This window comes from Gossypium hirsutum, chromosome D01 (genome assembly GCF_007990345.1).
Source record: "Gossypium hirsutum isolate 1008001.06 chromosome D01, Gossypium_hirsutum_v2.1, whole genome shotgun sequence".
NCBI classification, from domain to species: Eukaryota; Viridiplantae; Streptophyta; class Magnoliopsida; order Malvales; family Malvaceae; genus Gossypium; species Gossypium hirsutum.
The window spans coordinates 9,561,963-9,634,051 of NC_053437.1; the positions used below are offsets into that span (position 1 = coordinate 9,561,963).

General features: G+C 33.5%; 4 protein-coding genes and 1 long non-coding RNA gene across 6 annotated transcripts; 2 read left to right on the forward strand and 3 right to left on the reverse strand.

Moving 5' to 3' along the window:
- Positions 1–2,207: 2,207 nt before the first annotated feature.
- Positions 2,208–4,211, reverse strand: LOC107928633 (uncharacterized). Its single transcript, XM_016859889.1, has 4 exons — positions 3,864–4,211; positions 3,684–3,790; positions 2,901–3,489; positions 2,208–2,279 (listed from the first exon to the last, which is right to left on the reverse strand). The coding sequence occupies exons 1-4, from the start codon at positions 4,209–4,211 to the stop codon at positions 2,208–2,210; spliced, it is 1,116 nt and encodes a 371-aa protein (XP_016715378.1).
- Positions 4,212–5,456: 1,245 nt separating this feature from the next.
- On the forward strand, positions 5,457–7,574 carry LOC107928624 (protein ACCELERATED CELL DEATH 6). The gene is made up of 3 exons (XM_016859878.2): positions 5,457–6,119; positions 6,193–6,725; positions 6,809–7,574. Exons 1-3 carry the CDS (start codon positions 5,567–5,569, stop codon positions 7,451–7,453), a joined length of 1,731 nt encoding a protein of 576 aa, XP_016715367.1. The 5' UTR covers positions 5,457–5,566; the 3' UTR covers positions 7,454–7,574.
- Positions 7,312–8,619, reverse strand: LOC121213820 (uncharacterized). Its single transcript, XR_005909272.1, has 3 exons — positions 8,091–8,619; positions 7,766–7,916; positions 7,312–7,449 (listed from the first exon to the last, which is right to left on the reverse strand). It is a non-coding gene; the product is annotated as an uncharacterized lncRNA (long non-coding RNA).
- Positions 8,620–30,781: 22,162 nt separating this feature from the next.
- On the reverse strand, positions 30,782–38,253 carry LOC107928609 (pentatricopeptide repeat-containing protein At4g04790, mitochondrial). Of its 2 annotated transcripts, XM_016859865.2 has the most exons (16): positions 37,923–38,253; positions 37,513–37,560; positions 36,346–36,975; positions 35,972–36,148; positions 35,471–35,535; positions 34,727–34,834; positions 34,321–34,434; positions 33,901–33,996; positions 33,634–33,732; positions 33,108–33,227; positions 32,829–32,933; positions 32,472–32,636; positions 32,268–32,395; positions 32,028–32,106; positions 31,451–31,668; positions 30,782–31,310 (listed from the first exon to the last, which is right to left on the reverse strand). In XM_016859865.2, the coding sequence occupies exons 1-16, from the start codon at positions 38,167–38,169 to the stop codon at positions 31,133–31,135; spliced, it is 2,577 nt and encodes an 858-aa protein (XP_016715354.2). In that variant the 5' UTR covers positions 38,170–38,253; the 3' UTR covers positions 30,782–31,132. The 2 variants fall into 2 exon arrangements, with proteins under 2 accessions (XP_016715354.2, XP_040942909.1); XM_041086975.1 differs by lacking the exon at positions 30,782–31,310 and having other exon boundaries at positions 31,451–31,660; positions 37,923–38,243.
- Positions 38,254–51,624: 13,371 nt separating this feature from the next.
- On the forward strand, positions 51,625–52,770 carry LOC107928615 (protein NDR1). Its single transcript, XM_016859870.2, has one exon. The coding sequence runs from the start codon at positions 51,925–51,927 to the stop codon at positions 52,615–52,617; it is 693 nt and encodes a 230-aa protein (XP_016715359.1). The 5' UTR covers positions 51,625–51,924; the 3' UTR covers positions 52,618–52,770.
- The last annotated feature ends 19,319 nt before the right edge of the window (positions 52,771–72,089 follow it).

Sequence of the window (72,089 nt, forward strand, 5' to 3'; positions counted from 1 at the left end):
TCTAATGTATCATATAAATATTACTAGAATAAATTATCATATTTTTCATTTAGGGTTTAAATCATACAAGGTAAAAATTCATGATAGACTTACACAAAATGCTTGGATGGATGATTCTTCTTCTTCCTTTACTCCTTTGTAATTCCCTTGCCTTTATCCCCAATTCGCTCTTCACTTTTCTTCTCCTTCGCTCATTTACTTAAAATCCTTAGCTTTTCTTCACTTTTTTTCCTTCTGCAACTTTGTCTATTAGCTAATTTTGAAAAAAAAAAGAAGCTCACTACGTAGTTATCCTCTTAATTTTACTAGCAATTTATGGCGAAATTTGAACTTTGAAGTTTGGAAAGGGTTAAAATGAAGGTGGAGGACTAAAATGAATGAAAGGTGATTATACTCCTTTTCTTTTCATTTTTCTTTTTCTACAACTTTCCAAACAAAAATCTATCTATATTTTCTTTTCTTTTCTTTTATAATATTTAATTAATAAAAAAATCAAATCATCATCATTACAATCAAATGGTGGTTATTAACTCTCATTTTCATTCACATTTCCATATACCATCATGGTCAATTTACTCTCCTAGTCACTCCTCTTTTTCTCATGAATCAATTTCAATAAATTCTTAATTCTAATTTTTTCACTATGGCTCGACACTTCTCACTCTTTTACAATTTAGTCCACTTCTTAAATTAATTTTCTTGAATTCAAAATTCTTTCTAATTCCCCTATAATTTATAATTATCCTCTCCACTAATATTAATATTTTGATTTCTGGCTTTCTTGAAAATTTCAAACATGTATCAAACTAAATTAACACTATTCACTTCTCGAAAAATATCAGGGATGTTACAATCAATGCACAAGCTCTGAAAATTATTAAACAAATAGAAAGAGAGATAGAGATAAAGATTAGAGATTAGAATCAGATGAAAGCCAAGGAATATGAATTCATGACATTTCTGTTGTCAAATAAGTCTCATCCTTAAATTGACCATCTCTTAAATAACCATCTCACTGATTAGGTCCATGTCACATCCTTCAAATGACCATCTCTTAAATAAAGACAAAAGTATATATTTAAGTACATTTTTCATACATACTCTCTTTTCTCACTAGCTTGGACATATTGCAGTAAAAAGAGTGCCATACTCATGCATAGGCAAAGGAAGAAGCTACAACTGTGCAATAAAGAATACAAGTTTCCAAACTAGAATTAAAGGACATTGAAGAAACCATCAACAAGCAGCATGTATTTGTTGACAAACAGAAACAAAAGTGAAACTGAATTGCATCTTACATATTCCATTTTCATAGACAAACTTATCATACTCCTGATAGTCTTACTGGTGGGCTTCACATTATGACTGCTAATCAGAGAATAAATTCGCCGAACCTTATAATGAATTAAAACATAAAAAAAGGGTAAAATAAGTCGAGTTACTAATACTAGTTAATAATCAAATAACATGATAATCCTAATATGGATAATAATAAACAACTCTATATTGAAACTAATTAAGTTTACCCTTTCAAGTCTTCGTGTATTTTAGATGTCATGTTTTAGAGCTCCAGATGCCTTTTACAACTCTTTAAACAAGATTGTTAGAAGTTTCTGGTTGAATAAACAGCCAAATCAGGAAAACAAAATCCATCTCATAAAGTGGAATTACCACTATAAGTCAAAAGCTAATGGGGGACTTAGAATTTGTGATAGTCATTCTTTCAATCAAGCCTTACTTGCAAACCAAGCATTGATGATTCTTAGAGATAAGAATTCTCTTATTAACAAAACAATTGTACCAAGAATGCTAACACCTAGGTTTGAAAAAGCATTTTCCAAGGTAGAGATCTTGTTGGTTTAGCAGAGAACGAACAGAAGCATATAAAAATAAAAATGAAAGGGATGATTGAATTCATTAACCAAAAAACCCTTATATACATGTCTCAAGTAACAACCTCAATCAGAATTTAAATTCCTACTCCTACTAACAAGCTAACAAATCTCCCTACGACTTAGTCAAATCTCCCTAAGACTTAGTTTTATTAATAAAAAAGTTTTGCAGCTCTTGAGACACTAACATTCTCGTCCTGACTCAAGTGCTGCAGACAACAAGTTTATTCCTAAGAAACTCAAATTGTTTAACATGAAAAAAATTAGTAAAAATATCTGTCATCTGATCCTCTGATCTACAGTAAAACAGTTTCTTCAATATTCTCCTTCTATGAATTCCTTCTCGTCTAGTGCAGCTTCAAGAGTTGCCTCCAATTGCTTCCTGACCTACAATTCCATCTTTAGATAATCTAAATCAAAATTCCACAATTCAAAATCATCATCAGTTGCTCTAGAAAGATCATGAGAGTAGCCATAGTGTCACCCCTTCCTCTAAGGTCTTGTGTTATCACTATACTTACAGTTAACATCATTTATGGTTTGATTAATAGATCTTCTCGTAGTCAATAATTCCTTCTTCAATTTTGTATTTTGCACTGAAAGCCTGATCACCTCACAAACTAAATTCTTAAACTCAATAGCATCTTTAGATGTCAATTCTTTCGCATATAAAGCTTCTTCAGCCAGTTTTTGATTTTGGAAACATAACCCACTGTTCTATTCTGAAAGTTACACATGTTCCAATTATAGTTTTTCACTCTCGATCTCCTGAGATTGAATCTTTTTTTTAGCTTATCAGCATGTTCTTAAGATATTTCATATGCAAAAGATGATAGTTTATCATCAGTGAGAGATACCAACTACTGCTCTAAGAGAGTTACCTTTGCATGCAATTTCTTATTCTCAGAACACTTGTTTTGCAGTTGTTCTTGTAGGATAGGATTATCTGTCGATTTTATCTCAACTCTTTTCATTACATTGCATCATCAATTTCATAATCGTCTTAACTTGCTCAGCATGAAGGTCCATTTGATCTGATGTCTTTACTATCTGACACTTGGATGTGACTTGCTCCTCCTCGAGTGGATTCAATGAAAAGCTCTTCTTCTGCATCTTGATCCTAAACAATTCATTGCCGCTAGAGTCAAAGATTAGACACTTTTCCTCTTCAAACATCACATTGAATCTATTCTTTATGAATTTCCCCACACTCAGCAAGTTTTGATCAATCTTAGGTACAAACAGAACATCTGAGAACATCTTAGTTCCATCATAACTCTCTATTGCAACTGTGTCTTTTCCCTTCACTTCTAGGTATTCTCCATTTCCTATCCTTACTCTTGACTTCAATGACCTGTCAAGGTCTTTAAATATTTTCTCATTACAATTCATGTGATTGGTGCAACCACTATCAACTAACCAACTTTCATATAGAGTGCTTGATGAGAAGTAAAAGACAACAAATAGATGGCCATCTTCTTCTTTAATAGCAACATGTGTTCCACCTTGTTGCTGATTTCTTGGTTCCTTGCAAAATCTCTCAATGTGCCCCATCAAGTTGCACCTTCTGCACTTCACATCTGGCTTTCTCCAACACCTAAAATGAGGATGATTATGTTTTCCACAATACTTACATGAAGAATACTTGTTAGAATTTCCAGTACCATTACCTTTTGCAAAAATTTCTGAACCACTATGCCATCACTCTTCTTCCCATTCCACTTTTGGTACTCTCATTTTTCACCTTGCTGCACCTTAGCCTTTAATGCTCATCCTATGCTTCCTTTCTACCTCATTAACCTCCTTTGCTCTTGTGCTTGTAAAGCACTAATCAACTCCACTACTCTCAACTGAGTCAAGTCCTTAGTGTTCTCTAAAGAGACAATTGTTGCTTCATACTTCTCAGGCATAGAAACTAATATTTTTTTGCACCAGTTTAGAATAAGAGAGATCAGTCCCAATAACTCTTACCTTGTTGGCAATATCTATCAGCTTGTCCGAGTATTCTTTGATTGACTCAAACTCCTTCATTTGTAGCCTCTCGAATTCTCTGATCAAGTTCAACACCTTCATGCTCTTGATCCTCTCATCTTCTTGATACTCAGCTTTGAGGTAGTCCCATATATCCTTTGCTAATCCAAAAACCATAATTCTATTGAATATGGATGGTGAAACCAAAGCATAAAGCCAAGCCTTTGCTTTAGCCTTCCTGGTGGTTCTGTCCTTGTGCATTTTGATCTGGTTCATAGTTGGATTGTTGGGAAGTGGAGTCACCTCATAATCTTCCTTGACAGCTTCCCAATAATCACAACCCTCCATGTATGCTTACATTCTCACAGCCCATGCTTAATCGTTTTCTTCATCAAACATAAGTGGGGATAAGATAGACAGGTTACTTGATACCGATCCCATTTTCCTTAAAACCTCATAAGTGTATCTCTCAATTTTTCTCTCAGAACTTTCACAAAACTTTTCTCACGGGTCCCTCAAGAAAAATAGCTCTCGATATCACTGTTGGTTTAGTAAAAAATTAACAGAAGCATAGAAAAATAAGAATGAAAGGGATGATTGAATTCATTAACCAAGCAACTTTGCAGCCCTTGAGACACTAACAAATCTCCTCTTATGGAAGGGAATAAACTTCACATATATTTAAATCCAAATGATAGAACATCTGAAGCAGTGATGCTAAGCTCCTTTTTAAATCCCATTGGTTTATCGATTCTTTAAAGAATTATCTAACCAATGAAAAATTTCAGGAAGTATTTTCAGAAAAGCCCTTCCTTTCTTATGACATGGAAGATAGACTTCTATGGAAGTTTAGTACTTAACACGGTGAAGTCTGACTATAATTTTATTGTTCAAGATAGACAGAGTTCTCAACATCCTTGTTCAAGGAGGTCTAGTAAATTCTGGATTTTCATTTGGTTTTAAAATTTTCCTTTCAAAGTCATTCTCTTCATCTATAAACTTGCAATAATGGTTTGCCCTGTATATTTGAAATTGCCAAAGGAGTTCCAATCCAAGATACCTCTTGTCCTTTCTGCAAAGAGATGAATGAAACTATAGAACAACTATTCGTATCTTGTTCGTTTTCAAAAGCTGTCTAGCTCACTTGGATTCATGACTAATAATTTTTCTGTTGATGATTGACCAGATTTCTTTCTGCATTTTAAGAATGCTTCAAAAAGATCAACACACTAATATTGTTGTCAGCATACTATCCACGTATCATTTACGTGATAATTTTTATCTATTACGTCAGCATTATTAATAATAAAATTGGTAGCAAATTTTTCTGTTAACTAAAAAGCTTGATTGTTTTTGGAAAGATGAATTTTCAAGCCTTAATTGATTTTTTATTTTTTAGTACCCTTCAGCGAAATTATAATAGCCAATAATTAGAAAAGGTAGAAGAAAAAGTCAGTTTATAAAATGTTACTCGAGTAAACTTCTAGATGCCACGGTGAAGTAGAAGTCAGTTGACTTGGATGGTCAATATTAAACAGGACCAATTTAATTTGTGACCTCTTCTTCATATCAATATCAATATCATATATATATAAACAAAAAACAAAAACAAAAACAAAGAAAGACTTGTGCTGAAACTTAAAACCCATTGCTGCTCTACAATTTCCAACTTTCCTTGCATAATCAAAGAGGTTCCCATAGCCATGGATCAACAATTTCTCATGGCGGCTAGAACCGGAAACTTAAACCTCATCAAGCAATTCATAGATGCTGAAACCAACATCCTAAACGCCACCACTCCACAAGGCAACACTGCTCTTCACATGGCTGCACGATTCGGACACAAAGATTTGGTCGAACAGATAATAAATTGGCATCCGAATCTCATCCACAAGACCAACCTCAATGGTGAAACACCCTTTCATGTAGCCGCAAAGGCCGGACGGTTCGATGTTATTCTCTTGTTCAAGGCTACTGTGGAAGATATAGCAAGGGTCAGAGACAAGCATGGCGACACCCCTTTACATTGTGCTGTCAGAAATAATCATAAGTTGGTTATATGGCTATTGGTAGACGGAGATCAGGAAGCTTTGAGGCTAGTCAACAATGCCGGGGAATCTCCGCTTGTTGTCGCCATTGATTTAGGCTTAACTAATGTTGCTCACAGCATCATATTTGGAAATCCATCCACTCTTGATCATAGAGGAAACAATGGCCAAACACCGCTGCACCGTGCCGTCTTAAGCCGCGATCTGGGTAAATCTAGCTGTCACTTTGTCAAGATTTCGATATTTACTGTAGTTTTAATCAAATGGTTATGATTTAGCAGCTATCGTGGACAGAATCCTGGTTTTGAAACCAGAGTTGATCACCATGCAAGATGGGAAAGGGAGAAATCCCCTTCACTATGCTGTTTCCTTGGGTGACTATGAAATGGTTAAGAAATTACTAGAATGCAATAGTTCAGCTGCATATCAAGTAGATAATAATCGACAGATACCTCTCCACTTTGCTGCCAAGAATGGTCAAGTAAGCTTGTTGAAGCTGCTGCTAAATCCTTGCCCGGACACCGTTGAGATGATCAACAATGAGCAACGAAATATTCTCCACCTTTCTGCTAAAAATGGGTACATGAATGTAGTATTGTATGTCTTGGATTTGCCTGAAGCTGAAGATTTGGTTAATGGATCAGATATTGCTGGAAACACCCCTTTGCATCTTGCAGCAATGAACTTCCATAGCAATGTGGTCTATTTTTTGTCAAGGAATTCAAAGGTGAACATTAGGGTAATGAATCAGAATTCTCAGACAGCTTTGGATGTTGTCTATTCAATTGAAGATGGTGGGATGGAACTACAAAAGGTACAAAAATTAAGGAATCAGAACTTATGTTATTTGGATTCAGAGGATTACTGAATAACAATAGTTGTGTTTTTCAATTGCAGCACTTGACCTTAAAGGCTTTGAAGAGTTCTTATACGAAGAGAGCTGGCGATCTCCTTCAAGACGGAGGATTCGTCGATACAGATGTCGAGAAAACAAACAAAATCGGACAAAAAAGCAGGGAAATGGCGACAACTATGTTGCTGATGGCAACACTGATTGCTACATTTACATTCACAGCAGCTTTTACAATCCCTGGAGGTTTCAAAAACAATGGTCCAGACGAGGGTATGTCGACATTACTCGGTAAGTCTGCTTTTAAAGCATTCGTAGTCACGGATTCGATTGCCTTCACCTCATCAATGACTGCAGCAGTGTTGGTTTTCTGGTCATCTTCATATCAAGTCACTGAATCATTCATGGACACACTTCCTTTCGCCATTGCTTTTACTTGGATTGCACTTGTGGCGATGGCATTGGCATTCGTTACGGGATTGTTCGTAGTGTTGTCCAAGACCTTGTGGCTTGCCATACTGGTTTGTTTCATCGGTTGTGCATCGCCGGCAATTCTTTACTTATTTGGACCGTTGTTTCTCCTCGTGTTCGATCGCTTGTCATCTTCTCCGACCTCTCTCGCTCGCCGACGTAACATACTTGAAGACAACCCGTTTTTGTTTATCTTTCGATTGACAAAGATGATTTACTGAAGTAAAAAGATAAAAGGCTAAAATGTGTCTGTAGTCTCTGTACCTTTGGAAAATTAAAAATTTAGTCCATGTACTTGTATATCTAAAATTTAGTCACTCTACTTTGTAATTTTTAAAGTTATTCTTTTTGTTAAATTCAGGTTTTACTTAATATTTATGCAATTAAAAAAATACTGTAACGAACTTGAATTTAACAAAAAAAAATTAACCATATTAATTTTCAAAAATAAATACTAAATTTTTTATTTTCGAAAAGTAGTACATATTTTAACCAAAGATAAACTAGTAACACAAAGGAATACGTGATTCAACCTGTTGGCCGACTGCTGTGAGATGTCTTGTTTCAATTAATTTTCATCTCAGCTGACCAAGTTATATCTCGATTATGGGATGGTATTTCTACAATTGCAACAGACCTTCTGAATTTAACCTCAGATTTCTTTGGTTCCGGCAGCAAAGCTCCCTGCGGTGCAAGTACAAATGTGTAAAAACTATGAACAAAAACAGAGAAAATCAAAGTAATTCAATATCTATAATTCATTCTATAAACCAAATTCCAAACTAATGAAATTTTTATGTTAATATTGAATGTTTAATATCGAAGAAAGGGGTGTGAATTAGGGTGTAGGAAACTTACTTCTGTTTCGGTATAAACAGTCTAAAGTGAGGCTGACACAGGCTTCTTGGATTTTGTAGTTAGGGACTTACAGGCTGTCACCTTTAAAGACGTCAAAAGAAGGAACTCGCAGCAGTAATCCACAGGGCTGAAGGTGGTGAGGGTCTGTAGGTTTTCAAGTTGCAACTTTTCCAATTTCGGAAACCGCATGTCCTTTTCAGTTTTCACTTTGGCTTCACCTTCTTCGTATCTAAAGAATCACAAGGAGAAGAAAAGATGAAAATTTAAGGCTAGAGCTATATTATATACTGCAGCCTCACCAAAAATTTTTCTCGTAAAGAAATCAATTTAAAGTCTACAATTTCTTGAAGGAAGAATATGAAAGAGATGAAAGGATTAAGGGAATGCACATTCTCAACTTAATCAAAGAATTTGAACTTTAAAAGATGAAAGACTCTGGTGCAATTAAAAAGTATTTTGATAGATTACTCAGTATTGCCAACAAAGTAAGATTACTTGACTTTGAATTTCCTAATTTTAGATTGGTTCAAAAATTTCTAGTAATAATCCCTGAAAGATTTGAAGGAACTATTTCCTCATTGAAAAACACTAAAAATGTGTCAAAAATTAGTTTAGTAGAATTATTAATGCTTTACCTGCACAAAAACAGAAAAGGTTTTTGACATTTGGAGGGTTTGTCGAGGGACCACTACTTACAAGAGGTTAATAAAATCAAGGAGACAAAGGAAAGAAAAAGAAGTGCAAGAAAAAAAACCCAGGTTTTGATTCTCCTAAAATCAATGGCGAAACAAAATTTGTTTTTTCTCCTTGCAAGCATTGTGGAAAGAAAGGTCATCCACCATTCAAATGTTGGAAAAGACCAGATCAAAAGTGTGAGAAATGTCTGAAGATAGGACATCATCAAAAGATTTGCAAAAGCAACTTTCAGCAAAAATAAGTCGCGTAGGTAGCTCAATAAAAAGAGTAGGAGCAACTCTTTGTAGCAACTTGTTATGCAACTCTAGTGACAAATGACCTATTGAGAGTGGTTGCACAACTAGATGCTTCGATAATTTCCAAGGTACAAATTTGTAATGGAGACTATAATGCTGTTAAAGGCAAAGGCATTGTGACAATTAGATGCCCTTTAGGTATAAATTTAATCAATGATGTGTTATTTGTACCTAATACAAATAAAAAGTTGTTCAGTGTTGGTTAGTTTCTTGAAGAGGACTTTAAAGTTTTCTTTGAAACCGATCATTGTCAAATTAAGGATGCAGAAGGCAAAGATGTATTCAAAATAATAATGAAGTGAAAGAGCTTTACTCTGGATTCTTTAGAGCTGGAGCATAAAACCTATGTTGCAACTAAGATCAATACAGAAGTGTGACACAAAAGGCTTGGACATTTTAATCATATTACTGTAATAGACCTACAAAAGGAGGATTTGGAACCTTACCTTGAAACTAATATACCAAATTGCAAAACTTATCAATTTGGTAAGCTACTTCCTTTCAATAAAATAAAATAAAAGAGCTACTAGAAAATTGAAATTAATCCATATAAACCTAGTTGAACATCAAAAAACCCCGCCACTAAATGGGAGTAAGTATTACATAGTTTTCATTTATAACTATACTAAGATATGCATGATTTATTTCCTCATATTCAAGTTTGAGATTGTTGGCGTGTTCTGAAAATTCAAGCAATGAGTTGAAACTCAAAGTGGCTATAAGATTCAAGCTTTAAGGTCTGATAATGGCAAGGAGTACATATCTGATTAACTCAATTTGTTTTGTGAATAAGTTGGGATTCAACACCAACTCACTACTCCATATACTTCAAAACAAAATGGAGTTAGTGAGCGGAAGAATCGTACCACAAAAGAGATGACTATATGGTTATTGTTTGAGAAGTGCTTGCCAAAAGAGTATTGTGCAGAAGCTGCACATACTGCAATCTTTCTACTCAACAGGCTTCCAGCAAAAGCTGTGGAAGGAAAGACACCGTTTAAAATCTGATATGGTTATAAACCTTCTTTAAAAAATCTCAAGGTGCTTGGATGCTTGTGTTTTTATTTATGTCACAGAACAAAAGACATAAGTTGGAAAAAAAGGTAGAAGTCCGAATCTTTGTAGGTTACAACAAGCTTACAGAGTTTTCCAGCCTCATACAAGAAAAAATTTGATAAGTAGAGATGTGCATTTCATGGAGGATGAACAATGAAATTAAAACGAAGTATGACCAACATCAATTCCAAAACAAAGTAAAAAGCTCCAACTGAAAGAAAATGAACTTCTGGATGATGTCCCAGTAAGAGGCATAAGGTCACTTTTTTATATCTATAAAAAATGTAACATAGCCATTTTTGAGCCAACAGATTTTTTTGGGAAGTAGAAAAGGATCCCAAATGAATAGCTGTAATGAATGACGAAATCATCATGATTGAGAAGAATAAAACTTGGATACTTTTGAAAAAACCATAATATAGAAAAGTCATTAGGGTGAAGTGGGATTTTAGAATCAAGTTAAATGCGGTTGGCTCTATCAACAAGCACAAAGTCAGACTTGTTACAAAGGGGTATGCTCAAATCTTTGGTGTCGATTTTTTGATACTTTTTCTCTTGTTGCTAGATTAGAACCCATCAGGTTATTACTGGCTATAGTTGCACAAAAGGGTTGGAAAGTGTTTCAGCTAAATGCTAAATCCGCATTCTGGAATGACTTTCTTGAAGAAGAGATTTATCCTGAGCAACCTAAAGAATTTTAAGTCAAAGGGCATGAAGATGAAGTGTACCAGCTCAAGAAAGCTTTGAATAGACTAAAGCTGGCGTCTAGAGCCTAGTACAACTGGATTAATTAACATTTGTTGCAACTGGGTTTTTATTGAAGCAATGGTTAGCATGTAGCAATCACATGTTTTATTATTATTATTATTATTATTATTATTATTATTATTTGGATGTAATGATGTAACTTAGTTGTATTCCAACTAAGTTTGTTAGTGTAGTAGGTGGTGATTTATTTTAAGTGGATGTAATGATGTAACTTAGTTGTATTCCAACTAAGTTTGTTAGTGTAGTAGGTGGTGATTTATTTTAAGTGGATGTAATGATGAAACTTAGTTGTATTCCAACTAAGTTGTCAAGTTGTAAGCTTGTATAAATAGGCTTTATGCCATTTTAAAAAAATATGAATGAATTCAATCAAGATTTCATCCATATACTCTCTATTTTAGCTTTGCTTAAAATTTATTTCATTTTTCTTCTTTGTTTCTGCCGCAAGTCTCGATTCTTGCTCGGCAAGCTTTTTGTTGAACCTTGCTATTTGTTGCACTTAGCTCCAACAATTGGTATCAGAGCCTATTTCTTAAGGGATCTGTTATACAAATTCATGGCTTCATCAAGCTTTTCACCAGCTGCACCTCAAGTCTTCAATGGAGAAGGCTACCACATATGGGTGGTTAAAATGAAGACCTACCTACAAGCTTTCGATCTATGGGAGGTAGTCAACTCAGATGTTGAACCAGAGCCACTTAGAGGCAATCCAACAGTGGCTCAAATCAGGCAGCATGCTGATGAGAGGACCAAGAGGCACAAAGCCATGTCTTGCATCCAGAACTCAGTGTCAGATGTGATTTTCACAAGGATTATGGCCTGTGAATCACCAAAACAAGCCTGGGACAAGTTGCAAGAGGAGTTTCAAGGGACAGAGAGGACAAGGCAGCAACAGTTGCTGAACTTAAGGAGAGATTTCGAGAATTTGAAGATGAAGGAAGAAGAAACTATCAAGCAGTACTCTGACAGGATTATGGCTGTGGTTAACAGCATAAGGCTCCTTGGAGAGCAGCTCAAGGAAGCTAGGATAGTGGAGAAGGTTATTGCAACTCTGCCCGAGAGGTATGAGGCAAAAATCTCATCTCTCGAGGACTCAAGGGACCTGTACACCATCTCCCTGACAGAGTTGATCAATGCTTTATATGCTCAAGAGCAAAGAAGAGCAAGCAGACTGGAGGAGCATCAAGAAGGTGCCTTTCAGGCAAGAACAAACACTGCCTACAAAGGCAAGAAGGCCTAGAGAGACAAGCCAAGGACTGATGTTGCAAGAAAAGAGGGTCAGACTTGCAAGTACTGCAGAAGGGCTGGTCATCCAAAAGAAAAATGCTGGTTCAATCCAGATGTTGTATGTCAGCATTGTAAAAAGAAGGGTCATGTTGAGAGAGTCTGCAAGAGCAAGGCCAAATCAAGGCAGAGTCAGTTTCAACAGAAGAAAGTTGAGGCTCGAGTAGCTAAGGAGGACAGTGACCAAGAGGAGCAAGTCTTTGCTGTGTTATGCTCAGCTGCTCAAGAAAGGTTCTCATCTGGTTGGCTTCTAGACAGTGGATGCACCAACCACATGACACCTGATGCTGCAATCTTCAAGTCTTTAGACAGAAGCTGCAGAACTAAAGTCAAGATAGGAAATGGACATTTTATTCAAGCTGAAGGCAAGGGTGATGTGCTGATATGCACCCCCACAGGTGCCAAAGTGATTTCAAATGTGCTTTTGGTGCCTGAAATTGACAGAAACCTGCTCAGCATAGCTCAGTTACTGGAGAAAGGTTATTCTGTTGTGTTCAAAGACAACCAATGCCAAATCAATGATCCAAGTGGATCCAAGCTGATGGCAGTTCCTATGGCTAATAAGAGCTTTGTAGTTGACTGGACCAGGGAGTCAGACATTGCCTACACAGTCACATCAGATGAATCCAAGCTTTGGCATCAAAGACTGGGACATGCCAACTTCAGATCGATGGCTCGAATGGTCAGAGAGGACTTGGCTGAAAACTTCATCAACTCAGTGGATCATGATGATGTGTGTGAAGTGTGTCAGCTAGGAAAGCAGGCCAGACTCCCATTTCCCTCGAATCAAGCCTGGAGAGCCTTTGAAAAACTCCAACTGGTGCACACTGATGTGTGTGGCCCTATGAGGACTGAGTCATTAAGTGGAAACAGGTACTTCATACTGTTCATTGATGATTTTTCAAGATATTGCTGGCTTTACTTCCTAAAACAGAAATCAGAGGCGGCCTCAGTGTTTTGGAAGTTCAGGACTGCTGCTGAGACTGAAACAGGTTGCAAGCTGAAGTCCATAAGGTCTGATAATGGGACTGAGTACACCTCAGCTCAGTTCCAAGCCTTCTGTGATAAGGCAGGCATCAAACATCAACTTACCAACACATATACACCTCAGCAAAATGGTGTAAGTGAAAGGAAGAATAGGAGTTTGATGGATATGGCCAGGTGCTTGATGATTCAGAAGAATCTGCCTAAAGCACTATGGGCAGAGGCAGTTAACACTGCAAACTACATTCAAAATAGGCTTCCAACCAAGGCCTTGGATCAGAAGACTCCATTCGAAGCCTGGTTTGGATTCAAGCCATCACTGGCTCATCTGAAGGTCTTTGGATGCATCTGTTATGCTCATGTACCTGTTGTCAAAAGGGACAAATTGTCTGAAAGGGCTCGACCTGGTATTTTGGTGGGCTACAGCACTGTTAAGAAGGGCTATAGGATCTTGGATCCTTCAACAAAGAAAGTGTCAGTCAGTAGGGATGTGGTATTTGATGAAAAGTCATGTTGGAACTGGGAAAAACATGAACCTGAGGAAGTTTCAGAAGGACTTGTAGCAGATCAAGCTGAGCCAGATCAAAATGTTCCTGAAATGGACATTGATGATGAACCAGTTAGAGGAACAAGACCATTGACTGAGATTTATGAAAGAGCTCATGTAGCCATAGCTGAACCAAGCAATTTTGAAGAGGCTGAAGCTCAGCAAGAGTGGAAGCAGGCAATGGCTGAGGATATTAGCATGATTGAGAAGAACCAGACCTGGGAATTAGTTGAAAGGCCAGTCAAAAGGAAGATAATTGGGGTGAAATGGGTGTACAAAGCCAAGCAAAATGGTGATGGTACCTTGAACAAACTGAAAGCAAGGCTAGTTGTCAAGGGGTTCAGTCAGAGGTATGGCCTGGACTACCTGGAGACCTTTGCACCAGTGGCCAGGCTAGACACCATCAGATTACTGATTGCCTTAGCAGCACAGCTCGAGTGGAAGATCCATCAACTCGATGTGAAATCAGCCTTTCTGAATGGTTTCTTAGATGAAGAGATCTATGTTGAACAACCACAAGGGTTTGAGATAGCTGGCAGAGAGCATATGGTCTACAAACTGAAGAAGGCCCTATATGGCTTAAAACAGGCTCCAAGGGCCTGGTACAGCAGAATCGATGGCTACTTGACTAATTTGGGATTCGATCGAAGCAAGAGTGAGCCAACATTGTATGTCAAGAAGCAAGGGACACAAACACAGCTCATTGTATCCCTATATGTTGATGACCTGCTGGTGATAGGAGGAGATCGAGCAGTGCTGGTCGATTTCAAGACCAAGATGCAAGAAGTATTTGAAATGTCTGATCTAGGGGAAATGTCTTATTTCCTTGGAATGGAGGTGACTCAATCACAAAATGGGATATTTCTAAGTCAGAGAAACTTTGCCACAAAGATTCTGACCAAGTTCTCCATGCAAAACAGTAAAGCAACTAAAACACCTGTTGCTGTTGGAGAAAAACTATCGAGCCAAGGTGATTTTGAGAAGGTTTGTGAAACAACCTACAGAAGTCTAGTTGGTTGTCTGTTATATTTAACTGCCACTAGACCAGACATAATGTATGCTGTAGGATTGCTCTCAAGGTTCTTGCATTGTTGCAATAAAAAGCATTTACAAGCTGCTAAGAGAGTGCTTAGATATGTCAAAGGCACTTTGAGCTATGGTTTAAAGTACAGCAAGGAAGGAAATCTGAAGCTGGTTGGCTACACTGATAGTGACTGGGCTGGCTCGATAGATGACATGAAAAGCACCTCAGGGTATGCTTTCAACCTTGGTTCAGCCATGTTTTGCTGGAGCTCGAAGAAGCAAAGTCTGGTGGCTCAATCTACTGCCGAAGCAGAATATGTGGCAGCTGCAAGTGCTGTCAACCAAGCCATTTGGCTAAGGAAAATCTTAGCTGATTTGAAAGTGCATCAAAAGGAAGCTACTGAGATCTTCTGTGACAACCAATCTTCAGTTGCAATTGCTAAAAATCCAGTGTTCCATGGAAGAACAAAGCATTTCAACATCAAGTTGCATGTTGTTCGAGAAATGGAGCAAGCTCAGAAAGTGAAGCTGATCCATTGTAATTCTGAGGATCAACTTGCAGACATTTTGACTAAAGCCCTTAATGTCACAAGGTTCGAATGTCTAAGAAGGAAGCTAGGTGTTTGCTCCATGCAAACCAAGGAGGAGTATTGAAGCAATGGTTAGCATGTAGCAATCACATGTTTTATTATTATTATTATTATTATTATTATTATTATTATTTGGATGTAATGATGTAACTTAGTTGTATTCCAACTAAGTTTGTTAGTGTAGTAGGTGGTGATTTATTTTAAGTGGATGTAATGATGTAACTTAGTTGTATTCCAACTAAGTTTGTTAGTGTAGTAGGTGGTGATTTATTTTAAGTGGATGTAATGATGAAACTTAGTTGTATTCCAACTAAGTTGTCAAGTTGTAAGCTTGTATAAATAGGCTTTATGCCATTTTAAAAAAATATGAATGAATTCAATCAAGATTTCATCCATATACTCTCTATTTTAGCTTTGCTTAAAATTTATTTCATTTTTCTTCTTTGTTTCTGCCGCAAGTCTCGATTCTTGCTCGGCAAGCTTTTTGTTGAACCTTGCTATTTGTTGCACTTAGCTCCAACAGTTTTAGAATGAGCCTCAGTGAAGCTACTCTCTACATTAAAGGTGATGATACCAAATTTATTATTATTTCACTATATGTAGATGATCTTCTAGTTAAGGGAAGCAATGATGAATTTATTAAGAAGTTCAAAGATGATATGCAACATAGTTTAGAGATAACAGGCCTAGGGGAAATGGTTTATCTTCTGGGAATGCGAATCAAGAAAAAACAAAATGAACTGTTCACCAATCAGAAAAAAAATACGCAAGTGATATTTTGAAAAAGTTCAGAATAGAAAATAGCAAAGAAACAACTACTCAATGCGTCAAAAGGAAAAGTTGAGCAAGAATGATGAAGCTGAAAGAGTGGATGAGACTTTTTACAGAAGGATGGTTGGCTCTCTCATGTATCTTACATCTACTAGACTTGACATTTTACATATTGTACATCTTCTATCTAGATTCACTAATTTTGCAACTATCACAAATTCGATGAGTAGATTACTATTTTTTTATTATTTTAATGTCTATGGGATGTTATTAAGGTCGTATTAAAATTCCGTTAAGAAATTTTGACGTTTGCATGCTTAATTAAGTGAAAACGACTAAATCGTAAAAAATACAAAAGTAGAGTTCTATTAGTTAAAGATATCAAATAACTATGAAATTTTAATCTAAGGGACTTGGATGGTAAATAGACCCATTTAGTTGATAGTGGATGTTTATGGCAAGGTTTTTTGAAATTACTAAAGTTTTTAAAGGTTAAATGGTAATTAAGTAAATTAAGATTAAAGTAAATAAAACAAAATCACTTCATCTCTTTCATTTTGCCATCCACCGCCGAAATTAAAAGAGGAAAACCATGAAAGCTTTCTAGGGTATTTGTTCAAGTCATTTTGATTGCACGGTATGTATTTCAATCCCGTTTTTAATGATTTCTATGTCTTTGAAGTTGTTTTAGCTTAATCTAACTAGCCCGGGGATCAATTTGTAAAACTGTTAAAGCATTAGGATTATACCATGAATTCTATTGATTTATTCTTGATGTTTAATGAAATATTATGAGTCCTTATTGATAGATAAACAAGTTTTGTAAAGTGATTTTTTTATGAAAATGACATTTAGGGACTTATTTGTAAAAGTAGTAAAAGTTCATGGTAAACTTGTAAAATGATGGTTGGTATGGATTGATTTAGGTCCCTAGAGAATTCGGCTATCATGAGAAGAGGATTAAAATGTTTAAATTTCAATTTATGACCTTAAGGACTAACTTATGAAAAGTTAAAATGTTAGGGGTAATATAGTAATTTTGTATAAATGATATGTGGACTAAATTGAATGCTAGAGATATTAAATGAATTAAATTTGTCTATTTAGATCAAGATAGACCACATACGGATCTATACCAGAGAAAAGCTAAAGCCTCGGATTAGTCGATTTATTTTACACTTATCAAGTAAGTTGTATTACTTTTTTTTTTTTTTTTTTTTTTTTTTTTTTTTTTTTTTTTTTTTTTTTTTTTTTTTTTTTTTTTTTTTTTCTTATGTTACCTTAGGACTAACTTATGAAAAGTTAAAATGTTAGGAGGTAATATAGTAATTTTGTATAAATGTGTGATAGTGCAATATGTTATGATAGTCACATAGATACAAGTAGTGATATGATATTTCACATATAATATGAATTATAGTATGTTTAATTAATGAATATGTATAAATCATGATCAATGTATATCAAATATGCTTAGGTTTGTCCAGCTTAGAGTCGGATACATAATGCTTAATTATGTTTCTTAATGAAATGGATAAGTCTTACATTTATTGCAGATACTACAGCTGTGTGAGTAGACCATTCACAGCTCATGTAGCAACATGTAAAGGATATGTTACATTATATGTTTAAGAACTTGTGTGAGCTTCCAAGTATCCGAAGATATTCTAAATGTTCAAGGTAATAAGGATTAAGGTGGATTTATAATGATGTTTAGTTGAATGTTAGTTAATGATTCGGCATGTATAATTTGTTTGGATTGATACTTATGATGCTTGCAACTATGTTAATTGTATTCTAAATGTACGAATGGGGTGAAATTTATTAGATTCCAATCATCAAAATTGTCCATTTTCAGGCTTAGGAAATCAGCAGAATTGCGACGACTCTTTGGATGGGATCCTGGCATTTTTGGGTTGAGATGTCTCATGGAGTTTAAAGATCTATCTCCTAGCTTCAAAACGCATTTTGAATCACTCGATTTTGAGTTCAGGAGCTCAAGTTATGATCGTTTTAGTGAAAACTGCACGAGCATAATTTCTGAACGGGATTATGAAGGGAATTACGAACTTTGGGCTTTTAATTCAAGTTTAAATCATATTAGGTTCGGGTTTTAAACTTAATTTTTATTATACATGAGCCCAATATTATATTTTTCAGATCCTATTATTTTATTATTATTTTATTCTGAATTTTTTATAATTATTAAGTATTTTAAGTTATTTAGGAGTTTTATGTTAACAAGAAAATTTAGTTTAAAACTACTTATTGTTTAGGTTAAATTGGAGTTCTAGTATAATTAAGAGTTTTATTTAGATTTATTTAGCTAGCCTATATATAGGCCTTTGCATTGTACACAACTCATTCGATTCATTATTATTCTATTTCTCTTTTGAGTTAATAAATTATCTTTGGGTTTTTTTTAAAGAATTTCTATTGAGTTTCTTTTAGAAGAGTTTTAACAATATTTTTAGATTGTGGGAACCATCTTCAAACTTTTTCTTGTTAAGGTTTCTATCTTGGAGGAGAAATTAAAGTCGCTTGGAGGGGGTTGTAGATTCTTCGTGTTTCCAAGGGTTCTTAGGAATTCTACACATTACGTTCTACCTTTCCATTTATCTTATTTATTCGCGTCTTTAATCTTTGATTTATTATTTTTTTTAGTTATTTATTTTAATTTTTTTATCTAACTTGGATTCAATTTCGTTTCAGGTTGTGTCAAAATCCATGTTTCTTTTCGAACGTCTAGAACTCTAAGTCAAATCTGCGACTTTGACAAACTTTATGATCCGCTTTTGCATTCATCTTTCTCATCCTTTATCATTTGGTATCAGATTTGGGCGTTTTAGGTGTTCTTTTTATTTTATAAGTTGATTTCCAGAAAACAGCCTCAAAACAATTTTTTACCTCTACAATTTTCAGAAAAAAATATTTTTCAGTGGGTAAACGATTTTCAAACGATCTGAAGTTTTACATACTATTTCTTGGCACTATTTTAAAGTATAAAAAAATTTTCTCACAAAAAAGTGATAAAAAATTACAAAAAAATTTTACAAAATAAAAATATTATGTGGGTTGAATTTTGTGCTGAAACTTTTTAGATTAGATCTACATTATTTGAGGAGACTCCAGTTTAAATTTCGTGATTTTTGAAAATCAGGAACACCTTGAACGAAGTTTGTCAAGTTGCTTCGCAATTTTTCGGGTTTTCGGGTTTCAGCAATTTTTATTAACTCTTAGCCTTATGTTTTCATTTGTTTTTTTTTCTTTTTATTGTTCCTTTATGCATTCTAACACTTTCTTGTTTCTTGTGTTAGTAGGTTAAAACACGTTACATATTCCTTCTTCCATGCAATACAATTCTTTGATATCTAGTCGATTTTGGACTCATAATGCTATTAGGTTTGCTTTGTTAGTTTGATTCTAATACATTCTGATTGATTGATATTGACACTTTTTAAAAGACTCACAAGATTAATTCTTACATCATTGAGAATTTGATTTTTATTTCTAAGTGCATAAAAATGAGGTTTGCTTAAATTTTCTTTTCTTGAGTGTTGTGTTCTTTTCAGGCTTTCATAATGATTCGCAATACTATGATTGGGAAGTTGGGAAGAGATCAAGAGGTTCGAAATGCACAAGATCAGCAACGTGACACTATTCTAAACACGATCAACAAAAATTTAGAATGTCTAACTACAAAAATTGAACGTCGGAATTGTAATTGAGGAGATAAGATTGATCAGCCTCATCTTCATGCAAATAATGCTCGACGTGTCTCTTGTGCAAATGATGAGACTTTGGTTAATAATGATCATATGCAACATTTTTTAGCTAAACTAAAGTTCAACATTCCACCTTTTCGGGGGAAGTATGATCCCGAAGCATATTATGAATGGGAATTAAAAATTGAACGTATGTTTTGTTACTATAAATGCCAGGAAAAGGAAAAAGTCCAATTGGCGACCATTGGATTTTCAGATTATGCATTGAGTTGGTGGATTCAACTTGGAATTGATCGACAAAGAAACTACGAAAGGGTAATTGAAACATGGGATGAGTTGAAGCAAGTGATGCGAAAGCATTACGTTCCTTCTTATTACTATAGAGAGGTCTCAATGAGACTTCGACGCCTTGTTCAAGGTAATCGATCTGTTGATGAGTACTTTAAGGAGATAGAGATGTTTATGCAAAGAGAAAATATACAAGAGGATGAAGAAACTACCATGGTGCGATTTGTAGATGGCTTGAACATTTCGATAGCCAATGCTTTTAATCTTCACACCTATATTGGTCTTGAGGAGATGGTACACAAGGAAATTGAGATTGAGCAACAATTTCAGCAACATCAATCTCATCCATTTGGAGCATCCCACTATTATCGAGGTATAAGTTCTAATTCTACTTTTAAGAATTTGAAACCTCCTTATGCTACTAATAAGTTGCTGCCAAAACATGCTGAGATTAAACTTTTTGAGTGGAAAAGTGGGGCTCCTACAAAGCATTCTTCTACATTTTTCAAGTAACCCATTTCTACTAATTTTTCACCAAAACAACAAAGAGCTCGTGACATTGAATGTTTTACGTGTAAAAGGGGTGGGCAGTATAGTCGTGATTATACCAACACGAGACTTTTGTTGATCAAAGAAGATGGCGAACTTTGTGAACCAGAAAAAGATGATAATGAGAATTTCTTCCTCAAATCTATAGAGTTAGATGAGATAGAAACGTCATATTCTCCTATTGAGATAGATTGTATTAAATTGAATATTCATAATACTTGTGAAGGGGATATGGGAAGTGAGGAAGAATCATGTGAAAACACAGAGAGAAAAGAGACCTTGAGTGATAAAAGTCTACTTGATGGTCCAAATTTAGTGAGTGAAAATCCATATGAGTTAAAATTGGAGAGTTCTCAAGTGGAAAAAGAAAATAAAAAGCAAGAAAATACCCATAAAAAAGTAAGGAATGATTTTGTTTTAACTAATGCTAACTTAAATTTGTTTAGTGGTGTTTCTTTGTTACAGGATTTCAAGGATCCATTGACGGACTCTCAATTATATTACTTTACCATCTATAGGTGAATTTACTTGTGGGAAAGAGGTAAGTTGAACATTGATAATTCTCCACAGGTGCTAGAAGGTAAGAAAAATAATGATACATCAGAAATTGAAATATGTAGGCGTACCTTGAATGTTTTTTATAAGTATGCTACTGATTTTATTTTTCCTTACGATATGCTTTCTTATTGGTTAAGTTTCAATAAACAATGGTCTAAAAGTTCAATTGATTTTATGGGTTTATCTAGGTATTTAAAGTTTACTTTTGTTGCATTGGATAGGTTTATTAAAAAACCTCATGCATTTGATCTTGCAACAAAATCTTCTACCTTAGACTCTAAATATGAATTTTTACATAATAATATTAAACTACTTGATTTTTATAATTATGTAAAATTCTTGACTCATCGTTGGAAATTCTTATGGATGACCATACATATTAAAAGAAAGTTACAGGTTATTTTTTACTTGAACACTCGTGTGCCTAATATTTCTTTATCTAGTGTTGATGATTTTTTTTTGAAGAAGAGATATTTAATCCATGCTGATTTGGGATATCAAAATCATATCTTTGATCCTGGAGATAGTTTTGGCACACAAGAAAGCTTAGGTAAGTATTTTATTCATTTTATTTTAGTTATTAATTTTAATTTTTTTATCTGACTTGGATTTAATTTCGTCTCAGATTGTGTCAAAATCCAAGTTTCTTTTTTAACGTCTAAAGCACTAAGTCAAATCCGCGACTTTGATAAACTTTACGATCCGCTTTCGCGTTCATCATTCTCATCCTTTATCAATGTCATTTTGGGTACTTATGATGCATGAATGGTATGGCTCAAATGGTATGTTTGTGATGAAATGTTTATGGTTATATTTGTGGCATGATTTGTTAGAAGTTGAATTATGTTTGATGATGGAAATGTGAACAAATATGCATGTGTAGGTAAGCTTTGATGTTTGCTTATGAGGTGCCTTGAAATGGCATATTGGTTGATTGATTTAATGCTATTGAAATGGTCATTATACACATGTTTTGGTAAGGTTTGAAGTCTTGTTTATGTGCACAAAAAGTCCTATAAATGTATACATGAGATTGTGTAGGAATTGCCTGAGACACGGGCGTGTGACTCAGCCGTGTGTGACACACAGCCTGGCAACATGGTCGTGTGTCCCCTGTAGGTTTCATTACATGCAAGTCAAGCAGTTACACGACCTAACACATAGTCTGGCACACAAGTGTGTGACCCTACTCAGAGAGTTGCACGAGTAAGGACATAGGCTAGGACACGGCCGTGTCCCTAGTTCAATTGTTACACGGCCTGAGACACGGGCGTGTGTCTCAGCCGTGTGACCCCTACAGTCAAAATTTTCTAACTTTTTCTTAAACTTTCCAAATGTTTCCAATTTAGTCCCAAATTGTTTCTAATGTATTTCTACGGCCTCGAAGGCTCGATTTAGGATGATATGTATGTGAATGAATGATTTATGTCATGTTTGTGTTAATGTATAAAATGTATGTTTTAACGTTCTGTTTGTACGGTAATGCTCCGTAACCCTATTACAACAACGAAGATGAGTTAGAGGTGTTACAATAAGATATGTTAAAGGAACACTAAATTTTGTAATTAGGTTCTATGCAAGTCATAAGTACGTGATGCAAGATATTTTAATAGTGATTGGGTTGGATTGCCAGATGATATGAAGCATGCTTTTGGTTATTGTTTTAATCTTGGTTCAGGGTTTTTTTTTATGTTCTAAAAAGTAAGAAATCGTGCTTGGACGGTCCCCTAGTGATAGAGAACAGAATTTCATGTAATTGACATTGGCATGGTTGAGAGCAAATTTTAAGGAGTTATCGAGCACCGCCACTAAGCATGAGGTGATGTGCGCTGCTCGAGCCATATTATGTAACTGATCAATGTCACGAGTCAAAGTTCAAAGCCCGTGACCATCACACAAAATGCATCCAATAGAGGTCTATTGTTTAGATGGGAACCATTTGTCCCGCAAGAACTGGCCCGATTCAGTAAGCTGTTGGAGAAACCTTTCAGATTGAAGCCTAGTTGTCCCAATGATGAACATATGGAAACTTAGGCTATCTTGATAAGTATAGGAACTAATCTTTAAAGATTGATAGGGAATCATATCTTGTAAAGATTAGATTAGATTTTATTTGATATAATCTTGTAAATCCTTAAAATCAAGGGATATGCAAATCTCGTCCGTCGATGTAATTTAATCTTGACCGTCAATTTTAAGGGAGCTCTACTATAAATAGAGAGCCTCCCCCTCATTTTTACTAACTTCATTAATTTTTTTCATTATTCTTTGTGAATAAGAAAATATTGAGAGCATTTACTCAAACACCTCTCATGCGTTCTTTTTAATTTTTTTTGTGGCTTCTTTTGGTATAAATTGCTTCCGCTATACAAATTGGTGCCTTGGAGGAGTTCTAAAAGAATCCTCACTTGTGTTTAGGCTAACTTAGGCGATTTTGGACGAATGGATCGCCTAAAGCTACACAGATTGCAAGACGAAAGATCTAGCCCTGTGACTCAGAGAGTACTTATGCCGGACAACACGTCTAATATGGTCCACTTAAAATATTTGCCTCTATTGGAGGATTTCCATCGTGCCGGTACTTACAGTTGGTGATCAGCAGTGTTGGCCATATTGTACCGTGAGCTTTGTCGAGCAACAAAACAAAGGGTAAGTAACATGGTTGGTTGTGTGGAGCTAATACAGTCCTGGGCACCATACAATATGTCGTTTCTAGCAGCTGTTAGGCACCAACCATATTCATGGCCACTGTAAATAGGTAAAAATAAAATTATACTTAACATTTAACAACTCATAAGTATGGATAATATTTTCCCAAGTTTAAGTGCTAACGTGTTTGTTTCGGTTTCAGATGGCCACGTCTCCAAGAATTGGTGCGAACCAAACATTAATCATTTACTGCCAAATGAAAGAGGCGTTCGCCGGAGAGAAAGTAATATATATTGATTTAACTTAAGTAACGTTGATTTAACTTATCCACTTGCAATATGTGATGTGACTTGACTCATTATGTTATATTGTGCAGTTCTTGTAAATGTCGTATTGTACACCAAACGTTGCAACCCTTACTCTTCAGTGGGTTCACACCGAAGCCAATGTGTGGTGTATGAACACATCGATGTTCAAATTCTTAACTGTTGAGTGGTACAACGCCGATCGAGTAATGCTACAGTTTGGGTGTAGGCAATTTGTGCCGGTCGATCTACAACAATTTGGTGATGTCCACGGTAAGACCATGAGGGGAAAAGATGGAATAGATTGGAGCGTGACATTAGCGTTATATAGCACTATGGAATGCCCAGTACGACAGCCGGCTTGAGATGCACTCCTGCATGTTTGACTTCAGTCCGTTGACTGAATACATGCAGTGGTACATGACCCGATGGCGCGTTTATTTATATGTTGGGCAACTTATGATAGTATTAGATCACGACTACAAATGTGGAAGTTAACCTATAGTGGAGTTTGACAAAAAGGATCAACATATGGCGGAGCCTGACCTGGAGGGCCAACTTATGAACACACGCACTTCACTGGACTAATGGGTTGATACTTTCTGTGAAGGGTCGTAGAGCAGTTCATATCACCCGGAGATGGGCGATTCGAGTTCATATCACCCAGAGCAACCATCAATATCATTTTTTATGTTTGGTGATAATATGTACTCCACCCCGCCTCTCACCACATTCGATCCAGCTACTGATCCTCCTGATGTGTACAGTACACCCCAACGTCCACCTCGTCAACGGAGGCTTGTAAACCATTATACCCCAAACGACGATACCACTCCCGGTTCATTAGAATTTTGATACATGTAAATTTCAAGTGTTATGTAATATCTGTTGTATTTGTTTATAATTCCACAACTTATGTATTAGTCTTTTTTGTATAACTTATAATATCTTTTAAAGTATTAAAAGTTGCAACAGTTAATTTTAAATAAAAGCTTAACAATAAACAATACAAATTTTATTTCCATAAGACCATAAAATGCAAACATCAAGTACAATTTTCAATTTCCTCCAGACCGTGAAGATTGGTCAATATAGATGTTTTTATGGGAACACTTGCTCCGATTGTGGCTGACTGTTCTATATATGGTGCAACTCTTTGGATCGACCTCTTCTTTAATATCCATGTCATTTTGAATCCTCGTCATTGTTGGTCGAACTTTGACTTTCCTACGTAGTGATTGATCTGGCAACATCTCGAACGCAAGCGGCTGAACTTCTCATGCCGATACATCCCTTAATACGGGAAACTTGTTACCCCAAATGTGCAACATACGTTCAAGCATGTACACATTGTTTATATATTGTTTGACACTCTGTACGTTCAAGCCATTTGTTTCACCCACCACGCTTTCCTGTACGACACTTTGTACTGGAATCGGGTTTGCATGTCCGCAATCAATGTCAACACAGGAATGGTTGGGCTATCTTTCATTAGTGGCATGATGTAGTTGCAGATACTTTTGGCATCCAATTTCCAGTGGTCTTGAGACATACGTGCGACAGTGCATGTCTGACTCCTTTTTAATTTTCGTATTTGCCACTATTGAATCCTCTATATAAATGCAATCCAAACACACCAGCCACATCCATTGCCAGCTCTCTAACATTCTCTAACATATAATGTAGGTGTAGACTTGGCAAGCTTGTAATCAACCGACACCTTCATGTTGTATTGTTTGATCGCAAACACACAGTCTGCATTGTTCTCGAACCGTTGCCCAACGAACAACTATTCCAACTGCGAATTTGACGCCAATCTATGAGCATGTACTATATTGGTGTACTCAGGAAACTTAGATGCATGCGTTGTATCTGGATCTACGTTCAACATGTCTCCCCTAGGTTCATTTCGTAAAACAATGCCACAACTCAAGTTACTGAATGAAGGGATGTGAGCATCTTCAACTTCCTCCGGGCTTTCATCGTCGATATCGTCCAAAACCTCATCAATATTGGGGTCACTAAAATCTTTAACATCCTGATCAAAATCTTCATCATTATTGGTCCTTTCTCCGACGTCTGCCTCTGTGCTTATTATCACATCTGGATGTATTTGTAGATGGGGACCCGGGGTAGGGTTGTTATACGAACTCCTACTATAATTTGGATTTTCGGTATCTGCGATGTCCCTCCGCATTCTAATTGTGCATTAAGATCAAAGTTAAATCCGCGATGTTGACTTATTGGACTAACATTCTTAACAAGCTTTAAGTCCGCTAACTCAGCAAATAACTCAACTGATTGGGGATTCTCATTCCCAGTTGACCACCATATTTCTATCATAGTGCCCAAGTCATCATCATTTAACAGCTGCATTTCACAAAATTTCAACGGATTTGTAGAGATTGGAAACTTGTAAAATAATCTGGACATCGCCGGTCCACAATGGATAGCTATTTTCGCACTGATCTTCCTTTTCATTTCTTCTAGCTTCACATTTTTATTGAATTGCAACCCTACTCTTTGCCGACCTTGAAATATACAACCAACATCACCTTCTACAATTTCATCATAATAAATAATGTACACCAAAAACATCGCATTATTCATCTTCAACAGAATTTTTGAACTCTCCTACTAAACACAACAATTTCTCTCTTTTCTTCTCTTCCAGTTCAACTTTTACAAAAACGTCTCAATATAACTATATATGTTGGATAACTAAGTGGTGGCGCCATTTAGAATGGCTACACCAAATAAAATATTATTTTTTAAAAATTTTAAATATAAAAAATAAATTTTAAAAAAATTAAATGAACTGATGGCACTATTTAGAATGGCTCCACCAAAAAAATATACATTTAAAATATTATAAAACAAATAATAAAAAAATTTTAAAAAAGTTTAAATGAACTGGTGGAGCCATTTAGAATGGCTCCACCAAAAATATATATATTTAAAATATTATGAAACAAATAATAATAAAAAGGACAGAAATCTGGCATGAGACATTGGAAACTAGTGGTGCCAACTTATTTAGTTCCACCAAGAAAAGGAAATTTTTTTTAAAGCCCCTCATTTTTTAAAAAATTATAGTATTTTCCTGGTATTTATACAGGTGGCGCCATCCTACATGGCTCTGCCAAAAATTATTTTTTTTATCCTGGTTGCTGACGTGGTATGTTGGTGGCGCCAAACTTTTTGACTCCACCAACTTTTACTGTAAATTTTAGATCATTTACATGTTTAACAAAAAAAATGGGTCATTTACATAATTAATAATTTTTTTGGGTTAGTTTTATAAAAAAAAGTCTATACTTAACTTAGGACATGCTTCCACTTCCAAATGCCACAAGTCTAGTAACTTTATAGAAAGGTTGTCAATATCCTTGATATTACAACTCAAGAAGGAAACTATGCGTTGCATAATGCGGCAAGGTACGGGCACAAGTTGTTGGTACGAGAGATCATCAAAGAACGTCCTTCCCTCACCTTCAAGATAAACCACAAGGGAGAGACACCGGTGCATGTCGCCACCAGGTTTGGAAGACGTGACATTATTGAATTTTTAATCAAAGAAATGAAAGACTATAAAGGCATACACATTGGTAAGATGAGGGATAAATTTGGGAATACCCCTTCACATGGAATCGCCAGGAATGCAAATTTCAAGGCAATGGCGGCGTTGGCAGCAAACGATACAGAATCGTTGCGCAGGATAAAGAATATGGGTGAGTCGCCACTGTCGATTGCTATTTCTATGAGGCTCACCAATTTCGCAGCGAGAATCATAGATTTTAATCCGGAGACACTTGATGACATTGGACACAACGGCCAAACACCTTTGCATGTTGCTATCAAGAGGAACGATTTTGGTAAACCACTCCTTTTTTTTATAAGAAACATAGTCACTGACCTGAATTATAATCTCTCTCTCTCTCACTTCTGCCTTTGTTTTTGTTTTTTGTTTTTTGTTTGTTTTTTTAATGAAATCTAGAAGTCATGAGCGTAAACCAGAACTGGTCCAAAAGCAAGATGAAAGAAGAGGACTCCCCTTCATTATGCATTATGTTGTTGTTTAACAAAGATTCTATTGTTGCATACATAAAAGATAACAATAAGAAAATACCTCTTTACTTGGCAGCAGAGAAGGGCTCCATCGGGATGGTTGATGAGAGCCAGCACAACCTTCTTGATCTTGCAGCTATGAACGGGAATGTAGATGCAGTGAAATATAGTCTAAATTTGGTTGAGATGGAGGATTTGATGAACTCACCTGATGTGGATGGAAACACTGCCTTGCATCTTGCGGCAACCAACTACCATAGCGACGTGGTTACAGTTCTCTCTGAGAAAACTAACGTGAAAGTCAGGGCAGTTAAATTCTTGTTGGCGTTTTACAGGAGCAAAAGAAGAAAACATGACTTAGAACAAAGAAGCAAGATACAAGAAATATTTTACTTAGTCACAAACGTGCAGCAAGGAATGAAAAACTTATTTTCATTGATTTTCATTACCATTAACAAAGCAATACATGCATTTTATAGACAATTTTCTCTACCAAACACAACTACTCAACTTAGTAAGTTGTGAAACATTGCTTCTACATTAAACAAGTCAACTAAACACATCATTCACGACCTAAACATATCAAGCTGTCATCAGCTTGTTCTTTGTTAACTAAGTTTAATTACAATGTAACTAAACAAAAAAATTACTGTTACAGCAAGCATACGTGCTGCAGCATGTTTACAAGCTGCATGCTCTTGTTGGAACAATGGCAGCAGCAAAAAGAAACAGAACAAGATAGAGAACAAAGGAGGAAGAAACAAAAACAATTTACTTGCTCACAAACGTGCAGCAAGGGAGCTAATGGCTGATAGCTCATTCAGCTCATTCAGTCAACTAGAAAAACAACATATATATAGTCAAATACATCACCAAATACTACCTACTACCACTAGTTTTACTTTGAAACAAGTAAAACTTAACTTGCACACAAGCTGATTATGTCAATCAGCACCTAAAAACATCAAAACAATACCAACTTAGTTCATTTTCAACTAAGTAGCTTAACAAAGAAACTAAAGAGAAAACCTTGCTGTTACAGCAAGTATACGTGCTGCAGCATGTCATCAAGCTGCATGCACTTCAAACAGCAGCATGGTTGGCCAATTTCAACAGCTCTTCAACAAAAAATTCATCACACCACCATGGTTGGACTTGGCCATTTTTCAACAATTCTCCACTCATCATCGGGGAATGGAGCTGCAAAATGTACTGCATTACTTTCTACACTGATCTTGCAGTTGAAATGTCACTTTTCTTAATTGATTGTGTGCGACTTTTTTATGTTATTCCTTGAAGCACTTAACCTTGAAAGCATTAAACGGCGCCTATAAGTTCATGAATCCTGAAGATGTCCTTGAAAATCCCCGATTAGATGATATGAAAGTGGAGATCCCAGCCAAATTTGGCTAAAAAGGTTGGCGAATGGCTGACATGATTGGAATAATGTTTACCCTTTTAGCTACATTTACGTTTACAGCGGCTTTCAACATTCCGGGACGGTTTAAAAATGATGAACCAAACGCAGGCATGGCGGTTTTGATTAGTAAAGCAGCATTCAAGGCATTTGTTATCTCTGATAGTATCGCCATGACTTCATCCATTACAGCTGCAGTTATTGTGTTCTGGACATCGTCACGTCGAGACGCCAAGTCCTTCATGGATACCCTTCCATTCGCCAATTGGTTTGACCTGGATCTCACACATAGCAATGGCGATAGCATTCGTGAGTGGATTATTCGTGGTGATACAGAAAACACTATGGTTGGCCACATTGGTTTGTGTCATCGGGTGCGCTGCTCCTGTCTTTCTTTACATATTTGCTCCAATATTCCTTTTAGTGCTTGAAAGGGTTAAAAAGTCTGGAACCTCACATAGCCAAAGACAATTTATTTTTGTTTAATGTTCGTTTGATGAGGATATTTGTTCAGCCGAAAGGCCATTCTGTGTGTGTCGGAGGTTATGTTGTTGTCGCCGAGAACGCCAACGCTCTGCTGCATCTTCCTGCTTGGACTTTTAGCCTGTGTGATTCGGCTAGTCTATAGATTCCATGTACAGGGGTGCATGACTTGAATTAATATGCATCCCATTGAGTTTAGAAGATTGAGTTATTTTGAATTTCTTGTTGATCATTGTACGTTAATGTTGAACTTTTAATAATTAATAGGATTATATATGCCAGGAAGTATCTGTTTTCTTTTTTTTTTTAAATAACAAAATTTAATTTTTATAATTTAACTTTTAAGATATGAATACTTGCATCCTTCCATCCAATATTAACGTGGCAATTATTAAAAAGATTAAAACAAATCTTTTAGTTATCAATATTTACAATTTAGCCCCTACGTAAAAGTCAGAAAAAAAATAGAAAACTAACAAAATTCAAATTTTGAACAAATCCAACTAAAAATAAACAAATTAAATTATTTGCTTTATTCCATCTTGTAATTGTAATATTATTGATATGCATGATTAATGAATTAATTCATCATGAATGAATTTGATGCATTCGTGTAATATATAATTAAAGAAGATAATGAAACGGCTACACGGTGTCTTATTATTTTGAGTAGTTAATGAGTCTAATTACAATAATTAAGGCAATGATCCACAATCGAACACCGATTTTGCAGAGAAGAGAAGATAAAAATTAAATCATTGTTTCCCTGTTTTCCATGCTTCCCAAGTAAGGTTTTTCATTGCTTCAATTTGCTGCTAAAACCTTTAATATTTGAGCATCCATATCAATGGCATTAATCAAGGATTTCGTTAGTGTGCAATGCCCTTAATCAAGGGCATGGTTTACACATTTAACTCACAGACCTAATCATCGATTCCTCTAGCTTCTTCATGCTTTTACTAACTATTTCATGGGGGATTGTTTTTCAAGTTTTATTCTTCTTCTGTACCTTCTGCTTCTTCATCTTGCTCGAGGTAGACTGAACGTAAGTCATTTGACATGCCTTGATAATGCATCGAACATGCGGATCCTCTGTTGGAATTTTAGTCAGCAAAGTCTTTGCAGACTTGGGATCCCCTGAAGCCAAAAGGGCTTGATACATCCTGCCAGAAAACCCAACAATTCAATCTATCAAACACAGACAACAGGTTTATGAAATAGTGCGACCTTCAGAAATGAAGAACACAGACATCAAAAACAAAGCAACAAAGGCAGAAAAGAAGACCAAGGGAGGATTGCTAACCTCAGGAATGTTAAAATGTTGCAACGAAGGCCAGCCGCCTGGTATTCTCTCCAAATTAAAAGAGAGCTCTGTAAATCTTTTGCGCTTACGCAAGAAGCAAGGAGAAAATCAAGACTTTTACGAGAAGGAGTAAGGCCTAATTCGTCCTTCATGGCTTGAAGCAAAGCCAGGCCAATCTGTAAATCGTTTGGCTGCCTCTCTGCAATTACACTGAATACCTACTCAATCAGGAGATGAAAGCATGTAAGTTGAAGGCAAATGCAATCAATTGCTAATAATGAAAAAAAGAACTTAGTATAGCAAACTATAACAGCATTAGAGATAAACACATTGGATAACAGATTAATAAGAGGTACAGAAAAGCAGAAGGCACAAAATATTTGCCAACCATTATCTGTAAAATTCATAAATACATTTGGAGATAGAAAGTTATGTTCTTTTTTTCATTTTTTCTTTCTAACCTCATAATCACCAAGTGCAACTACCAAGAGTTCAAGCTTGTGTTTCAGGTTTCAACCATACTAAGATGGCATTACTAAAGTATATGCAAAATGAAGCAAGGAAATTGCGAACAAACCTCGTCGAAAACAACATCCAAAGCCAAATCATCCTTATGAAACTCATCCTTAAGCTGCTTGAGCAAATCAAGAGCCAATCTAAGATAAAACAAGGAATTAACAAAGATAACTAAACATAAATCCACCAATAGTGCAAAAAGAAGACAGATACAAGAAATCAATATCAAGAGCTTGAACGATGAGAAGGCTGCTAAAGTAAATAAATGCCCCAGAAAATGAAGAATATTGCGTTATCTAACCTTAAGTGCTTTTTTGTAACACAATGTACAACCGCTCTGCAACAGCCATCAAACCAATAGTCTGGATCATGTAATTCCTCCAATAGTTGAAGTAATATATTCACATCTCCCTCAGAAGTAAAATGCTCCTAAGCGATGGTAAGATGATAAATAACACTACTGCAGTTATAGGAAAAAGAAAAAAAAAGGCTGTCGTAAACTTACAATGAGAGAGATAACAGGTTTAGGCTCCAAAGTGCCCCCATTTTGCTTGATTTCCTTGTAAATATTTAATGCATCAGGCATCATCCCACTACAAGCAAGGGCTGATGCAAGTGCACCTTTGATCTCGTTCAGGCTGTTAACAGGTATCCCTTTGTCTAAGACTACCTAAAATATAAAATAGTACCATTTAAGACCATCAGGACATCAAAATGGGTCTAATGCATAAATGGTACTTCAATTATGTTCCATATAATTTCGTACTTGAGCAGAAGATTTATTCATGCATGTAAGCTACATTCTTTTAGCTCAATGTTCTTATTTAAAAGATGTGACTTCTCTAGCTAAATGCTTATATACCTGTTTTGCCTTCTCAATTTGCCCACAAGCTGTATATGCATTTATAAGTGCCATAAAAATATGCTTTGTGACTTGAATTCCAGCAGCCTTCATTGCTTCGCAGTACTACAAGCAATCACTGAATTACTTCATCACTTTAAGTGAAACTCACAAGAAAAGATATCTTTTAAGAATTTCATCAATGCCAAACTATTAGTTGCATTAAGAGAAAAACAGCAGACTTTCAGAGAAAAGCATAAATGAATTTACTTAACTTTGAACAGACCACAAGAAACCTACCTTTGTAATATCCTCTTCACAATTGCAGTTGGCTATTAGATAGCTATAAGTATGAGAATCTGGTTTTACATCTTCACTTTCCATTTGCTTGAGTACCATCATGGCACCACTAATGTTGCTCTGAAAAATATTAGAAAAAATAGAACGAGAGACAGGTAAGATTAGAGATCAGAATCAGATGAAAGCTTAAGATAGGATATGAATTCATGACATTTCTGTAGTCAAGTAAGTCTTGCTTTTACTTGCAGTTGTGCAGAAACATCTCACAGATTAGGACCATGTCACATCCTTAAAATGTCCATCTCTTAAATAAAGAGAGAAGTATATATTTAAGCATATTGTCATACATACCCTCTTTTCTCACAATCTAGGACATACTGCAGTAAAAAGAGTGCCATACTCAGGCATAGGCCAAAATGCAGAAGCTAGGACTGTGTGGTAATGAATACAAGTTTCCCAAACTAGAAAGTAAAGGGAAAAATAAGAAGTAAAATAGCGGGACCTTTCAAGGTGCAGAGAAGGTTACCTCTCGAAAATATCCTGCAAGTATGGTATTATAAATAGTAGATGTGGGTGAGATATTTAATTTCTTCAAGTCATCAAGCATTGCATATGCTCCGTTGAACTGCATTTAGCAAAAAAGAATATACAAAACAACTTAATTAAGCTTTCAAACATTGGAAAACATTGGTTTGGAACAACACATTGTAGAAATAAACAAAATAAAACAATCAACAAGAAGCACATATTTGCTGACAAACAGAAACAAAAGAGAAATTGAATTGCATCTTACATCTTTCATTTTCACAGACAAATTTATCATACTCCTGAAAGTCTCACTGGTGGGCTTCACATTATGGCAGCCAATCAAAGAATAAATTCGCCGAACCTTATAATGAATTAAAACAAGAAAAGGGCAAAATAAGTCGAGTTCATGATGCTAGTTAATAATCAAATAACAGGATAATTCAAATGGTGCATGAATCAATGACAACCATGAGCAACATTTCAGAATGAATCAAAGCCTCTTATCTTAAACAATATCAAATTTGAGAAATGAAGTAACTAAGATCCATTTTACCGAGTAACACTTGCCCAGATGAACCAATGAAACCAAAATGAGATGTATATTGGAGTCAAAGATATTTAAATATGTACAGTATATGACACTAAAAGAACATAATGAAGCACAATAGAGTTTGACATATCATACCAAATTATACTCATAATTCTCTTCACTAGCATGCAATATGCTATGTAGCATCTCTATAGACAAGCTCAAACCCTCTTCACACATCTGGTGAACTATGTCAAGAGCGAAATGTACCTGCATTGCAATAAAAGAAAAGTTGATTATGAGAAGTTCACAAAATAAATGCTTTTAATTTGTTTTCTAGGCCAAATGTTTGGTTACATGATAGAAAATCCCATAGCCCGTTCTTCAAGCTCCCCAATATTTGGTTATGGCCATACAAAACCCAAGTATAAATCCCATAAGATTTTACCATCAAAAGTGTTTGTAAGGCAATAGCACTAGAACAATTTAAATGACGCATGGTTCTAAAAGTTCTAAAATTTGGACTTTTTGCTCCTTTTGCTTGAAATAAATCTTGTCATACCTTGTGTAAATCACAGCAATAGGTAATGAGCTTCTCATATGATGCGGATGAAGGTGTTATCTCGAATTTCATGTGCAAGCTTTTGAATTTCAAAAACAAATCCTCAACCTACAATAGGCAACAAGTATAAAGAGACAAAAAGGAATAGGAAGCTATAAGACTAGAAAATGACTTAATTGCCTACAAGAACCTTTTTAACTCCCAAATTTTTAATTTTCAATTAAAAGAACCTACAGGAAAGTGGCAACAAACATTCACAAGCAAGATTGCTTACAAGCAGGATGTATGTCAATAGTTTTAAACATGACCAAGAAACTGGGCATATTACCTCAGAAATCTCAAAATTACCGATTAAAGGTAAGGGCTTAAAAGACATTGCTTCCAAAAATGAACCCTATGATACTAAAAAGAAGCACAGCTGAAGATCTATCTTTAGTTTTAACCAATTTATCTATCTCAAGGTCGTTCCTACCAATTTGCTGTCGAGTTAGTTTCACAAAATTGGATTCCCTACTTCGTATGACAAAATCAGGCCAAATTATATTGTCATCAACTAGGCCGCAAATTGGTGTGCAACGAAAGACATCATTAACACTGTTGTAATACTGCTAATAGAGTTTAAGGTGCCATAACAATATTGCAAAATCAAATTTTCTATTTTTAACAAACAAGCAAAACTGCATGGGTTTCATAGAATCATGGTACGAAGGAAATTACCAGCAGCTTTCATGAGAAGTTCCTCACCGCTAAATTAGGAATGGCACTGACATAACTAAAGATGAGCCTTGAGATATCAGCCATTTTGTAATCTGCATTACCAAATTTACCATATTAAAAAATGCATACAAGAGAAGATGCATAGTTTTTCCAAATTTTTAATCTTCCATCAGAACCTAGAGTGTTTTAAAACAACTAAATATCAGGAGTTACAGGATCAGAACCCTCCATCTTAGAGATGGGCAGGGATGCCACGTACTTACAACATGATAGTAGAAACTGAACTTATGCATGCATCAAGCTCTCACCATGAAATTAATTCCCTAGGAAACTGCTAAATTATTAAAAAAATAAATCAAATTTATGAAAGTGAATCATTAGAAATTTATGGTTTCAAAGATACCGACCAACAAAAGGGTATTTTTGCAAAGAAAACCAGATCAGCTACAAGTTTTCATCAATTACTAAAAAGGATAAGAGTTAGAAGCCTACCCATTAGATGAAAAAAAAGTAGAACAATTAACATACCATTGTTTTTTAACGTCCAAAGGAATTTCTCAGCAAATGAATCAAATGATAGCCTCCCCAATGATTCAAATATATTTGCAACTACGTTCACAGATGAAATTCTTGTTATATCAATAACCTCTAAAAGTTGCATGATGTCCTTCCTTCCACTTTCACAAAGTGCTAACAAATAATTTTCTGTAAGATGGGAAAAAATGTTGCAAACTCAGTAATGGTAAAATTTTGTCCCCCTCGATTGCATAAGATGAAAAACATACCAAAAAAAAGGAGAAAAAGAAAAAGCTTACTTGGCAAATAAACTGGATATATTCAAATTAAAATCATTAGATAATAACTAAAAAAAATGATACAGACATCTGAACCTAGCTCCATACCTTTTAATTTAAAATCATCTTCCTCATCAGCAGCTACAATACAATTACAAAGTTCTTGGATCTTTTCTTCATTATTGACTCCTATCCACAACAGCATCTCATAGTAACCTAACCTAGTAACAGAACTCGGATTCCCTTCTTTGATAGGTCCACAGAAAAAAAAGAACTCTTCTACCATACCCATGTCAATAAAATACATAAGGAATGGACCGTATGTGCCCTCCTCTACCTGAAATCCCCGTTCCCTCATTTTCTTCAAAGTTTTAAAAGCCTCAGACATATGTTCTAAAGCATCATCTTCATCATTGCTGGTCCTAGCCTTCTCCAGGCAAACTGCTATTAGAGCATTGTACTCTTTCAAACCAGTATCTCTTCCCAATTTATCAAAAACCTCTATAGTAGCTTTTGTGCCCAATTTATCTCCACACATCTTTATTAACCGATTAAATCGACCAGACTGGGTTTTCTTGAACACCCATTTCTGTTTCCTTTCACGTGATAGTTCTTTTCTCCTAAGGGATATGTTATTGTTAGACACGTTAGAAAGCCAGGGTATATTTAATACTCTCTCTAAAGAACTCCCATTATCCATCATTTCTTCGATATCCTTCGAACTTTCTGGATGACCAGCTGCACGCAGAATATAATACATGATTTAACCCACAATGAATGAACTAAAACTGCTTTTCCTTTTCCCAAAATAAAATATAGAAAAAAAAAAGAACTTTTAAATTCAGCTATTTAGAAAGATAACTGAAAACTTCAGTTTCCTATCCATGTACTTGCTAATTAAAGAGCATATTCTACTTGAAACAATTATCTACATGCAAGTGCAATTTTAAATTAAATGATAATAGCAACTTACTCAAAAACGGCACAAGTTATTTATGCATACATGTATATATGAATACATGTATGTATATGCATATTGCATTCACATAGAGAAAACGTTCTTCTTGATTGCTATCCATTTGCAAGTACAATCTCTTATTAAGTAAATAACTTTTCTCAAGACTAAATCAAGTAAATAAGTTTCCAAATGTGTAACATCAGACCAGGAATATAAAAACACATTCAAATTTCACCTTTTTTTATCCTTATGTTTCTCACAATAAGCTGAAGGAACATAACTGGCATGCTATGAATCTATGACTAATGAATACTTACTACATAATATAGAATGTAGCTCATCTGTGAATCCCCCGATTGAATTCTCTGCATTAACCACGGTAAAATTAAGACTTCAGATTTTACACTTCAAAATGACACATTTCACTCAATTCTCCGCCAGACCACAACTAAACCGACACAGAACAAAACCAGAAATATATATTTCAATTAAAACAACACAGTTCAACGAATTCTTCAATACCGGAATCCAATAAAAAAAAACTCACTTAAAAACTACAGGTTGCTGAATGCTCTAAAAGCCAGAACCTTAAAAACTACGATTTTCACTTAAAGACGAAAATTTTCATTAAATTCTTCAATACCAGGAACTAAAACAATATAAACAACAAAACCCAGAGTCCAGAAAACCAAAGGAAAAAGAAAAAGTTAAGCATTAAAAAACAAACCAGAAGTTGAAGCAGGTTGTAGCAACCAGCTGTGAAGGCTACCATCATTGGCGGGTTTCTTGGTAGGTTGAGGTGAACGTATTCTGAATGAAGCGGATGATGGGGATGGGTATGACGAGGTGTCAAGGGAGGAGACGAACTGTTTTAGGGGTTTGTCACCGGAGGGTAAAGAGGAGGACTCTTTAGTGGCATTTCTAACGGCGGTTTTAAATAAGGAGCTAAGGGTTTTGGCTTTAGAAGCGGTCATTTGATACAGAGGTTTTGGAGCTCACATGAAGGCTGAAGGCTGAAGGCTGAAGGCTGAAGGTGAAAGGGTTTGGGCTTTTGCAAGCTTCTTAAAATTTTGAGTTGGAATATATATAATATGTCGGTCCTGTATTACAACTTGTAATACCTTTATTATTAAATGGATAAATTTAACTTTTATACTATTAAAAATAATCAAATAAGTCTAAATTATAATAAAGTGTATAAAAATGTTTGGAAAATTATTTTTTTCAATTGCATCTCAATTTTTATTTATAGAAAGATAAAAACTTTTAAAATATTAACTATGTTAACAATAAATAATTTTAATTATTTGATTATTTTTAATAATATGAAGGCTAAATTAATCCATTTAATAATAATAAAAAAACTAATCTGATCAGGTGAATTCTACCAAAATAACCCACAATCCAAATGTTTTGCCTCTAATGCAGTCCATACAAATGAGAGCTAGGGCTTTCAAGAGGCTTCAAGGTCTATCCAGTGCAACCATCTTTGTTGATGGATTCAAAGCGAGAATAAAGAACCTATAAACAATCAACATTGTGGATCCCTAATGAAAATAAAGAACCTAAAAACAACAAACCCTGTAATTAGCTATGGCGAATAATACCCTAACCGAAAATTGTCCTCCTCTCAAGTAAATTACCGGTTGAATTTATATTAAAAAATTGTTTGGTAAATTAATAAAAATAAATACCGAATATAATTATATTGTTTGATAAAAGTAATTTTTATTTTTTTTTAATTTTTTAATTGTAATCTTATTAATATAATATTTTATATTATTTTAGATAATTTTGGTTGAATGATAAATATGATAATTTGAATATTTTTAAAAAATAATTTATTTTAATTTTTAATAAAATAAAATTGACTTAATATTTTTTACATTAACTAATAAGTGACTTACTATCTATTTATCTTATTCAAACACCTTTTTATTGAAAATTTTATATTAAATAAAAAAACTAAAATCACTATCAGTCTCATTTAAAATATTAAATATTGAAATTATTTTCATTTTCCACTTTTAATTAAATAAAAATTTTCAATAGAATCAATTCTTACATGTTTGCCAATTTCCCTAGGAAGTTGCTGGCCAAATTTCAATCTCACCTTTGATCATTCGAATTACATCATAATAATATCAAATTTTGATAAATTGATCAAAATTACATTCTTAATAATTGAAAAATCATCAATTTGCTACTTCCAAGAGAATTCTAATCGAATTAGGATTCTTGATCCCAAATACATGAAATTCGATACTTATTTGTTGGAACTGGTTCGTGGGAAGGCCTCCACATTCCCAGTATATTTTGCTCCCCGTCACTTTCATATTTTATGTGATAGTAAAATGTGTAGTCGGTAGTTTTTTTTATGGAAAATTATCACTATAAATAACAACTAGCATAAGGTCTCTAAGCACCGAAAAAAAAAATCTATCTAATGAAGCTTCCGAGTATTTAAAAGACTTTGACAGTTTTCAATTTTTCATATAGCTAAATTCGAAAACCTCGTCAGTGGTTTAACGTGCTTATCAGTGGTGTTATAATATTTGGATTTTAGCATTTGGTTCATACAATGGCTGGAGGTATTTATGTTCAATATTTTCTGCCGTTCTATATTATAAATCGTTATTCATGCTAACATTTGGTATGGTTTATCTCTGCCTTGTACGGTTTTAAAAGTTTGTAAATTTGTCAAAATAATGATGTCATGTTTATTTGAATTATTTTTAAACATTTTTTGAGAATTTTTATTGCAAAATTTTGTGAAAAATCGTTGGATTTTATTAAAATGAATTTTTAAAATTAATTATGTTATAAAAAATTTAGTGAAAAAATTTAGAAATTTGTTGTTATTAGTTACATACATTTTTTTTGTGCGCAAAAATTTTATACTTATTGCATAAGGAATTTAGTAATAAAACTTTAGAATATATGTTTAGGGATCCAAATAATATTTTTTTTAATTAGAGAATTAGCCACATCAACTTTAACTAAATGAAATTATTTATTGTAATAAGGATCTTATAATGTTTATAGACATTAGATGTTGCATAATGGCTTAGCAACAATCTTGAATAAGGTTTAAAGATTAATATCTAGCTAAGTGATTTTCATAATTTTATTTAGTTAAAGACTAATTACATCTTTAGTTAAATAAAAGTATTAAAGTTAAAAATCACATACAAAAAACATAGGTATTAAATCTCATTGCATAATTTATTAAGATAAAATTATTAGATGACTTTTCGTAGTTACCCATAGGAATTACGAAAATGAATTTAATAATTTTTATTAAAAGAATAGTAAATAATTCTATCATAAAATGGATCTACCTGAGTTAAAAATTTAGCCTACTGGCAATTTTTATGACACTAGAATCATTATTTACATAATTTGCATTGGGAAATTATGATTTATGTTTGCCTTAAATTTTTGTTAAGCATGTATGTTCATTCATTTTGCAGTTTTACATGTGAATATGCTTGATAATAAAGTAAATATCCCTAAATTAACTAGTGAGAACTTTAAGTTCTGGAATGAGAGTATTATTCTCCAATTGGGTTGCTTGGATATTGACTATGCCATAAGAAAAACTGAGCCACATATTACTGAAACTAGCACTCAGGTTGACCTTGCTCTATATGAAAAATGAGAGCGATCTAATCGCTTAAGTATCATGTTCATAAAAAGTAAGGTTCCTGTTGATGTTCGTGGCTCAATTGAGCATTATGAGAATGTCCAATAATTATTAATGGCTATTGAAAAACAGTTCAAAACTTTTTAGAAGTCATTACCAACACCCTAATCATAAAGTTCACATCAATAGAGCTCACTACAGTGAAAGGTGTACGTGATCATATCAATAAGATAAGAGATTCAGCAGCTTGATTAAGAGCACTTGAGATTGAAATGTTTGAATCTTTCCTGGTGCACTTTATATTGAACACTTTTCGACATTAGTATGGGCCATTTAAGATCTCATATAACACACACAAGGATAAGTGGTTTATCGATGAGTTTTTGACTATGTGTGATCAGGAAGAAGTTAGACTCATACTAGAGATGGGAAAGAGTGCACTGGTTGTTACTCAAGAAACGAATATGATCCAAGCCAAGAAAAAGGGGAAGACTAAAATGCAACCCCAAGCTAACATAAAGAAAGAGTCCAAGTGTTTCTTTTGTAAAAAGAAAGGACACCTAAAGAAGGACTGTGTCAAGTTTAAGAGTTTACTTGAAAAGAAAGGTAAATCAATCTCACTCGTTTGCTTTGAGTCAAATATTATTGATGTTAGTTATAACACATGGTGGATTGGTTCTGGTTCTACAATCTATATCTTGTTAGTACAAATCTCCGGTGAGGAAAATATCTAACACACAAACGGAACTCGAACAAAAAAATAAGAAATAAGACAAGGCTCTAAGGCGTGTATCAAGCCACAATCTTTGAGGTTATATTTGCCCCCACCTATCTTCGATATGCAAAAGAGTTTCAAGCAAATTAACCTCGAGGATACAATGAAGCCAATGACTATTTGCGTTTTGCACTAACGAGAACAATCAACTAAGCACTGAGCAATGTATAACAAGAAACTCAATTTCTACAAAGGATTTCTGCAGTAATACTTTATAGAATAATCTAATAAAATTAGAAATGAAGGAAGGAAAGAAAGAATTTTAGAATTTGTTGGTGTGTTTTCCAAATGAAATCACATTCCTATTTATTGGAATTTTCATATCTCTTCATAGAGACATATTTCAATAGGTGTCTTTCTGAATAATAATGTCTTTAAAATAAACACATAATTATTCATTTAATATTATAACTATTCAAATAATATTGTTTGAATAGTTATAATTCTTTTTCAAAAATAAAAAATATAACTTTTGACTGATGACCAAAATATTTATCTTTTGATTAATTACACCCATTCATCTATAGTTATTAGAACACTATAAATATTTGAAAATGTTCCAACAATCTCCCCCCATTTTCAAAATATTTTAGATTTTGATATTCTTGGAAATCAATTTACATAAATGAAGGTGTCTTATGATTGAACCTTCATTTAGTGAAAATATGTTAAAGTTAATTGAAATTGCATGGTAGACTAAGTTTTGGACCAACTATTCCATTTGATTAACCGAACACATCTCACACAATGATTTCAACATCAGTCAATGGTATCTAGGGACACTATTATGGCCATGTGTTTGTGTCCTCTTTTCATGAGTGCTGTCAAAGCCAAGTCCTTGAGCTCCTAAAAACGGCCACACTTCCAGTCACATAGGTAGATCCCATCAAGAGTGTTCCTGTAATTATAACACTCTAACATATTTATGTTATAGGTCCTTTAAGAGTACATTACTCATCCTTCCCTTATCATTACAGGTACGTAGCACTTTAATATTAGGATGGATTTCTTTATAGTACTAACAGTCACATGCTAATGATGTACTTTGTCTCATTGAACTTAATACTTGACGTTATACCAAGCGTTGAATCGAGTTTCCATCATGGGTGACTCTAATTAATGGGCTTGAGTTCTATCCCTTTTGAGGTCATTTTTACTGCATCTCTTGTAATACTTTTTGTTAAAGGATTCGCCAAATTTTCACTTAACTTCACATAACTAATAGTGATCACTCCATCAGAGATTAATTGTTGGACATAGCTATTTCTTAATCCAATGTGTCCAGACTTTCCATTATATACTTGGCTATATGCCTTTGCTAGAGTAGCCTCATTATCACAACGGATAGAAATAGGTGATATTGGCTTAGGCCATAAAGGTACATCGTAAAGCAAATTTCTTAACCATTCTACTTCTTTAGATGCTGCGGCTAATACAATAAATTATGTTGCTATGGTGGAATCAATAATATATGTTGTTTCTTGGAACCCTAAGAAATGGCTCATCCACCAAGAATAAAGATTCATCCACTAGTTGATGCATGATATTCCAAACTTGTAATCCAACTAGCATCCGAATACCCTTCTAAAATTGGAGGATATCCATTATAACACAATCCATAGTTAATAGTTTTCTTTAAGTACCTAAGTACTCTATTCAAAGCTTGCCAATGCAAACTATTTGGATTACTTGTGTACCTACTCAATTTCCCAACAACATATGCAATACTTGGTCTTGTACAAGTCATTATGTACATAAGATAACCAATTAGACTTGTATATTTCAATTGATCAATTTTCCTACCAGCATTAGAACTAATTTTATTTGAGGATCCATGGGTGTAGATACTGGTATACAGTTGAAAAGATCAAACTTTTTAAGCACATTTTCAATGTAATGTGATTGTGAAAAAGCTATAGTGCTTTCATCTTAGGTTATTTTAATCACAAGAATAACATCTGCTACACCCATATCCTTCATAGCAAAATTGTTTGACAAGAATTTCTTTGTGTTTTCTATTTGTTTCAAATCCGTGCCAAAGTGAGCAAGTCATCTACATATAAGCAAATTATGACACATTTTCCATTTTCAAATTTGCTATATATGCACTTATCGGATTCATTTATTTTATAGCCATTAGCTAAAATAACCTCGTCAAACTTTTGGTGCCATTGTTTTGGTTCTTTTTTAAGTTCATATAAAGATTTAACAAGATTACATACTTTATGCTCCTGTCCTGGAACAACAAATCCTTCCGGTTGTTCCATGCACACTTTCTCTTCCAATTCACCATTTAAAAATGCAGTTTTAACATCTATTTGGTGAACAACCAAATTATATATAGAGGTAAGTGATATTAAGAGTCTAATTGTAGCAATTCTTGTTACTGGAACATATGTATCAAAGTAATCAATACATTGTTTTTGTGTAAAACATTTGGCTACCAATCTTACTTTAAATTTATCAATGGTTTCATCGACCTTCATTTTCTTTTTGAAGATCCATTTACAACCCATTGTTTGGAACTCGGTGGAATGTCAACTAAGATCCAAGTTTGATTTCTTATTATTGAATCTATCTCATTATTTATTGCTTCTTTCCGAAAAGCAAAGTCTTAAGATTTCATTGCCTCATGTAATAAGATCAGATTCTGTATATAACAATAAGGTATCTTATTGAATAAACTTTCAGCTTTTCCTTCTACAAAAAACATAATGAAATCTTGTCCAAAAACTTTGACCTTTTTAATCCTCTTACTTCTTTTTAATTCTTGACAAGATTTATCATTATTATCAGTTTGTTCCAATAGAATCTCATTTTCATTTGAAGAATGAATCAATTGTTGCAGCTATAATTGTCTTGAAATAGAATTAAATCTATTGACATCAAAAATAGCATCTCTTAATTCAATAACAATATTAAATTGAATCGAATCATTTGATTCAATTACCATGAACCTATATGACTTGCTATTATGTGCATATCCTATAAATATGCATTCAATTCTTTTTTCACCTAACTTTTTATGTTTACGTGTTGGAACTTTGACAATAGCTCTACAGCCTCAAACCTTCAAATAATTAAGGTTTGGTTTCCTTTTCTTCCATTGTTCATAGGGGGTTATTTTAGTTTTCTTATTAGGAACTTTATTCAATATATGACAAGCTGTTAGAATAGCTTCTCCCCACAAACCTTGTCTAAGACCTGAATATGATAACATTGAATTTACCATTTTAGTCAAGTCTCTATTTTTCCTTTCAACTACACCATTTTGTTTTGGTGTGTAAGGGGCTAAAACTTGATAGACAATTCTAGTAGATTCAAAATAACTTGGATTATAGTATTCTTCATCTCTATCCGATCTTAAGCACTTGATAAATGATTCACACTAAAGTTCAACTTCAAATTTATGAACTTTAAATTTATCAAGCGTTTCATCTCCTGAATGCAATAAATATACATAACAATATCTAGAACAATCATTAATAAAAGTAACAAAATATTTCTTTCCACCTAATGTAGGAGTATTATGCATGTCACATAAATCACTATGTATCAAACTAAGCAAATTTGTTTTCCTTTTAACCTTAGGGAAAGGGTTTCTTGTAATTTTAGTCAAGATACATGTATTGCATTTTTCATATTATTATTAAAAACATGAATTAAATCTAACTTATACATGTCATTCAATTTTCTATAATTTAAATGACCTAATCTATAATGCCATAAATAATAAGATTCAACCATATAAGCAAAAATAGTATTGTTATTATTAATATTGAGTTTGAACATGGTCTCATACATATACCTTTTCCCTACAAAAATTCCTCACTTAGACAAAATAAACTTATCTGCCTCAAAAACAAGTTTGAAGCCAAACTTATTCAACAAACTTCCAGACATTAAATTCTTCCTAACTTCTGGTACATAACATACATCATTTAAGGTTAAAACATTTTCAGGAGTGAATTGTAGTTCAACAGACCCCTTGCCTTTGATTGCTTTGGTGGAAGAATTTCCCATGTACAAGACATTGTCATTTCACATTGTATGAACTTTGTGAACATGTTTTTGTCTTTGTATACATGTTTGGTTACTCCGATACCAATCCACCATGTATTATCATTTTGTGTCATATTAATTTTAGATATCATTGCAACGAAATTTTCATTATTATCAGCCTCAGAAGATGATTTCTTCTTTAAAAATCGACATTCATTCTTGAAATGTGCAGGCTTACCACAATGATAGGATAAACCCTTTTGTTTCTTTTTGAACTTAGGTGCTCTATCCGTTTGTTTAAACTTTCTCTTGAATGGTTTAGTAGTCTGTACTTTCTCTGTAACATGCACTTTGGCATTTTCAGATTTTAGGTTCTGATCTTACTTTCGATATTCTTCTTCAATATGAAGATGGTTTGCCAAAGCCTCAAGAGATATTTCCTCTTTTTTATGTTTTAGACTTCTTTTAAAGTCTTTCTAAGATGGAGGAAGTTTGTCTATTATGAAGGATACAACAATCATTTCATCCATTTACATATCATATTGCTTAAATTGATTCAAAATTTTTTTAGTATCATGAAATTGTTCCATAATAGAACGACCATCAACTATTTGATAATTATTGAAACGGTTGACAAGAAATTTCTTACTTGTAGCATCTTCAGTCATGTATCTTATCTTCAATTTATCCCATAATTATTTAGCGGTGACCTCATTTTGGTAGGTGTTAAACAAACCATCAGATAAATCATTCAATATGTGGCCAATGCACATGTAATCAATATTGTCCCATTTTTACTTTATTGTGTTGCAGCAACAGATTCGTTTTCATTCTCTTCAGGTCTTGGAGTATCCAAAACATAGGCAATCTTCAAAGTTGATAATAAGAAGTGAATCTTTTTCTGCCATCATTGGAAATTGCCACCATCAAACCGATCAAGTTTGACAAAGTTAGAAGCCAACTCCCTTAGTATTCCACTTTTATGTGTTGTGGTAGTTATCATGAAATGTAACCTTAAAATTGTTAGTACAAATCTCCAGTGAGGAAAATCTCGAACACATGAACGAAACTAGAACAGAAAAAGAAGAAATAGGACAATGCTCCAAGGCGTGCATCAAGCCACTATCTTTGAGGTTATATTCGCCCCCACCTATCTTCAGTGTGCAAAAGAGTTTCAAGCAAATTAACCTCGAGGATACAATGAAGCCAATGACTATTTCTGTTTTGCACTGACGAGAATAATCAACTAAGCACTGAGCAATGTATAACAAGAAACTCAATTTCTACAAAGGATTTCTGCAATAATACTTTATAGAATAATTTAATAAAATTATAAAATAGAGGAAAGAAAGAAAGAATTTTAGAATTTGTTGATATGTTTTCCAAATAAAGTCTCATTCCTATTTATAGGAATTTTCATATCTCTTCATAGAGACATATTTCAATAGGTGTCTTTTTGAATAATAATGTCTTTAAAATAAACACATAATTATTCATTTAATATTATAACTATTCATATAATATTATTTGAATAGTTATAATTCTTTTTCAAAAATAAAAAATATATAACTTTTGACTAATGACCAAAAGATTTATCTTTTGATTAATTATATTCATTCATTTAAAGTTATTGGAACACTGTACATATTTGAAAATATTCCAACATATCTCAAATTTTTTATAGGGATTAAGAAACCTGAGGGAAAAAGTGGGAGCTGAGAGACACATCTATTCAGGAAATAAGATGGAGTTGCATGTAGAAGCAACTGGAATGTGTGAATTAGTGCTTAGAAGTGGTTTTGTTTTAATTTTAGAGAAGAATTTTTATATTCCTAGTTTTTCTAGAAATTTAGTTTCTATTTCAAGACTTACACCATTTGGGTATTGTTTTAGTTTTTCAAACACTGGTTTCAGATTATTTTAGAAATTTGAACTTGTTGGAAATGATGTTTTATCTGATGGTCTTTATTATCTTAATTTGCAAAATAATGCCACTCATAATGTTATGCGCATTCAAATTGATACTAAATATTATGTTATAAATTAAGATTCCTCTATAATATGGCACCAGAGATTAGGACACAACTCCATTGAAAGGATTACGAGATTTGTAAATGATGGAGTACTCAATACTTTAGATTTTATTAATTTCAATACTTGTATAGACTGCATTAAGGGAAAGCATACTAACAAGTCAAAGAAAGATGCCAAGAGGAATTCGGCCATATTGGAAATCATCCATTCTGATATATGTTGCTTGGATATGGATGTGCAAGGTTAGAAATACTTCATTACTTTCATAGATGATTACTCATAATACATGTACCTTTACATGTTTCATTAAAAGAGCGAAACATTAAAAGCCTTTAAAGTTTTCAAGGCTAAAGTAGAGAAATAATACGATAAGCAAATCAAGATTGTGAGAACCGATAGAGGTGGTGAGTATTATGGTAGATACACTGAGGATGGACAAACACTTGGTCCATTTGCGAAGTTTCTTCAAGATAATGGTATAGTTGGCCAATACACTATGTCAGGCTCACCTGATCAGAATGGTGTTCTGGAAAGAATAAATCGAACTTTAATGGACATGGTGTGAAGTATGTTTAGTAGCTCTAAAATGCTTAAGTCCTTATGGGTTGAAGCTCTCAAAACGGTTGTGTATATATTAAACCGAGTTCCAACTAAGGTTGTCCCAAAAACACCTTTTGAGTTGTTCAAAGGTTGGAAACTAAGTTTGCGACCTATACGAGTATTGAGATGCCCCTTTGAAATAATATTTTATAATCCACAAGAAAAGAAACTAGACCTCGAGACAATTAGTGGGTATTTCATTGGGTATGTCGAAAGGTACAAAGGATACATATTTTATTGTCCATCTCATAACACTAGAAATGTGGAAAATCGAGAAATGCAAAATTTCTTGAGAATGACTCAATCAATGGGAGCGATCTATCTCAGGACACGATTCTTATAGGTTAGCCTTCTATTTCAGGTGAGATTGGTTATCATACATAACACCCCTTAAACTCAACCAGGTGTTGAACAACCAATCAATGAAATTCACAAGCTACTGAAAACACTCCAGTAGATCAAGTTGTTCAAGAAAATTTAAAAAGTATTAAACAATTAGTTGAACAACAGGATCCACAAGAAAATGTTGGTTCAACATTGAGAAGATCTACTAGAAAAAAGAAATGAACAATTTCTAGTAACTATATTGTGTATTTGCAAGAGTCTAACTATAATATTGGAGCTAAGAATGATCCTGAGTTATTTTCACAAGTAATGAGTTGCAAAGAATTAGAATTGTGGCATAATGCTATGAAAGAATAGATGAATTCCATGAAAAGTAACGATGTTCGGGATCTTGTGTCGTTGCTTGAAAGGTAAAAATAATTGGATGTAAATGGGTCTTCAAAACAAAAAGAGACTCAATGGGCAACATAGAAAGATATAAAGTTAGACTTGTTGTGAAAGGATTCACTTAGCGAAAATAATCGATTATACTGAAACTTTTAGTCCTGTATCTAAAAAAGATTCCTTGCATATTGTGTTAGCATTAGTAGGTCATTTTGACCTTGAGTTGCAACAGATAGATGTGAAAGCCGCCTTCCTCAATGGTGACCGAGAGAAAGAGGTATATATGAAACAACCTAAAAGGTTCTGCTTTAGTGATGGTGAACACTTGGATGCAAGCCAAAGAAGTCTATATATGGATTGAAACAAGCCTTCCGACAGTGGTATTTAAAATTCCATGAAGTTATCTCTTCGTTTGGTTTTGTTAAAAATATCATGGATCAATGCATATACTAGAAGGTCTATCTTAAAAAACCTATATCAACAAAGTTTTAGAAATATTTTGGATGAAAGATTGTTCACCGAGTGTTGGTTCTATCATAAAGGGTGATAAGTTCAATTTGAACCAGTACCCGAAGAAAGAACTTGAAAGGGGGCAAATGAAAAACATTCCATATGATTCTGTTGTTTGGAAGCCTGATGTATGCTTAAGTCTACACAAGACCTAACATTGCATTTGTAATTAGAATGTTGGGAAGATATCAGAGTAATCTAGGTATTGACCATTGGAGAGTTGCAAAGAAAGTTTTGAGATATCTTAAAAGGACAAAGGACTACATGATTATGTACAAACGATCAGGCAATTTGGAGGTGATTGGCTACTCAGATTCAGACTTTGTCAACTATGTTGATTCACATAAATCAACATCAGGTTACATATTTATGTTTACTGGTAAAGTTATATCTTGGAGGAACGTCAAGTAGACCTACTTCCACTATGGAGGCTGGGTTCGTTTTATGTTTTGAGGCTACCTCACATGAAGTATGATTGAAGAGATTCATTTCTAGGCTTAGACTTGTGGATTCGATTTCTAGGTCATTAATGATATATTGTGACAATTCAACCATTGTCTTTATGGCTAAGAACAACAAAAGTGGAAGTTGAAGTAAACATATCGACATTAAGTATCTAGCTATAAGAGATGTGTTAAAGAGAAGAAAGTGGTCATTGAGCACCTTAACATTAAGTAGATGTTAGCTGATCCTTTGATTAAAGGCATGTCACCACACAAATTTAAGGATCATGTTGTCACTATGAGACTTGTTCCCACCTTGTAAATTTTCGTTATAAAAACGATTATAAAGAAACTCTGTTAAGTTTGATGTTTCTTATATTCTTTGTGTACATTAATTTGATTATTTCGAGAAATGCCACTAAAATTTGGACCTAGAACAAATATTGGGTTTATTCATTAAAAAATTTGGGCTAAAGCATTGAGACATGATATACTGTGATACATGAAAGATACTACTCAAATTCTAAGAGAAAATATCATCGTGATTCGTGCAATATGTTTCGACTTTAAGTATTCATGGGAGAATGTTGGAACTGGTTCGTGGGAAGGCCTCCTACATTCCCAGGTTTCATAGGGTCACTTTCACATGCCCGCATTTTGCTGCCCACCACTTTCACACCTTTTTATGTGTGATAGTGGGATGTGTAGTTAGTGATTTTTTATGGGGAACTACCACTATAAATACCAATTAGCATAAGGTCCCTAAGCACTGAAAAATCTAAAAAAAAAATCATCTAATGAGGTTTTCGAATGCTTAGAAGATTTTGACAGTTTTCAAATTTTCCTACAACTAAATTTGACGACGTCGTCGATAATTCGATATACTTGACAGTGATATTATAACATTTAATTTAAATAATGACTAGAAATATTTATATTCGATCTTTTCTATTACTCCATATTATAAATCGTTATTCATGCTAACATTATTTTTGTAACTTATCTTCAATCAATTAAAACATATAGTATATAACTCTAAATCATATTTCATTAGAAACAATACATTATCTTAACAAGATTATATCTCTATTTTGAATAATTCTTATCCATCTAGTTCAAGTCCAGACATATCCTTAACTTGCAAAACTTTCAACAATTGAATCATTCAATTTTTTATCTTAAATTAAATCTTCTATCAATTATATTCATACTTAATTCAAACCCAAACCTCATCATTGTTACCCATTTCTCCAAATTTGAATCAGTCAACCATGGGAATAAGCAAGTACATAGTAATAGCGCAGCATTTTCGAAGTACTTGGACAACTTAATAAAAGGACCTATTATTTGGAATCAATTATGATGAATTTAAATAACAATTTTATTCGATCCTGGATGGAAAGAAAAAGGAATTATTTTGTTTTATCCATATTTTGTAATCCTTAACAAATTAATTCTATCATTTTCTTTTAAATGAAAAAGGGTTTATTCTCATAAGGATAATTCACCAAGAAAAATCTTAAGATTCACCAAAAAAAGAGTTTATTCTGTTTTCATTTTCTTGTAAACAAATTGAATTTAAAAAATTTCATTAAATTACCATTATCCCTAATTGAAACATGTTCCAACAAAAACAAAAACCCAAATTTATGTCTCAACTTTGCCAGTTTAACAATAAAATTGTTAAACATTTACCATTCAACTCCATATAATAAACAATAATTACATAAATTTTTGTAAAATCAATACCAAAATGGCCCATTTATTCCACAGCATTATACTTGTCAGAATTTAATTGGCCCAAAACCTTGCAAAAATCATCAACCCCAAATTAAAGCCGTGTACAGAATAATAATATTATAACAATACATGGAGCTGTAAACTTCATTATTTTTCTACAAGAAAAAGCTAGGAAAAAGCAAACAAATACTTCTTTATACCATGCTTTTCAAAGCAACTTTCCCTTATTTATTTATTCCCAACTGATAAAATGCCCTTTGCAAAACCTTCACTGGGAAAAGAGAAAAAAAAAAAAGAAGACAATTCTCAGTCACCAGAAAACATGTCGGATTCCGATGGGGGATGTTGTCGATGTTGTTGTAGCTTCATCTTCACTTTGGGTCTAACAGCACTTTTCATGTGGCTAAGTCTACGTACTTCCAACCCCAAATGTTCTATTGAAAATTTTTACTTACCTTCTCTAGATACAACCTTAAAGAACCCAAACGATACTACCTTAAACCTGACCTTAAAGCTAGAAAACACCAACAAAGACAAAGGGATTAAGTATGATGCTGTGAAAGTCGCAGTTTCTGATTCTCAAAACAGAAATCATGTTGTAGCTAATGTTTCAGTGCCGGGGTTTTACCAGGGTCACAAAAAGAAGGCTAAAAAGAATGGTACAGGGACAGCTAACTTGACGGTGGCTTCGCAGGTGACTTCCAACAACGGGATGAGGGTTTTCTGGGTGGATTTGTCGACTTCAGTGAAATTTAAGATCATGTTTTGGTATACAAAGAAGCATAAGATTAGGGTAGGAGCAAATATGACGGTCAACGCTACCGGTGTTAAGGTTGAACGTAAAGGGATCAAGCTTAAATCCATGGCGCCAAGGATGGGAAGTTTTTGTGTGGTGATGGGATCTTTGCTGAATTTCTTAGTCTTCAGTTTGCTTCATTTTTAGTGAGTTTCTTTTTTGGGGCCCAGGGGGGGTTTGTTTCTACTTTTTAATGTGTTTTTAGCATCCTTTTTAAAGTAGTACTGCAGTAGGGAAAAAAATCTTGATGTATTGATTTGTGTAACTTTTTGGTTAGTGAAAAGAAATGTGATTCTTTAATTTCACGAACATTATTAGGTTTTTTTGTTCTGTTGTTTCCAGTTAGTGTTCTTGGCAAAGGAAGTCATTGATTTAGCAGTAGACTGAGTCTTTTACCGTACAATGAGTGGTTTAGATTTGCCGAATTAAAGATATTTTGATGCTGTGTTTCCACTACACCCACTTGAATTAAAAGTTTTCAGTGGAAAAAAAGAACAGGGAAAATCATCCTTTGAAAACGCGTTATCAACTACCAAGTAAGAAATTTCTTAGTATCCAAATTATTTTGAGGATGAAACTTCCCAAAGTTTTTGGTTAAAATGTGAAGATTCCCTGAAAATTTATCTTGCTTGAATGAGTTTATTGGGGTTTTTTTTTATCTGATATAGAAGAGTTTTAAAGGACCTAGCAAAGGACAGGTTGACCAGACTATAAACCAAGGGAATCCAATGCTGCCTGGTCTTTTCAAATATAATTCTTATTAGACCCTGTTTTTGTTTTTCCAGGCAGGGTCTTTGATAATTAAATTTTAACATGTTTACAAGCTTGATGGGATTAATTAATCCGCTGAAAATGAAAGTTTCGTGTTACTGCATAAGCTAAAAAGAATAGACCCAAAAATGGATTAAAACAAGATTTAATTCACTTCGTCAATTCTAATTGAAAAAACAAGGAAAAATAGAGATATAGAAACATCTGTATTTCAATTACATCTCATTACTTGGGTTGGGTTGAAATTGTATCCACCTAAAATTTTAGGTTTAGTCTCAAAAATGGACCTAAAACTTTATTCAGGCCATCTCTGATAAAAAAAAAAATCTCAACTCGAGCCTGGTATGCTTGTACTAAAAAATATTTATATTATTTTTTATATAAAAATAATTTTAAAAATATAATATATTAAATACACTAAAAATATTTAAATAATTATTTCCCAACAATTTAAAAATACATAAAAAATTTATTTGTACTTAAATAACACTAAGATAATTGCAACTTAACAAACAAATGCCTCTAAAATAGTAATAAAATTAATAATAAAACAAGTATTAACAATAAAATAGTAGCAATATAATAACAAAATTGTAGAAAGCATCAAAATGGTAGCAAACAACAACAAAACAACAGTGAAAAAAATTAGACAAATTTGGGTTAGACTAAAAAATATTACCCGAATCCCGATCCATTTAAAAAACATGACTTATTTTTTGCCAAACCCATTTTTTAAATCTATATTTTTACCTTAACCCCCATTTTTTTGGTAAATTTTCTAACCTCAAAGGATAAACCAATTATAATCAAATCTAATATCAATCAATAAAACAGTAGGTAGTGAGGATTTGACTAGACTTGCTTATGGGCTGAGTTCGGCCAGATTCGTGCTAGGCCCAAACAAAAATTAAGGCCGTTTGTTAGGCTCCGGTCTAGCCTAAAAAATGGACTTAAAAATTTACCCAAGCTTGTCCCGAATAAAAATGTTAAAACCCAGCCCTGGCCCGGCCCATCCATATTAATTTTTATATTCTATTAATTTTTTACATAACTTTTAAATATATATAATACATCAAAAATATTAAAAAAATTAAAATAAATATTTCCAAACAAATTGAAAATAAATTTTAAAAAATATGTATACTTAAATAATACTAAGATAGATGAAACTTAACAAGAAAATATCTCTAAAATAATAACAAAATTAACAATAAAAAAAATGTTATATAATATCCAAACAAAAACAACATAATAGTAACAACATAATAGTAAAATGGTAGCAAAATAGAAAGAAAACAACAAGAAAATATCATTAAAATAACAAAAAAAACAATTTTTTTGGCATTTAGTGAATTTGGGCAGGGCTGAGCCGGACTCAAGTAAAAAACATCTCACCCTAGGCACGACCCCTTTTTAAAATGAACTTATATTTTTACTCAAACCCTCTCACTTTTCGAGCGAGCTTTCGATCGAGCCAATTCTAGATTTTACACTTGATAACCCGTAACTTGCGTAACATAGGTTAGATGATATGATATTAGTATGGTTGCGGGTACCATATCCAATGTACTTGAGCATATAATTTAATTATAGTATGTTGTCAATATCATATTGATATTAACTGTACCAGTCCGTATACCATTTTGGTATGAAATAGTATAGGTTTTGTTTTCTTCAAAATTTTGATATCTATTGATTGCATATTAGGTTTTATTATTTAGTATAATATTTCTACATTTTATATTAATTTTTATTTTTTTATTATGTTTAAAAATAAAGTATAATTATTAAATTGAGTTATTCAATCTAATTAGTCATTATATGATAAGTTGTATAATATATATTTAATTTGTAACATATTTTCGAGAGTTTTATGATTTTAAATACTTAATTATGAGATTTTTACTTATATTTCCATTTGAATGGGATAGGTTAACATTATGATGTATTTATTCCATATAATTCTTTTTTCTCTTTTAATTAGATTTTTTAGTTTTTCCTAACCCACCTCTATTTTTACCGGTATACTTTTTTCGAGTAAAAATTTGAAAGTTAAAATACACTCTAAATTTCTATGCACTTCTCACATTTAGAATTTAATCTCTCTATTTTTAATTTTAGGAATATTATCCTTTACTTTTCAAATTTGAAAATTCAAATCCAGATGTTATCACCATTAAAATTCTTCGATTAAATTCTTTGGTATAACATTTTGAAATTTTAAAAAATATATTCACTTGATAGTCTATAGACTCACTGATAAGATTGTGTGAGCTTGTAGTGATCCGACCGACGTGTTCCGCAAATCGACAATCTACAAGGAAAAGGGAGACAACAAATAAATATTTTGAATGCTTAGCAAGTCCATTTCAATTTACTTAAATTACATCGACATTACACTAATTTAGAAATTGGAATATATTGGTACAAACATAGTAATCCTTTGGCATCTTGCACATTCATTTACTTTCACAAATACATAAAATAGGTTAGTTCGATTACGTGCCATAAACTTAAAACGCATTCGTATAATGAAATCACAATCCATCATATAACATATACTAACCAAATCATATTCAACTTGTAATACATATATAAATCCATTCATATATATATTCATTTTGAACATATCGATTTCATTTAGTACCATTTCACTTTCTATTTTCACTTGGAGAACTAAAGGAATCTAACTTCGGATACATGAAACTGATTTGACCATACGAGCTGTGATATTTGAATTTGATCACATGAGTTGTGATATTTGAATTTTCTCACACAAGCTGTGACATTTGGGATACTCACACAAGTTGTAGGTTAGGTTTAGTTTTGCAAACTTTATTCGATGCTGCTCACTCAAGTTGTCGAGAATCTGCAACACATGTTGGATCTCAACCATCGATAAAGAAATCCCTGACTAGCACTTGATTTCTTTTTAAACCTGTCATTCGTATCCTAATCGTTATTAAGTTCACGCGGGCACTGCTATCATTTCTATATCATTTCAAACCCTGAAATCATATACTTACTTTTTAGATTTCGAATAACAATGCATATACTTTTAGACCTTGTAACATCATAACATAAATACTATTCAATTACATAATTGTTCACATCTATTCAATAGCGTATACTTATTCAAATTTATCATTTAATTCTTATTTTACGATTAAGTCCATTTGATGCCAAAAACATTATAATCATGATTATTGAACTAGAAAATTACACAACATAATACCAAAATATTATGAATTAATAAAATAAGTCTCATATGAACTTACCTAGAAAAGCAACAAGTAAATAAGGTGTCACAGACTAATAAACAATTTCTCTTTTTTCTCGATTATCTTCAGATTGATTCAAATCCCGATCTATAACAATTCATTTCAATTTATCAATTCTAAACATATTTTAACAACCTATTATAAACATATATCAAATCAATTTCATTTTTTGGATGACCCCTAGAGTTTTACATTTTATTTAATTTTGTCCCTAAAACCGAAATAGCTATATCTCTTACCTTTAAGTTTCATTTTTCAATCTGATTTCAATTTAATCCTTCTATAACCCATTATTGTCTATAATTACATAAATTTCATATCAATTTTAAAATATTTACACTTTAATCCCTAAGCTCAAAACTATCAATTTTCACTTTACAAAGTAGTCTTTTTTTCATATCTAAGCATCAAATCTAACAAATTAACACTAAATTGATCAAGTATTCAACAATTAAAACTTTTATAAACTTTAACAATTTTAGAAAATAACACTCGAGTTAGTTAATCCGGGTTTCAACGATCTTAGAAATATAAAATTTATGAAAAACAGACCAATATAAGCTTACCATGTAATGGCCTAACCTTTGGATCTTAGAAATGGCTTAGTTTTCTTTTGTTTCAATTCATGGAGAATATGAGAAAAATGGATGACAACATCTTTCCTTTATTTTATTATACAAATTACCTTAATTTAATATAAAATTTTAATAATAAAAATATCCACCACCATCCACTATAATCTAAAGTGGAATAATTTACATTTAAACCTTAGATTAATTGCTAAGTAAGCCCTTTAATAAATAAAAAAATAAATAGTGATTAACTTTTACCACTTTTACGATTTAGTCATAGTACCTTAATTAACTATCCAATTAACAAATTTGTCAGACCAAAATTTGATATAACACTATAATTGACTCGTAAATATTAATTAATAATATGTACGGATCGATCATCGGAGAATGGGGTTTCAAAACCACCGTTTCTGGCACCATTGAAAAACAAAAAATATTGATGCGGAAACCCTGATCTAGACACAAGAGAAACACAAATTAGAAATAAAACGAGAATAAATAAAATTAGTTAAATAATAATAAAAAGAAAAAAAAGATAGATTTGCCCTATGGAACCCTTGGTTAACTTGTAACCAAAAACGCCAATGATTGAGTGGCTCCCTACGAAACCCCTAGAAGAAGAACCTCTAGAAACACCGATGAACGGGAAAGAAATTTGAATATTTGTAACTCCGAAATACCTTTGAAAGTAACAAACTCCAAACTAAATAGCAAGAGAAGAATCACTCTACTCTCAAAAATTTGCCTCACACAAATTTGGAAGAAAACAAATACTCTCTTTTTATTCGACCCCCCAATGTGTAGAAAGCAAGCCTATTTATAGGCAAAATACAAGAGTAATTGAACTCTAATAAAACCATTTAGAATTATCTAAGAAAATAAATAAATAATAACCTAACCAATAAAATTACTTAACTCATAAGTGATGTGTCCCAACCAATGAGAATTAAGTAAATAATAATAATAAGATACATAAAAGATTAATCCACCAATTTATGGGCTTTCACTATTCCAAGATTGGTCTAGTGAATTGCATTTCCGTATTTGTCAACGTCACAAACATGATGAATTAAATTTGTAGCAACAAAGTCTTGGACAAAAGCATTCATCTTTGATTTTAATTGTCGTGCCTTGCTTCGAGTGATTGGACCACTAGGAAAAATAACCCTTTGAGTGTCACCTCCTTGGCTCGTATCATTCTCCCCCTCTTCAAGAAGATTCATCCTCGAATCTGAACCTACATCAAATTCAAAAGGAGAAAGATCAGAAACATTAAAAGTAGCACTAACACTATACTCACCAGGAAGATCAATGCGATAAGCATTGTCATTTATTTTCTTGAGTATTTGGAATGGTCCATCTCCTCTTGCATCAAGTTTATTCTTTCTCTTAGAAGGAAATCGTTCCTTCCTCATATGCACCCATACCCAATCTCCAGGTTCAAACAAGACTTGCTTTCGCCCTTTATTAGCTCGATGTGCATTGGACTCATTCTTTTTCTCAATGGCTTTATGAGCCTTCTCATGGATCTCTTTCACTAAATCAGCTTTCCTTTCACCATCTAAATTAGCAATCTCATTCAAAGGTAAATGAAGCAAATCTAAAGCAGTAAGTGGATTAAAGCCATATACAATCTCAAAAGGAGTAAAACCTGTGGAATAATGAACAGAACGATTATAAGCAAACTCAACATAGGGTATCCATTCTTCCCAAGATTTAACATTCTTACCTATTATGGCTCTAAGCAAAGATCCCAAAACTCGATTTACCACATCGGTTTGACCATCAGTTTGAGGGTGGCATGTAGTAGAGTAAAGTAGTTTAGTACTTAACTTACCCCATAACACCTTCCAAAAGTGACTAAGAAATTTTGCATCTCTATCGGAAACGATAGTCCTTGGGATTCCATGTAATCTCACAACTTCACGGAAAAATAGATCGGCAACATAGGTTGCATCATCAGTCTTATGGCATGGAATGAAATTAGCCATTTTAGAAAATCGATCTACAACCACAAAGATGCTATCTTGTCCACGCTTTGTCCTTGGTAATCTTGTTACAAAATCCATTGAAATGTCAGTCCAAGGTGAACTAGGAACAGGAAGAGGAGTATATAGACCATGAGGCATCACAGTGGATTTAGCTTGTTTACAAGTAATGCAAGTAGAGCAAATTTTCTCAACAAGTTTTCGTATGTTAGGCCAATAAAAATGCTCATGTAAAACATCATAAGTCTTAGTGACTCCAAAATGACCCATAAGACCAGCACTATGAGCCTCTCGAACCAACAATTCTCGCATTGAACACTTTGGTAAGCATAGTCTATTATTTCGAAAAAGATAGCCATCATGCTTATAAAATTTGTGAAATGCACCATGTTCACATGCGTCATAAATGCTTGCAAAATTAGAATCTGTGGCATATAAATCTTTGAGATACTCAAAACCTAATAACTTAGTATGCAAAGTACTAAGTAAAGTGTACCTCCTTGATAAAACATCAGCCACAATATTATCTTTACCTTTCTTATACCTTATAACATAAGGAAAAGATTCAATGAATTCCACCCACCTCGCATGTCGCTTGTTCAACTTACCTTGTCCCTTTAAGTGCTTAAGTGATTCATGGTCAGTGTGAATCACAAACTCCTTTGGTAAAAGGTAACGTTGCCAAACTTCTAATGCCCTTACCAAGGCATACAACTCTTTATCATAGGTCGAATAGTTCAAATGTGCTCCACCAAGTTTCTCACTAAAGTAGGCTAGTGATTTACTATCTTGCATGAGGACGGCACCTATACCTACACCAGAAGCATCACATTCAATCTCAAAGGTCTTTTCAAAATTAGGTAAAACAAGAATAGGAGCATTACACAATTTATCTTTAAGTTCATTAAATGCTAATTCTGGCTTATCTATCTAATGAAAAGATACATCCTTTTTAATAAGTGCAGTTAAAGGCGAAGCAATTGTGGAAAAGTTACGAACAAACCTGCGGTAGAAACCGGCTAACCCAAGGAAAGACCTTACCTCAGAAATAGCTTTAGGGATAGGCCATTCTTTAATTGCCTTTACATTCTCCTCATCCACATGGATTCCTGTAGAACTTATCACAAAACCCAAAAAAAACAAGCTTATCCATACAAAAGGTGCATTTTTCAAGATTAGCAAAGAGTCGTTCATGCCTTAACACATCCAATACTAATTTAACATGCCCAACATGATCATTCAAAGTTTTGCTATAAATCAGTATGTCATCAAAATACATAATGACAAATTTTCCTAAAAAAAAGTCTAAGTATGTGGTTCATTAATCTCATGAATGTGCTAGGAGCATTAGTTAAGCCAAATGGCATGACTAACCACTCATACAGGCCATACTTAGTCTTAAAAGCAGTTTTCCATTCATCACATTGTTTCATTCTTATTTAATGGTAACCACTTTTTAAGTCAATTTTAGAGAAAATGCATGCACCATTAAGCTCATCCAACATATCATCTAATCGAGGAATTGGATATCGATACTTTACCGTAATCTTGTTGACAGCACGACAATCAACACACATTCTCCAAGAACCATCTTTATTTGGGACGAGAAGTACAGGTACCGCACAAGGGCTTAGACTCTCATGAATCAACCCTTTCTCTAAGAGATCTTCAACTTGCCTTTGCAACTCCTTAGTTTCTTCAGGATTGCTTCGATAGACTGGTCTATTCGGAATACTCGAACCAGGCACAAAGTTAATTTGATGTTCAATCCCTCGTAAAGGAGGTAATCCCTTAGGCATTTCAGAAGGAAATGCATCCTCAAAATCCTGCAAAAGATCAACAAAACAACAAGGCAAATGTGTATTAGGGTTAGTCAAAACAAAGTTCTCCCTAAACCTAATAATTACAAATGTTTGTTTTGTACAAAGAGCAAATTTGATATCTCGAAACCTAGCGAAAAAACTCACTCTCTTATCTCGTAACTTGTGTGTGCAATCACTCACCAATGTTGGGCCTTTAAGTTGGCTTTTAACACTAAGGGCCTCTTTAATCTCAACCTTTTTCAATGATTTTACGTCACTTCCCTTACCCATCTCACTAGCAAGTTTGAGTTGATCATTGTAGACTTCTTGGGGAGGAAGTGGAGCCAAAGTAAACTTCTTTCCAAGGAACACAAAGGTATATTGGTTAAGGAAACCATCATGATTTACTCGTCGATCAAACTGCCATGGCCGTCCAACTAATATGTGCCCAGCTTGCATTGGAACAACATCACACAAAACTTTATCAGAGTATCTACCAATGGAAAATGAAACTAAGCATTGTTTAGATACTTTTACCTCCCCACTATCATTCAGCCATTGCAAGTGGTATGGCCTTGGATGCTTCACACAAGGTAGACCAAGTTTCTCAACAAGGGAAGAACTCACCACATTGGTGTAACTTCCACTATCGATGATCAATGAACTAGGTTGTCCACCAATCAAACATCTCGTGTGGAAAATGTTATCTCTTTGTTCGCGCCCTTCCTCTTTAAACTGGACATTTAAAGCCCTTCGAGCAACAAGTGCTTTCTCACCATACTCCAAATATTCTTCATACTCATCATGAGTATGCACATCATCAGCATCTTCCAAAGGAGGCATCTCATCTTCGTTATCAGACTCAAAATCAACCTCGCCATCTTCTCGAATCACCAATGACTTTTTATTAGGGCATTCTCGAGCATAGTGGCCCCTTCCTTGGCATTTGAAGCAGGTAATATCTTTTGACTGCTTAATGGCACTAGGAGAAATAGAAGAATAAGATGGAGCTCGATTAGTAAAAGTAGAACCTTTAAATGAATTAGGCATACCTCTATCTTTGGAGTAAGTTCTAGGCTCATTTGGCTTGAACCGTGCATCTCTCCCATTCCACAATCTATCATCTTGTTTTTGCCAATTTCCTCTCCAAGAAGGATTAGAAACTAAACTAGCACCCCTCGTTGTCCCTTTCTTTCGTAATTACTTTTCAATGGTGAGTGCGGTTTGAAGCAACTCTTCAACATCCATGTAGTGTTGTAACTCAACTCGATTTGCAATATCAAACTTTAGACCGGCAAGGAATCTAGCCATAGTCACCTCAGCCTCTTCAACAAGATTGGCTCTAATCTGAATAGTCTCCATCTCTTTGTAGTAGTCATCCACAGATCTATCTCCTTGAACAAGATGTTGGAGTCTTTGATGGAGTCTCGATAATAGTATGGTGGAACAAACCGGTTTCGCAAGATGCGCTTCGTTTCAACCCAAGTAGTAACATGTTGCTCTCTATAAAGAATCTTACTTTTACATAATTGGTTCCACCATATTAGTGCATAATCAATTAACTCAGCGACAGCGTATGTTACCTTTTTCTCATCAGAGTAATTGTAACAAGCGAAGACTGCTTCCATATTTTCCTCCCAATCAAGGTAAGCATCAGGATCATTCTTCCTTGAGAAAGAAGGAAATTTTGGTTTGAGGGTGTCATTGTTTCGTTCCAACCTTTCTCTAGGTATATGTTCGGACTCAAAGTCATCATCAAAAACATGGTCCTCCCTTCGTTTAAAAGTTCGATCTCGCGAATTTGATCAGCTTATAAAGTCTTCGTTCAACTTCTTGTAATTATCGGTAATGTATCTCTCTTGAGTTGTAAGTTTTGTATCAAGATACTCCTTTTGCTCTTGTAACATCTGGGTCATGCGATATTCGAATTGAGTTTGCAACTTTTTCATATCTTTTTGTAACAACTCGACCAAAGGATCGTTCTCTCTTTTTTGCTCATCCTCTTCATTTTTACTAGTTTAGGATCTAGTGAGTGGCATGGTATCTGTGAAAGATCAAACAAACAGGAACAAGAAAGAAAAAATAATAATAACCTCACTCGTTAGCTCTTAAAAGAATAACTCTCTGAATGATTCAAAACTTGTAAATATGTTTGGAGAAGGTTACTAATCAAGATCAAATAACTGAGGTGCAAACTTCAAAGAAACAATGAAGACCCTAATTGCTCTAAGAGGCCAATAAACTTGACGAGGCAATTTGTAATGGAGGCTACAAGGATGAATGAATTGTGCGTGCCTTTAATATTTGCTAACACAAGAAGAAACAAAGTGTTAGAAAGTGTAAGAGAAACAAAAAACGTAGATCTGCAACGATCCCTAACTCTAGAGTGAAAGAAAAGCTTTAATAAGAAGAAAACTTAAGAAAACTCTACCCAAATTTAAAAAAAAACAAAAATCGGAAACGTTTGGTGTCTTAAGATTTTCAAAAATTGAAGCTTTAATTATACTTGGGTCAAGAAAAGAAGAAGGAAAAGAAATTCAATTTTGGGAAAAATAAAAATAATAACAATAATAGGAAAAGAAGAAACCTACGTATGAAAGGTAGGCAACTTTTTTTTGCAGTTTTTTTGTGCTTTTTGCTTCTTCTTTTTTTTGCAATTTTTTTAGCTTCAAAAATAACACCGAATGGCCTGAAATTGATACTCTTGGAACCCTATGGGACCCTATGGAAAAAAAAAGGATAGATTTGCCCTATGGAACCCTTGGTTAACTTGTAACCAAAAACGCCAATGATTGAGCGGCTCCCTACGAAACCCCTAGAAGAAGAACCTCTAGAAACACCGATGAACAGGGAAAATTTTGAATATTTGTAACTCCGAAATACCCTCGAAAGTAACAAACTCTAAACTAAATAGCAAGAGAAGAATCACTCTACCCTTAAAAATTTGCCTCGCACAAATTTGGAAGAAAACAAATACTCTCTTTTTATTCGACCCCCCAATGTGTAGAAAGCAAGCCTATTTATAGGCAAAATACAAGAGTAATTAAACCCTAATAAAACTCTTTAGAATTATCTAAGAAAATAAATAAATAAAAACCTAACCAATAAAATTACTTAACTCATAAGTGATGTGTCCCAACCAATGAGAATTAAGTAAATAATAATAATAAGATACATAAAAGATTAATCCACCAATTTATGGGCTTTCACTATTCCAAGATTGTCCAGTGAATTGCATTCCTGTATTTGTCAACGTCACGAATATGATGAATTAAATTTGTAGCAACAAAGTCTTGGACAAAAGCATTCATATTTGATTTTAATTGTCGTGCCTTGCTTTGAGTGATTGGACCACTAGGAAAAACAACCTCTTGAGTGTCACCTCCTTGGCTCGTATCAAATATATGATATGATCTTAGAATTAGTTGAATCTAAGAATAGTGGAGTTTTCTTTATTGATGGATTGGGAGGAACGGGTAAAACATTCTTATATCATGCAATAATAGAAAATTTAAGATCAAGAGGAATGATATCATTGGCTATAACAACTTCCAAGGTAGAAACAACAATACTGTCTAGTGGAAGAACAACTGTAACATCTCGTTTTCAGTGGAGTCGGAAGTAGTAGTCTCGAGACCACAATTCCAATGAGTGAGTAAATATTTTAATGTTTATTTAATATCTATATGGTTATATTATGGTCATATTAAATTTTTGTTAAGAAATTTGCGAGTTTAAATGGTTAATTAGATAAAAACGATTAAATTAAAAAAAAGGTGCAAAAGTTGAATTCTATTAGTTAAAAGGATTTAATGGATGAAGAATTTTAAATTAATAGATTTAATTGGTAAATAAACCAAATAGTTAGCTAATGGACGGTTAAGCATGTTGTTTTGTTTAGTTGTTAAGCTTTTGTTTAAGGGTAATTTAGTAAATGAACAAATAAATTAACATAAGCAAAATGTTAGTGGTCATCTTCTTCTATCTTTGTTTTACCAACAAAAATAAGAATAAAAAACACCATTTTTACATCCTCAAGGTTTGACCAAACTAAAATTCATTGCATGATCAAGATATACAACAACCAGGCTTAAATCGGGGAAAAGCTAAAGCTTTGGACTAGCATTCGACTCTGTTTTTGCAACCATAGTTATCAAGGTAAGCTCGTATTAAACATATTGTTATATTAAATTCTTTGGCATTTATTCTACCTTATTAATTAAGGTGTTTGTGATTATATATTGTTGATTGATGGAAATTAAGTTATACTGGAGACATTATATTGGGTTTTGAACCTAGCAGGTTTCGTGCCGGTGTAATGATTCAGGCCTTGAGCCTAGCAGACTTTGTGTCGGTGTAGTGAATCAGGCATCTGTAACTTGTTCTAGAAATTTATGACAGGTAAATATTGTTATTCTATTTAGTTCAACGGGTAAGTAAAAGTTTATAGAAAGGCATGTATACAAATGATTGTTGTTCATGATCTAATGAAATGTGAATGATGAGAATTTATCATGTGATGGAAAAGATGATTTATGAAAATTCATTCCCTAGTGTATGCTATGTCATATAGATGTTATGTTTATATGTTGTCTACTAACCATGTGGATTATGGTGAATAGGAAAGTAAAATGTTTAAATATTGAAATGAACTTTATTGAATGATTTATCAATTGAAGTTCGGTAAGTTGAAGTTAATCTTATGCGAGCTTACTAAGAATTTAATGCACTTGGGTAGTTCGATTGGTTGGAACCTTGTCGGAGTCTTATCACACTATCTATAAGACACTTGGGTAGTTTTTGAATATTTTGATTTTGGTTATAAATGGCATGTATAGGATTATATGTGATATATGTTATGAATATGTTATTTGGCTTACTTGGGTTGATTATTTCTTTTGAGTTTGAGATGATGAATTTGTAATTCCTATTAAAAATATACTTTTGGTCACTTTTGATGATATGTAAATGCACAACTTATGGTATGTCTTTAAGTGTTTGAAATGTTGAATGGTTGATATTTGTGGTAATGAGAATTTAGGTTATAATGTGATGTTAAATTGTTTTGAATTGAGGTGCCTTTGAATGACATATTGGTTAGAATTCATAGGTTGGTTGATTTAGCATGTTTGGAGTATGTTTAGTAAGTGTTTTGGCCAAGTGAATGTGTATGTGAAAGGTGTTTCTTGTTGGACAAGATTAGGCATTGAAATGACTTGTTTTAGGGGTTAAATTTAGTGCACGCGGTCACTTCACACAACTGTGTGTCATTTATATTTTAGGTGCAAGTTTCACATGGTCTGAGACACGATCTACAACATGTTTTGTGTCTCAAAACAATTTGTTACACGACCTAGCACAAGGTCTGCAACACGGTCGTGTGGCCTTATTTCGAATACACACATAAGCTGGGACACGGCCGTGTGTTCCTACGTCGATTGCCCACACGGCCTAGGCTATGTCACACGTGTTGGAAAAATGGGTTTGGAAAACGCAACAAAAAATAAATTTAAGGAAAACCAGAGGTTTAAAAATTTTTCCAAAACAAGATCTTGGTTGTGATATCTAAAGTAATAAACACTTAAGCAAAGTTTGTACATTTTCAAATCGTCTAGGATGAGTGCTTCAACCGAGTAGTTTTCTCCACTATCCTCAAGCTCATGTTACCGAGTGTGGGCTCGCTTCGAATAAAAAAATTTCACAAAAATTATCAACAGTGTAATTTTGCAATTTCTCTAAGCTTTTGGGTCATGTTGTAAATCAGAAAAATATCTCTAGAAATTTTCTGAATAATATCTTCAGAAAATTTTCTCTTTACAACTTTCTATTAAATTCAAGTGTTTGTAAATAATGACCCAAGGCTCTCTTTATATAGGGAGAGTTTAGAGAGTTCAACTATGATTAAACTTAATAAATTTAATATTAAATTAATATAATATTTATCAAGATAAATAATAGATTAAATTTAATATTAAATCTTATTAAAGTAATAGAATGTTTATTAAATTAAATTTAATATTAAGATAATCACTTTAATATTAAATTACTAAAAAACTATTTAGATAAGTATTAAAATAAATTTATATTAAACTATTAAAATAATATTATTTTTGAAATAATTAATTTGAAACCAAATTCTCTGGTGGAATTCCAGTACGAATGTAACCTTACATTGCTCAACCATCGATGACCAATTGCCGCCGGCCACTGGGATGCCGTTGTCGCAGCCATCGGCATTGTCATGTCCGGTGATATAGGTGTGACACCCTTACGGCACCCCGAGCGGTTCGGCTACTACTCGTTCGGTTCGGGTTAATGATAACCTGACTAGTCCGATCTAGCCATCAATTGGACCGTCGGCCCAGTTTCACGTACCAGGCCCGGTAGAACCAATTTTTGGGTCTTGGTCTCGGTTCTGGGATCTCGGGCCCAATTTACTATTTCAGGTCCAAATTTCTAATTCAATTACCCATTGGGCCAATCGTCTAACTCGAAAATTAACTTCCAAAAATATCATATTAATTTTAATTGATTTGATTAATTTAATTTTACTTGATCAAACTTAAGTTTTCCAAAAATCACTTAGATTTTCCAAATTAATTTTTCAAGAAAATTCTTTAATCCAATTCTTTAGTTGAACAATTCTTACAACCACCTAATTTAATTCCACATTGAATAAATCAACTCAATTAAATTATTCCCAAGGTCGAATAATTTTCTTCTGATTCAAATGCAGTCCGATCGAGCTTTTGTTGAGCTAGCGGAAGGACCAATCGAACATATACAATTAGACTCTAGTTATTGCAATTATGTCCAAAAGCATCGTTCCGATAATTCGCAATTACTTAATCATGAATTCAGTCCACAAGAAGTACCATGATTGAAAACTCCTTATTGTATACTTTTTACGAAAGCAATTCATCCAATTGTTTTGTCCAATGACTTCGTCATATGTGTGTTACCCTCATATAATATCATTGATTCCTTTGAGTTAAATCCGTTCACTCAATACAATCTTATTTTATCTCATTGTCACCATTATGTCTTTTTAATGATTAATATGACCACTGTCAACAAATTACTGTAAGAAATTGCTCATTCAAGAACTAACAACCCGTGACCACGTTCCATATTTATCAATCCACACAATGTCAATCAGAGGATATCATTAACTCTTTAATTGAACTATGAATTCCACTATTGCTAGTAAAGACATGCCATACACAAGTCATGTACCCAACATACCGACTATCGGCTCGATCACCTTGAGAGTATAAGCCTCCACTTATATCATAGCACATGAGTTACATACACATGATCAGAGACTAACTCAAGATTTAGGTAAATCACACCATGAACGTCACAAGTGAATTAATTCACAAATGGATTCATAATTAATTTATCTTGGGTCCAATCCAATGTATCATTCTGCCAATGAATACATCTATATCTCTACCTGTGGAGTCAACTGCTCTAATAGCCAAGACTAGCCATCTCCCAAATTGGAATTATAGATGACATAATAATCCTGCTAATTATTTGAATCAAATGCTCACTTTGATTCTTTTACGGGATTACGGGCTCATTTAGATTATCTACTGAAGTAAGTTGTCTTTCTCGCAATGTAAACGTTCTTTACAATGATACTTATCTTCAGTTTGAATTTTAGACAATCAATGAGCTAATATTTGCTTGTCACAATATCGCTATGCATGCAAAATATAAAAGACAAAATACAAAAGACATAATAGTGAAATGTGAAATTAACTTTATTTATTTATTCATCGTTCAAATAATAGAAAACAGTTACATGTTTACTACAATATGGGCATATTTCCCAATAACATGGCCGTGTGACCCTTGTTTCTCAAATTTTATATTTTTCTATAATTTTCAAATTCCTTTCAAAATGATTCCCGATTGCTGTTAAGTTATTTTTTGGGCCCCGAAAGCTCGATTTAAGGCCCAAATGTGTATGTTTGCTATGTTTGGATTGAGATATTGGATATTATGCTTAAGTTGAAATATTTATTCTGTTTTAAAGTTAAAGTTTTATTTTGTACAGTAACGCTCTGTATCCCTAATCTGGCAGTGGAGACGGATTAGGGGTGTTACAACAACACATTTAACATTTGACATTCCATTGAATCCAACAAAAACAAGCATGTGTAGCACATCCAAATAAAGTGCTAAAGCAAAATTTATATGAAGAGCATCACTACTCATATGGGATGAGGCACCAATTGCAAAAAAGTTTGCTATAGAATCAATTGATAGAAATTTAAAAGACATCACGAGTAATTCAAAATTGTTTGGTAGAAAAATCATATTTTTTGGAGGAGATTTTCAACAAGTTTTACCAGTTGTGCCACAAGTCACACGAATTCAAACAGTTATTCAAGTTTGGTGAAATCGTATCTTTGGCAAAAAACGGAGATACTCAGGTTAACAAAAACATGGGAGCTAAAAAAGATCGAGCATTTGGTGAATTCCTCCTTCAAGTTGGTAATGAAACTAGACCTACAATACTTGATGCCTTAATTCTTTTGCCAGAAGAAATGGTGATAAAATATGAAAGTGAGGAAACATGTGAAGATGCTTTGATAGATGTTGTTTTCCTACAGTTGAATGAAAATTCAAAATCAGCATAACACATGATGAATCATGCGATTTTGGCAATAACAAACTATGTGGACAAAATCAATGAGAAGATAATGAACATATTCCCAAGTGATAGTAAAACATTTAATAGTTTCGATCAAATTGTGGATGATACAAATAATAACATAGGAACTTGGGAAGGATGAATCTACATTGAGGCTGTTGGAAAACCAGGTCTGGAAAATGCAGCGAAAAATAAATTTAGGGAAAAATCAAAATTAAAAAAAAATTCCTTAACAAGAACTTGGTTGTGATATCTAAAGTAATAAACACTTAATAAAAATTATACATTTTTTATTCGTCTAGGATGAACGCTTCAACTGAGTAGTCTTCTCCTCTATCCTCAAGCTCACGTCTACCGAGTGTGGGCTCACTTCAAATTAGAAAATTTTTCATAAAAATTTCCAGTGGGGTAATTTTTCATTTTCTCTAAACTTTTGGGCCAAGTTGTAAATAAGAAAAATATCTTTAGAAATTTTTTGAAATAATCTCTTTACAACTTTCTCTTGAATTCAAGTGTGTAAAATAATGACCTAAGACTCTCTTTATATAGGGAGAGTTTAGAGAGTTCAACTATAATTAAACTTAATCACTTTAATATTAAATTAATATAATACTTATTATCTAGATAAATATTAGATTAAATTTAATATTAAGTCTTATAAAATTAATAGAATATTATCTACAAGATAAACATTAAATTAAATTTAATATTAATATAATCACTTTAATATTAAATTAATAAAATACTATTAAATTTAATTTAATATTAAATATATTAAAATAAAATTATTTTTTGAATAGTTAATATGAAATCAAATGCTCTGGTAGAGTCCTAGTTGGAGTGTAATTCTTCCATTACTCAGTAACAGCTCGTTTTTAGGGTTAATTAGAACAGTGGTTTCAAGACCACAAATTTGAAGTAAAAATATTTATTTTATTATTTTATTATGGTTTACATCATGATAGAATTATTGTGTGAAATTTTCGTAAAAAAATTTTACCGTTTAAAAGCTTAATTTGATAAAAAGGACTAAATCGCGTAAATTGTAAAACTTGCATTCTATTAGAAAAAGGTGTCTAATAGCTATGAATTATTAAATTAAAGACCCTTAAGTGGTAATTAGTCCATTCATAAGATAGTGGAAGTTAGTAGCATGGCATTTGGAGTAGTTATTAAAGTTATTAAAGGTTAATTTTATAAATTGGTAAATAAAGGCTAAATAAAATAAAACAAAATAATTTGTTCTCCATTCATCTTTTCTAGCGGAAATTTGCTAAAGAAAAATAGCCATCGGAGCTTGAATATTCGGCCATCTCAAGGTTTAATTGTAAGTTCATTTTTGACTCGGTTTTTAATAATTTTTACGTTTTTGAGATAGTTGTAGCTTAATCTAGTTAGCCCGTATCTCCAATTTCAAAATAGTTAAAGTATTTGAATGTTGCCATTGTTGAACACATATGTGTTTTGATGTTTGATGATAGATTATGAAAGTTTGTTGTGAATTATAGAAGTTCTATAAAGTGATTTTTAGTAAAAATGCAAAATAGGGATTAAATTGATAAAAGTGTAAAGCTAGTGGTTAAAATGTGAAATAAATGGAAATTATGGACTGCTAGGGGAATTATGGTAATTCGGCTAGCATGGGTCTATTGGAATTGATAACACTCTAGAATAACATATTTTTATGTATTAATTATGTATTTATTCTGAGTATGATCCTGCTAATTTGAGCTATTTATGATCTTTTATCTCATAGGGGCTAAATTTGAGGCAAAAGCAAAATTAAGGGCCAAAAGCGTGAATTTAGAGATAAAATGGGCCAATGTGCGACACAAGGAAAAATTGGTGCCAAAAGTGCAAGCATGGAGGACACAAGGGTTGAAATGCAAAAAGAAGATATTTTATTCTATTAAACTCTATTTTAATTATATTAGGATAATTAATATTGAGATAATTATTAAGGATTATTTTTAGGATTTTATTTTATTTAACTTTATTTATCTTCAATTAAATGTATTTATCTTTTAGGAATTTAAGTAGGATTAGACTATCTCCCCTAGCACTATAAATAGGGGTGAAGTGACTCAAAAGAGATCCATCTTTTTTCTATAAACACTCTTTCCCCAAAAGTTTAGGCTTTTGTTCTTCTCATATTTCCTTTCAATAAAATCTCCATTTTTATTTTATTTATTTTCTTTTCTACCACAACCATGAGCCACTAAACTCATCTAGCCAAAGGTTGTTGAAAATCCCCAAAAGGGTTCATGAGGCTTAGAATCCGTACTTAGCCTTCTCAATGAGTATTCATCATTTTTTCGCACTACTGGGCTGACGCTTCCATCTATGTCCCTTAAGAAGTAAGCTTTTCAACGTATGCAAAGGCGATCGCTTTGTATGTTTTAAGAAGGTTGCACAATCGATTCGTTAGCTTATTGCGTCAGAGGTCGGCGAGACCAAGAGACAAAATGGCGTGGGATTTGCCATTGAGAAGTGTTGATCTAGCATAAGACGATCCCACAGAAGCGATTGTTGGCTAG

Excerpts from the sequence above, each read along its gene's own strand:
- LOC107928633 (XM_016859889.1), bottom strand. The coding sequence starts at position 4,211 with ATGGAGGGTTGTGATTATTGGGAAGCTGTCAAGGAAGATTATGAGGTG. Across the intron at positions 3,490-3,683 it reads GAGCAAAGGAGGTTAATGAG|GTGTTGGAGAAAGCCAGATG; the intron begins GTAGAAAGGAAG and ends TCCTCATTTTAG. Across the intron at positions 2,280-2,900 it reads TGGACCTTCATGCTGAGCAA|GTCAGGAAGCAATTGGAGGC; the intron begins GTTAAGACGATT and ends ATGGAATTGTAG.
- LOC107928624 (XM_016859878.2), top strand. The coding sequence starts at position 5,567 with ATGGATCAACAATTTCTCATGGCGGCTAGAACCGGAAACTTAAACCTC. Across the intron at positions 6,120-6,192 it reads CGTCTTAAGCCGCGATCTGG|CTATCGTGGACAGAATCCTG; the intron begins GTAAATCTAGCT and ends ATGATTTAGCAG. Across the intron at positions 6,726-6,808 it reads GTGGGATGGAACTACAAAAG|CACTTGACCTTAAAGGCTTT; the intron begins GTACAAAAATTA and ends TTTCAATTGCAG.
- LOC107928609 (XM_016859865.2), bottom strand. The coding sequence starts at position 38,169 with ATGACCGCTTCTAAAGCCAAAACCCTTAGCTCCTTATTTAAAACCGCC. Across the intron at positions 36,976-37,512 it reads GCTACATTCTATATTATGTA|CTGGTCATCCAGAAAGTTCG; the intron begins GTAAGTATTCAT and ends TTCTGCGTGCAG. Across the intron at positions 32,107-32,267 it reads GTTACAAAAAAGCACTTAAG|ATTGGCTCTTGATTTGCTCA; the intron begins GTTAGATAACGC and ends GTTTTATCTTAG.
- LOC107928615 (XM_016859870.2), top strand. The coding sequence starts at position 51,925 with ATGCCCTTTGCAAAACCTTCACTGGGAAAAGAGAAAAAAAAAAAAGAA.